Raw genomic sequence first — 72,089 nt, 5'->3', positions numbered from 1 at the left:
TTCTTTTACATTTCCACATTTTTTAAAGCAAAATACATAAAAATACAGAATAGTAATTTAAAAAAGAACACCTTCGTCTTATCGCCATTTTTCTTTAAAAAACAATGACCTAATGGATTGAAATGGAGGGACAAAAGCAAGAGGAAAAAATTAAGAAAAAAATTGATAAATGTGATATGATATCGATAGAAAATATAGAAAAAAATAAATAAAAGAAATAAGGTAAATGTGAATTGTGAGAGAATAAAGATAAAAGAGTTGCAAGAGAGTGAAGTATATGATAAAAAATACTCTATTTAAATGGTAGTGAAAAGTATCCCCCAGGGTGGATAGAAGAAAGAGATCAAAATTCACTTTATTTTTTCGATTTCTATAACTTTAGACACATAAATAATATATACGGTATGAAGGATATGATTTGTTTTACTAAAATTATTATAACAAAAGAAATGAAGGTGAAAAAATTTGAGAGGAGATAATGAGAAGAAAAAAAAAAACGTAAAAGGAGAAAGAAAATATGTGATAGAAAAAAATGAAAGAAGAGATAAAGAATAAAAAAAAAAGAAAGTAAGATGAAAGAAAAAAAGTAAACGTATGAATATAATTTTTCTTGTTTAGAAATCTTTATTTGTCAAGTAAATGGTTAATTGTCTGAAATATTTACATTTTATCTTCAAATTGGGAGAATTAACTTGATTTTTCATAATCTAAACTAACTCAAATATGTCAAAAAGTTATAAATAATACTAAAAATTCCTAAATTACTTTACTAAAAGATTTACATTAATTCATTATTGTAATTTTCACAAATGTGATTGATATTGAGAATAATTATATCAAAAATCAAAGACATTAAAAAAAGAAAAATACATAAAGAACATTTTAAATTGAAGAAAGGAAGAAGTACATTCTGTCCAAATTTTATTTAGAGAAAACGAAATCAATATTGAGAAGAAATGGAAGAAAATCAAGTTTTGAAAAACATCAAAATTTTCAAACAAAAAGCTTACATGTGTCTTTAGAGAACATACTACGATGAAAGTTGTAAATTATGTTTGGAAGAGAGGTATTGTCTATCTTTGACATTTATGGTATAATCAATTAGAATTTAAGATACGATGATTTATCCTATGATAGCTGTCAACAGTTTAAGTCTACTTATCTCCAACTTATACATTTAGCTGATGTAAAGCTATATGATAATACTAAATAGATTTTTTTGATTAAATAGTTTGATTTGTGTTATAATTTATCATTCATAAACGTTGATAAGATCCTTTCATCTAACAATATTTTAGGATGACATGACCTTTAAAGTTAAAGGTGAAGTTTGTATGAAAAAAGATTTATAAATAATGAAATACTTCATAAAGTTAAAAATAAGCATAAATCTAGAGATTTTCAATATACGTCAATCTTTCAAAACAAACCCATTTAAATAAGCAAATAATTAACCGAATGTCCTATTCTTTATATAAAAATATAAAAGCCAATTTTCAATAACAGAATGTCCTATTTATTTTTAACTAAAAGGTTTGAAAGTGTGGTCTAAGAGAGAACTCAAAGTATAGAAGGAGCCCAACAAACTATAAATTCATCATTTGTAATGGGATTAACTCTCTACCACTAGTAGTTAATTTCTCTTTTTATTTTATTAAATGTAATATATTTATTTTGTAATATTCCTTTCCATCAATACATATTAGATTTTATATTTAAACAATTTGTATATTTTAATTTTTTTTACTCGTTTGTTTAATTCATTTTTAGTATTTATCGTCTAAAGTTATAGAAATTAAAATGAAAACAATATTGAAAAATTTATTAGTACCCTTATAAATTTGAGAGATCTTGACACCGTTGATTTTTAAGAATAATAGTTTTTGAATTTAATTTTATTTAAAATTAATTTTAAATAGCTCTATTGTTTCATTTGTAAGTGTTAGAGGCGTCCAAATATATAATTGTTAAAACAAAAAAAAAATGACTCAGAAATTAAATTTTTATTAATTTAAAGGTATTCCAAAACACTTTAATCTGTAAAGGTACCACCATAATTAATGACTATCCCTAAAAATATATGTATGAAGTAAAACGAGTTAAAAAATATATATAATCAAAGCTTTATAATAATGTAGGACTAAAACATGAAGACGAATAAATAATTAGACTCCATAATTGTAAGTCACAAAAAATTAAATATAAAAAAATATGACACAAAAAAAGAAGTAAATAATAGTAATGGTGGAGAAGATAATATAGGATCATGCTCCTAAAATTCATCATTCATCACACATTCTCTGTAAAGTGTAAAACACTGAATCGAGATTCGAGACCAGGGATCACAATAGGATCCCATGGGGGCGGGTAATAGTAAACCCACTCCCGCCCCGCTAGATAAAAATTGGCCCCATGCTCATCCCATATCCGCACGGGTATCCATTAAGCGGGTATCCATGAATTTCTTGAATACCCGCGGATATTCATAGATATCCATGGATATTTATAAATTTTTTAAGAAATTAAAAAAATTATATTACAAATAAATTTAAGTTTATATTTAATGTAATTGAAATATTAAAAATAAAAATTCAATGTTAATTTTGAACTTGTATTTAAGTTAATTTTATTGAAATAATAATAAAAATGCAAGATAATCAATAACTTAAAATACATCAATCTCACAAGTAAGTTAAAGTCTCATCACAAAGCTACAATAATTCAATCTCATAATTCCAAACGAAAGTAAACAACTTAAAATACATAAATTTTATTGGTACAATCAAAGATAGAAAATTAATCAAATTACATCCAACATAATCCTATAACATGCTTAACACATGTTGATAACTTCATCAACCTCACTTTTGTAAGAAAAAAAGATAAGAGAGTGTAGTTTTAAGGTTATGTGGTACAAAGATAATTAAGATATTTAAGAAATATTATTAAACGAGTACCCACGGGTATGAATATCATCATACCCACCTCCGCCCCGTTTATAAACGGGTAAAAAATTATCCGTCCCCATTATTCGCGGGCACCCAATTAGCCTATCCATTTATTATCTGTATTAGATTTTACCCGCAGATACCCGTGGGTACGGATATTTTTATCATCCCTATTCGAGACACACCCCAATCAAACGAAACCCCCACTCGCCACCGAACCTGCTGTAACATTCCAAAAAATTTTTATTTTTATGTATTTTTATACGAATTTTACTATTCACGTATACGTATTGTACTATTTACATATACGTATTTTACTATTCATATATACGTATTTTACTATGCAATTGCATAGTAAATGGCTGCTGAAGGGAGCTCACGAGGGAAGCAAGTTTCCATTTATAAATGAATTTGAATATTTTAATGAATAGTGCATAGTAACTTATAATATTATTTTAATGAATAGTAACCTATGCATAGTAACTTCAAAAATTCTATAAATAGGAGCTTAAGGTTTTTGAAAATTCATAATTTTAGAGAGAAGAAATTCTAGAGAAATAAAAAGAGAGAATAAGAGAGGAGGTTCTGCTCTAATTCCGGTCCCGATTTAAGAAAAAGAGGAGGAGGTTCTGCCCAAGTTCCTATTCATCCAGGTACGGGGGAAAAGGGGATTATTTATATGTAGAGTACATGAGGGAATTGGGTAGAGGAATAATTTCTTAAGATCACGTTTAATTTATCTGAATGGAAGGCTGAGCCTCCTATTATTTTGTAATTTAAATGTTCTTGATAAAAGACTAAAATTTACATCTTTGTTATATTTTTATGATTTGGAAAATATAAATGGATTCCTAACTAGGAGGCACTGCAACCTTTACTGGAGTTAATTTATATTTTCTTTATTATTATCTATATATATATATATGTATTCCTAGTTTTTCACTATATTGTAAGGGTAGTACTTATAAGACTTAATCTGGTATGTATGAGTTTGAATTATCACATTGATTCCATGTTCTATGTATGATTGAGGTTGGATTGAGGGGAAAAGGTTTTGGTTAGGGTTTTCATGATTTCCTCATGATTTCCATGGATTAATGGTTAAAACTTAATTTTATTGCTTAAAATGATGTTTTTTGATATTGTTTATGTTTTTTTTAATGGTTCAAATTTGTGTAATTTGGATTGGATTCATGATTGGAAGGAATTTTCAAGGTTTTCATGGGTTGCTGGTTGCAGAATGCGCTGGGCGCGCTGAGTGCAAGTCTGGGCGCTGAGCGTGAATATTTTGATTTTGAGGTCTTAATGAAAGTTGTAGCCTTGGATTTTAGCTATCCAATGGCGTTGGAATCACCCAAAAAGGAGGTCTAGAACTCCAGATATGGATGTTTTAGTGAAGAGGGGTCAAGCTGTCAGCTTTATCTATAGCTGTTGCGGTTTTTATCATTTTTCACAAAGTAGATGATGGAATTAGGACTTGATGTCTTCATGAGAGTTGTAGGAAATTTTCTTATCTTTCATATGAAATAAGGATGAGCATGGTAGGAGTAGTATAACCCCTGATACGCTGTTTATAGTTTATACTAATTATTCTATTGATTATTATATTAGTTATTGTTATGTTATTTGATGGATGATATTGATGTGAATTTGAATTATGAGTTGAGATATTGTATGATTATGATTGTGATGTCTCACATTGATGACTAGGATGGCACGACCCCTGGGTAAGTGGTGCTATAGGGAAGGCGTGACCCTAGTATGATGTGGGATGAGTAGGACAGTTAACACCACCACTTATGTCGCTTATGGCAGCCCTGGCATAGGGTTAATTGCAAGAGATTGTATTGATTGTAATGTGATTGTGTTTCCTCACACCAAAATGGCGAGGGACGGCCCGGCCCCTGGGTAAGTGATGCTACAGGGAGGGCGTGACCCCTGGTCTGGTGTGGGTTGAGTGAGGCAATTAACCTGTATCACTTGTGTCAGATGTGGCGAGGCCTTGGCATAGTGTTAATTGTTGGATTGGCACGAATGTTGTATGTGAATATGATGAGTAATTGATATATATATATATACACTATATAATGAGTTATGATGAAATTATACTGTGATATGATTGAATGTATTTTGCATATAGATAATTTTTCTTTTCTCACCGTATAAATTGTTGATATTTTAGGTGGAGAGGATCCAACTGCAAGTGGTATATAGAATGCCATCCGTTAATTTGGGAAATGCTCTGATAGTGTGACATCGGGGCAAGAGGATCTCTAGGATAGAATATTTGGTATTGTAATAAATGTTATTTTCTTTGAAAAATGTGTAAACTCTTGAATTTTATCTTTCAAGTTTTATTTTTCAGTCAGAACAGTTATGAAGTATTATGTGAACCCTTTTACCAACTTAAAAAGTTTATTTTCCTTAATTTTTTTATTATATTTCGATATATGTGTTGGGGTAGTAAGGGTGTCACATTTAGTGGTATCAGAGCAGGTCGATTCAATCGGCCGTAAGTTATGAAATCTCTACCTTCAATAGTCAGAGGACACTTTGAACAGACATCAGAAGTGATTACCGATTCACTAGTGGGTGTTTCGACAATTAACTCAAAAGACAAGGAAGAGACAGGTAATTTTAGTTTAGACACACACGCATGTGATATGAAAGAGTGAGTCGCACCAGAATCATATAAAACGGTTAAAGGAGTTCCATTAATGAAACACATACCCTGAATTAAGTCTTCAGGTTTGCTAGCGCTCCCTCCAGCCTCTGTTATTTCTTTCCTACTCTGAGGGCATTCACTAGCTTTATGTCCCTCTGCTTTACATTTGAAGCATATCATTATCCTTTGTATCCGACAATCAACTGCCCTATGACCTGGCTTTCCACATTTAAAACAGTTGTTGTGTGGAACAAAACCCACACTTCCCCTTCCAGAAGTTTGGCTAACCATTGGAACTTGGCTTCTTTGTTGCGTGAACCTTGATGATTCACCTTAGAACTTGAGTCCCCTGCAAACTTGGTATAAGGTTTATTCTTATTAGCTGAACCAAACTTAGTATTTCTCATCGGTCCTCCACTCTTATAATGAGTTACCCTAGCTCGGTTGTCCTCATCAAATACTCTGCACTTGTTTACTAATTCATGGTAGTGAGTAATCCCTTGATAATTGAACACTTGTTTGATCTCAGGGCGAAGACCGCTCACAAACTTCACGCATTTGTCCTCCTCATTGTCTACACCATCATACATAGGGCAGAATCTAACCAAGTCTTCAAATTTAGTCACGTATTCAGCCACATAATTCTCTCCTTGTTTCAATTCAAGGAATTCCACCTGTTTCTTATGTCTCACATCTCGGGGAAAATATTTCTCCAAGAACAGCCGCTTGAAGTTATCCCAGTTTACTTGAGTTCCCGCAGCCATCATTCTTTGCAAAGCACCTTGCCACCAGATGCCAGCCTCTCCAGAAAGCATAAAAACGGCCAAAGTTACCTTCTGTATCAAAGGACATCCCATAGCTTGGAATATCTTTTCAATTTCAAAAATCCAATCAGCAGCTCCATCAGGATTATAGCCTCCACGAAAGCTTGGCGGATTATTTCGCTGAAATCTCTCTAGCCAATCTATCTCTGGTCGTTGGTTCAGATTACCAATAGCCTGAGCCATCGCTTGCAGAGCATCAGCGATTGCACGATCGTTTCTACCTCCTGCCATTGTTTTTCTGTCCTCCCAGAAAAGTTAACAATCATACTCTAAAATAACAAATTTAATCAATCGTCGTTATATCAATAAATTCAACATTCAATTTACTACACCATTCATCTACCAAACAAGCATAGTAGACTCATAACTTACGGCCGATTGAATCGACCTGCTCTGATACCACTAAATGTGACACCCTTACTACCCCAACACATATATCGAAATATAATAAAAAAATTAAGGAAAATAAACTTTTTAAGTTGGTAAAAGGGTTCACATAATACTTCATAACTGTTCTGACTGAAAAATAAAACTTGAAAGATAAAATTCAAGAGTTTACACATTTTTCAAAGAAAATAACATTTATTACAATACCAAATATTCTATCCTAGAGATCCTCTTGCCCCGATGTCACACTATCAGAGCATTTCCCAAATTAACGGATGGCATTCTATATACCACTTGCAGTTGGATCCTCTCCACCTAAAATATCAACAATTTATACGGTGAGAAAAGAAAAATTATCTATATGCAAAATACATTCAATCATATCACAGTATAATTTCATCATAACTCATTATATAGTGTATATATATATATCAATTACTCATCATATTCACATACAACATTCGTGCCAATCCAACAATTAACACTATGCCAAGGCCTCGCCACATCTGACACAAGTGATACAGGTTAATTGCCTCACTCAACCCACACCAGACCAGGGGTCACGCCCTCCCTGTAGCATCACTTACCCAGGGGCCGTGCCGTCCCTCGCCATTTTGGTGTGAGGAAACACAATCACATTACAATCAATACAATCTCTTGCAATTAACCCTATGCCAGGGCTGCCATAAGCGACATAAGTGGTGGTGTTAACTGTCCTACTCATCCCACATCATACTAGGGTCACGCCTTCCCTATAGCACCACTTACCCAGGGGTCGTGCCATCCTAGTCATCAATGTGAGACATCACAATCATAATCATACAATATCTCAACTCATAATTCAAATTCACATCAATATCATCCATCAAATAACATAACAATAACTAATATAATAATCAATAGAATAATTAGTATAAACTATAAACAGCGTATCAGGGGTTATACTACTCCTACCATGCTCATCCTTATTTCATATGAAAGATAAGAAAATTTCCTACAACTCTCATGAAGACATAAAGTCCTAATTCCATCATCTACTTTGTGAAAAATGATAAAAACCGCAACAGCTATAGATAAAGCTGACAGCTTGACCCCTCTTCACTAAAACATCCATATCTGGAGTTCTAGACCTCCTTTTTGGGTGATTCCAACGCCATTGGATAGCTAAAATCCAAGGCTACAACTTTCATTAAGACCTCAAAATCAAAATATTCACGCTCAGCGCCCAGACTTGCACTCAGCGCGCCCAGCGCATTCTGCAACCAGCAACCCATGAAAACCTTGAAAATTCCTTCCAATCATGAATCCAATCCAAATTACACGAATTTGAACCATTAAAAAAAAACATAAACAATATCAAAAAACATCATTTTAAGCAATAAAATTAAGTTTTAACCATTAATCCATGGAAATCATGAAGAAATCATGAAAACCCTAACCAAAACCTTTTCCCCTCAATCCAACCTCAATCATACATAAAACATGGAATCAATGTGATAATTCAAACTCATACATACCAGATTAAGTCTTATAAGTACTACCCTTACAATATAGTGAAAAACTAGGAATACATATATATATATAGATAATAATAAAGAAAATATAAATTAACTCCAGTAAAGGTGGCAGTGCCTCCTAGTTAGGAATCCATTTATATTTTCCAAATCATAAAAATATAACAAAGATGTAAATTTTAGTCTTTTATCAAGAACATTTAAATTACAAAATAATAGGAGGCTCAGCCTTCCATTCAGATAAATTAAACGTGATCTTAAGAAATTATTCCTCTACCCAATTCCCTCATGTACTCTACATATAAATAATCTCCTTTTCCCCCGTACCTGGATGAATAGGAACTTGGGCAGAACCTCCTCCTCTTTTTCTTAAATCGGGACCGGAATTAGAGCAGAACCTCCTCTCTTATTCTCTCTTTTTATTTCTCTAGAATTTCTTCTCTCTAAAATTATGAATTTTCAAAAACCTTAAGCTCCTATTTATAGAATTTTTGAAGTTACTATGCATAGGTTACTATTCATTAAAATAATATTATAAGTTACTATGCACTATTCATTAAAATATTCAAATTCATTTATAAATGGAAACTTGCTTCCCTCGTGAGCTCCCTTCAGCAGCCATTTACTATGCAATTGCATAGTAAAATACGTATATATGAATAGTAAAATACGTATATATATAAATAGTAAAATACGTATATGTAAATAGTACAATACGTATACGTGAATAGTAAAATTCGTATAAAAATACATAAAAATAAAATTTTTTGGAATGTTACATTACTCCCCTCCTTTTAGAAATTTCTTCTTCGAAATTACCTGAATTAAACAAAAATGGATATGAAGTTCTCATCTTTTCCTCTAGTTCCCAAGTTACACTTTCTGGTATAGCTCCTCCCCAAATAACTTTTACCAAAGGAATTTCTTTACCCCTAAGTTGCTTTACCATTCGATCCTCGACTCTCACCGGGGTAGCTTCCATCGTCAAGTTCTCCTTAACCTCAATATGATCCGACTCAATCACATGAAGGATCATGAATGTATTTTCGAAGTTGAGAAATATGAAAAACATCATGAAGATTTGACAGATTAGGAGGCAAAGCTATTTGGTAGGCAACATTACCGACTCTTTTTAGAATTTGAAAAGGACCAATGAATCGAGGAGTAAGTTTTCTGGATTTTAATGCCCTGCCAACCCCAGTCCATGGGGTGACTTTTAAGAACACATGGTCACCTTCTTGAAATTCCAAATCCTTTCTCCTCCTGTCAGCATAATTTTTCTGTCTATTCTGAGCTGTCCTCATCCTTTCTTGTATCAATCTAACCTTTTCAGTGGTTTGTTGCACAATCTCAGGTCCTAAGATGATATTATCACCAGGCTCGCACCAACACAAAGGAGTCCTACACCTCCTACCATACAAGGCTTCATAGGGTGCCATACCTATGCTAGAGTGGTAACTATTATTATAGGTAAACTCTATCAAAGGTAAAAGACTATCCCAACTTCCCCCTTGGTCCAACACACAGGCTCTAAGCAAATCCTCTAAAGATTGAATAGTCCTCTCAGTCTGACCATCAGTTTGAGGGTGGTAAGCTGAACTAAGTCTCAGTTGGGTTCCCAAAGCTTGTTGTAGGCTCTCCCAAAATCTAGAGGTGAATCTAGGGTCTCTGTCTGAAATTATGCTAGATGGTATCCCATGTAATCTCACAATTTCATCAATATACAGTCTAGCCAATCTCTCCAGAGAAAACCTAATGTTAATAGGTAGGAAATGTGCACTCTTGGTCAACCTATCAACTATAACCCAAATGGAATCATGCCCTTTCCTAGTTTTAGGCAAAGCAACTATGAAGTCCATAGAGATGCTATCCCACTTCCACTCGGGTATACTCAAAGGCTGAAGTAATCCTGAAGGTTTTTGATGCTCTATCTTAGCCTTCTGACATACTAAACAGGCACTCACAAATTCAGCTATATCTTTCTTCATCCTAGGCCACCAGAATATCTTCCTGAGATCTTGATACATCTTCGTTGCTCCTGGATGAAAACTAAGCTTGCTCTTATGACCTTCCTCTAGTATCAATCGTTTAAGTGTAGGGTCACTAGGCACACATACTCGGTCTTTAAATCTTACCACTCCATCTGCACCCAAGGTAAATTCTCCTCCAATCCCTTGTCCTATAGCCTTACGTCTAGCCTCTAGAAATGAATCCACTAACTGAGCTTCTCCAATTTCCCTCAACAACTCACTAGTCACCCGAGTCATACCTAATCTCACACTATTATGAGTCACTTCACAAGTCAAACTTAAGTCTCTAAATTGGGTCAAAAGATCCATCTCCCTAATCATAAGAGAAGACAAATGCAAAGATTTCCTACTCAAAGCATCAGCTACCACATTAGCTTTTCCTGGATGATAATTAAGATCAAAATCATAGTCCTTAAGAAATTCCAACCATCTCCTTTGCCTCATATTTAAATCTTTTTGGTCAAATAAATACTTAAGACTCTTATGATCACTAAACACTTCAAATTTTGAACCATACAAATAATGTCTCCAAATCTTAAGTGTGAACACCACTGCTGCTAATTCAAGATCATGGGTGGGGTAATTCTTCTCATGTATTTTTAATTGCCTAGATGCATAAGATACGACCTTTCCTTCTTGCATTAACACTCCACCCAAACCCATCTTAGAAGCGTCACAATAAATCACAAAAGTCTTGCTAAGATCAGGCAATACTAAAACAGGTGCACTAGTCAATTTTTCCTTAAGGGCTCGGAAACTATCCTCACATTTACTATCCCATACAAACATAACTCCTTTCCTAGTCAAACTTGTCAAGGGTAATGCTAACTTAGAGAATCCTTCTATGAATCTTCTATAGTATCCAGCCAATCCAAGGAAACTCCTAATCTCACTAACTGACTTAGGTGCCTCCCAATTCAGCACAGCCTCAACTTTAGATGGATCCATTGTTATACCTCTACTCGAAATTACATGCCCTAAGAAACTCACCTCCTCTAGCCAAAAATCACATTTGGACAACTTAGCATAAAGTTGTTTCTCCCTGAGTGTTTGTAGTACTACCCTTAAATGTTCCTCATGCTCCTCTTTAGTCTTGGAATAAACTAGTATGTCATCTATAAAGACAACTACAAATTTATCCAAATACGGATGAAGAATCCGATTCATGTAATCCATAAAAATTGCAGGAGCATTCGTCACACCAAAAGGCATTACTAGATACTCATAGTGTCCATAACGGGTCCTAAATGCTGTCTTAGGTACATCTTCACTCTTAACTCTAATCTGATGGTACCCTGATCTAAGATCGATTTTACTAAACACACAAGCACCTACCAACTGATCCATAAGATCATCTATCCTAGGCAACGGATATTTGTTCTTAATGGTCACCTTCGCATGTGATTGAGTCGGATCATATTGAGGTTAAGGAGAACTTGACGATGGAAGCTACCCCGGTGAGAGTCGAGGATCGAATGGTAAAGCAACTTAGGGGTAAAGAAATTCCTTTGGTAAAAGTTATTTGGGGAGGAGCTATACCAGAAAGTGCTACTTGGGAACTAGAGGAAAAGATGAGAACTTCATATCCATTTTTGTTTAATTCAGGTAATTTCGAGGACGAAATTTCTAAAAGGAGGGGAGTAATGTAACATTCCAAAAAATTTTATTTTTATGTATTTTTATACGAATTTTACTATTCACGTATACGTATTGTACTATTTACATATACGTATTTTACTATTTATATATATACGTATTTTACTATTCATATATACGTATTTTACTATGCAATTGCATAGTAAATGGCTGCTGAAGGGAGCTCACGAGGGAAGCAAGTTTCCATTTATAAATGAATTTGAATATTTTAATGAATAGTGCATAGTAACTTATAATATTATTTTAATGAATAGTAACCTATGCATAGTAACTTCAAAAATTCTATAAATAGGAGCTTAAGGTTTTTGAAAATTCATAATTTTAAAGAGAAGAAATTCTAGAGAAATAAAAAGAGAGAATAAGAGAGGAGGTTCTGCTCTAATTCCGGTCCCGATTTAAGAAAAAGAGGAGGAGGTTCTGCCCAAGTTCCTATTCATCCAGGTACGGGGGAAAAGGGGATTATTTATATGTAGAGTACATGAGGGAATTGGGTAGAGGAATAATTTCTTAAGATCACGTTTAATTTATCTGAATGGAAGGCTGAGCCTCCTATTATTTTGTAATTTAAATGTTCTTGATAAAAGACTAAAATTTACATCTTTGTTATATTTTTATGATTTGGAAAATATAAATGGATTCCTAACTAGGAGGCACTGCCACCTTTACTGGAGTTAATTTATATTTTCTTTATTATTATCTATATATATATATGTATTCCTAGTTTTTCACTATATTGTAAGGGTAGTACTTATAAGACTTAATCTGGTATGTATGAGTTTGAATTATCACATTGATTCCATGTTCTATGTATGATTGAGGTTGGATTGAGGGGAAAAGGTTTTGGTTAGGGTTTTCATGATTTCTTCATGATTTCCATGGATTAATGGTTAAAACTTAATTTTATTGCTTAAAATGATGTTTTTTGATATTGTTTATGTTTTTTTTTAATGGTTCAAATTCGTGTAATTTGGATTGGATTCATGATTGGAAGGAATTTTCAAGGTTTTCATGGGTTGCTGGTTGCAGAATGCGCTGGGCGCGCTGAGTGCAAGTCTGGGCGCTGAGCGTGAATATTTTGATTTTGAGGTCTTAATGAAAGTTGTAGCCTTGGATTTTAGCTATCCAATGGCGTTGGAATCACCCAAAAAGGAGGTCTAGAACTCCAGATATGGATGTTTTAGTGAAGAGGGGTCAAGCTGTCAGCTTTATCTATAGCTGTTGCGGTTTTTATCATTTTTCACAAAGTAGATGATGGAATTAGGACTTGATGTCTTCATGAGAGTTGTAGGAAATTTTCTTATCTTTCATATGAAATAAGGATGAGCATGGTAGGAGTAGTATAACCCCTGATACGCTGTTTATAGTTTATACTAATTATTCTATTGATTATTATATTAGTTATTGTTATGTTATTTGATGGATGATATTGATGTGAATTTGAATTATGAGTTGAGATATTGTATGATTATGATTGTGATGTCTCACATTGATGACTAGGATGGCACGACCCCTGGGTAAGTGGTGCTATAGGGAAGGCGTGACCCTAGTATGATGTGGGATGAGTAGGACAGTTAACACCACCACTTATGTCGCTTATGGCAGCCCTGGCATAGGGTTAATTGCAAGAGATTGTATTGATTGTAATGTGATTGTGTTTCCTCACACCAAAATGGCGAGGGACGGCACGGCCCCTGGGTAAGTGATGCTACAGGGAGGGCGTGACCCCTGGTCTGGTGTGGGTTGAGTGAGGCAATTAACCTGTATCACTTGTGTCAGATGTGGCGAGGCCTTAGCATAGTGTTAATTGTTGGATTGACACGAATGTTGTATGTGAATATGATGAGTAATTGATATATATATATATACACTATATAATGAGTTATGATGAAATTATACTGTGATATGATTGAATGTATTTTGCATATAGATAATTTTTCTTTTCTCACCGTATAAATTGTTGATATTTTAGGTGGAGAGGATCCAACTGCAAGTGGTATATAGAATGCCATCCGTTAATTTGGGAAATGCTCTGATAGTGTGACATCGGGGCAAGAGGATCTCTAGGATAGAATATTTGGTATTGTAATAAATGTTATTTTCTTTGAAAAATGTGTAAACTCTTGAATTTTATCTTTCAAGTTTTATTTTTCAGTCAGAACAGTTATGAAGTATTATGTGAACCCTTTTACCAACTTAAAAAGTTTATTTTCCTTAATTTTTTTATTATATTTCGATATATGTGTTGGGGTAGTAAGGGTGTCACATTTAGTGGTATCAGAGCAGGTCGATTCAATCGGCCGTAAGTTATGAGTCTACTATGCTTGTTTGGTAGATGAATGGTGTAGTAAATTGAATGTTGAATTTATTGATATAACGACGATTGATTAAATTTGTTATTTTAGAGTATGATTGTTAACTTTTCTGGGAGGACAGAAAAACAATGGCAGGAGGTAGAAACGATCGTGCAATCGCTGATGCTCTGCAAGCGATGGCTCAGGCTATTGGTAATCTGAACCAACGACCAGAGATAGATTGGCTAGAGAGATTTCAGCGAAATAATCCGCCAAGCTTTCGTGGAGGCTATAATCCTGATGGAGCTGCTGATTGGATTTTTGAAATTGAAAAGATATTCCAAGCTATGGGATGTCCTTTGATACAGAAGGTAACTTTGGCCGTTTTTATGCTTTCTGGAGAGGCTGGCATCTGGTGGCAAGGTGCTTTGCAAAGAATGATGGCTGCGGGAACTCAAGTAAACTGGGATAACTTCAAGCGGCTGTTCTTGGAGAAATATTTTCCCCGAGATGTGAGACATAAGAAACAGGTGGAATTCCTTGAATTGAAACAAGGAGAGAATTCTGTGGCTGAATACGTGACTAAATTTGAAGACTTGGTTAGATTCTGCCCTATGTATGATGGTGTAGACAATGAGGAGGACAAATGCGTGAAGTTTGTGAGCGGTCTTCGCCCTGAGATCAAACAAGTGTTCAATTATCAAGGGATTACTCACTACCATGAATTAGTAAACAAGTGCAGAGTATTTGATGAGGACAACCGAGCTAGGGTAACTCATTATAAGAGTGGAGGACCGATGAGAAATACTAAGTTTGGTTCAGCTAATAAGAATAAACCTTATACCAAGTTTGCAGGGGACTCAAGTTCTAAGGTGAATCATCAAGGTTCTACGCAACAAAGAAGCCAAGTTCCAATGGTTAGCCAAACTTCTGGAAGGGGAAGTGTGGGTTTTGTTCCACATAACAACTGTTTTAAATGTGGAAAGCCAGGTCATAGGGCAGTTGATTGTCGGATGCAAAGGATAATGATATGCTTCAAATGTAAAGCAGAGGGACATAAAGCTAGTGAATGCCCTCAGAGTAGGAAAGAAATAACAGAGGCTGGAGGGAGCGCTAGCAAACCTCGAACCACAGGAAGAGTATTTGCTTTGAGTGGTGCTGAAGCTACTCAATCCGAAGACTTAATTCAGGGTATGTGTTTCATTAATGGAACTCCTTTAACCGTTTTATATGATTCTGGTGCGACTCACTCTTTCATATCACATGCGTGTGTGTCTAAACTAAAATTAACTGTCTCTTCCTTGTCTTTTGAGTTAATTGTCGAAACACCCACTAGTGAATCGGTAATCACTTCTGATGTCTGTTCAAAGTGTCCTCTGACAATTGAAGGTAGAGATTTCATGGTTGACTTAATTTGTTTACCTCTAAGTCAACTAGATGTTATTTTGGGTATGGACTGGTTATCCAAAATAACATCTAGTTGACTTAGAGGTAAACAAATTAAGTCAACCATGAAATCTCTACCTTCAATAGTCAGAGGACACTTTGAACAGACATCAGAAGTGATTACCGATTCACTAGTGGGTGTTTCGACAATTAACTCAAAAGACAAGGAAGAGACAGGTAATTTTAGTTTAGACACACACGCATGTGATATGAAAGAGTGAGTCGCACCAGAATCATATAAAACGGTTAAAGGAGTTCCATTAATGAAACACATACCCTGAATTAAGTCTTCGGATTGAGTAGCTTCAACACCACTCAAAGCAAATACTCTTCCTGTGGTTCGAGGTTTGCTAGCGCTCCCTCCAGCCTCTGTTATTTCTTTCCTACTCTGAGGGCATTCACTAGCTTTATGTCCCTCTGCTTTACATTTGAAGCATATCATTATCCTTTGCATCCGACAATCAACTGCCCTATGACCTGGCTTTCCACATTTAAAACAGTTGTTGTGTGGAACAAAACCCACACTTCCCCTTCCAGAAGTTTGGCTAACCATTGGAACTTGGCTTCTTTGTTGCGTAGAACCTTGATGATTCACCTTAGAACTTGAGTCCCCTGCAAACTTGGTATAAGGTTTATTCTTATTAGCTGAACCAAACTTAGTATTTCTCATCGGTCCTCCACTCTTATAATGAGTTACCCTAGCTCGGTTGTCCTCATCAAATACTCTGCACTTGTTTACTAATTCATGGTAGTGAGTAATCCCTTGATAATTGAACACTTGTTTGATCTCAGGGCGAAGACCGCTCACAAACTTCACGCATTTGTCCTCCTCATTGTCTACACCATCATACATAGGGCAGAATCTAACCAAGTCTTCAAATTTAGTCACGTATTCAGCCACAGAATTCTCTCCTTGTTTCAATTCAAGGAATTCCACCTGTTTCTTATGTCTCACATCTCGGGGAAAATATTTCTCCAAGAACAGCCGCTTGAAGTTATCCCAGTTTACTTGAGTTCCCGCGGCCATCATTCTTTGCAAAGCACCTTGCCACCAGATGCCAGCCTCTCCAGAAAACATAAAAATGGCCAAAGTTACCTTCTGTATCAAAGGACATCCCATAGCTTGGAATATCTTTTCAATTTCAAAAATCCAATCAGCAGCTCCATCAGGATTATAGCCTCCACGAAAGCTTGGCGGATTATTACGCTGAAATCTCTCTAGCCAATCTATCTCTGGTCGTTGGTTCAGATTACCAATAGCCTGAGCCATCGCTTGCAGAGCATCAGCGATTGCACGATCGTTTCTACCTCCTGCCATTGTTTTTCTGTCCTCCCAGAAAAGTTAACAATCATACTCTAAAATAACAAATTTAATCAATCGTCGTTATATCAATAAATTCAACATTCAATTTACTACACCATTCATCTACCAAACAAGCATAGTAGACTCATAACTTACGGCCGATTGAATCGACCTGCTCTGATACCACTAAATGTGACACCCTTACTACCCCAACACATATATCGAAATATAATAAAAAAATTAAGGAAAATAAACTTTTTAAGTTGGTAAAAGGGTTCACATAATACTTCATAACTGTTCTGACTGAAAAATAAAACTTGAAAGATAAAATTCAAGAGTTTACACATTTTTCAAAGAAAATAACATTTATTACAATACCAAATATTCTATCCTAGAGATCCTCTTGCCCCGATGTCACACTATCAGAGCATTTCCCAAATTAACGGATGGCATTCTATATACCACTTGCAGTTGGATCCTCTCCACCTAAAATATCAACAATTTATACGGTGAGAAAAGAAAAATTATCTATATGCAAAATACATTCAATCATATCACAGTATAATTTCATCATAACTCATTATATAGTGTATATATATATATATCAATTACTCATCATATTCACATACAACATTCGTGCCAATCCAACAATTAACACTATGTCAAGGCCTCGCCACATCTGACACAAGTGATACAGGTTAATTGCCTCACTCAACATACACCAGACCAGGGGTCACGCCCTCCCTGTAGCATCACTTACCCAGGGGCCGTGCCGTCCCTCGCCATTTTGGTGTGAGGAAACACAATCACATTACAATCAATACAATCTCTTGCAATTAACCCTATGCCAGGGCTGCCATAAGCGACATAAGTGGTGGTGTTAACTGTCCTACTCATCCCACATCATACTAGGGTCACGCCTTCCCTATAGCACCACTTACCCAGGGGTCGTGCCATCCTAGTCATCAATGTGAGACATCACAATCATAATCATACAATATCTCAACTCATAATTCAAATTCACATCAATATCATCCATCAAATAACATAACAATAACTAATATAATAATCAATAGAATAATTAGTATAAACTATAAACAGCGTATCAGGGGTTATACTACTCCTACCATGCTCATCCTTATTTCATATGAAAGATAAGAAAATTTCCTACAACTCTCATGAAGACATCAAGTCCTAATTCCATCATCTACTTTGTGAAAAATGATAAAAACCGCAACAGCTATAGATAAAGCTGACAGCTTGACCCCTCTTCACTAAAACATCCATATCTGGAGTTCTAGACCTCCTTTTTGGGTGATTCCAACGCCATTGGATAGCTAAAATCCAAGGCTACAACTTTCATTAAGACCTCAAAATCAAAATATTCACGCTCAGCGCCCAGACTTGCACTCAGCGCGCCCAGCGCATTCTGCAACCAGCAACCCATGAAAACCTTGAAAATTCCTTCCAATCATGAATCCAATCCAAATTACACGAATTTGAACCATTAAAAAAAAACATAAACAATATCAAAAAACATCATTTTAAGCAATAAAATTAAGTTTTAACCATTAATCCATGGAAATCATGAAGAAATCATGAAAACCCTAACCAAAACCTTTTCCCCTCAATCCAACCTCAATCATACATAGAACATGGAATCAATGTGATAATTCAAACTCATACATACCAGATTAAGTCTTATAAGTACTACCCTTACAATATAGCGAAAAACTAGGAATACATATATATATATAGATAATAATAAAGAAAATATAAATTAACTCCAGTAAAGGTGGCAGTGCCTCCTAGTTAGGAATCCATTTATATTTTCCAAATCATAAAAATATAACAAAGATGTAAATTTTAGTCTTTTATCAAGAACATTTAAATTACAAAATAATAGGAGGCTCAGCCTTCCATTCAGATAAATTAAACGTGATCTTAAGAAATTATTCCTCTACCCAATTCCCTCATGTACTCTACATATAAATAATCCCCTTTTCCCCCGTACCTGGATGAATAGGAACTTGGGCAGAACCTCCTCCTCTTTTTCTTAAATCGGGACCGGAATTAGAGCAGAACCTCCTCTCTTATTCTCTCTTTTTATTTCTCTAAAATTTCTTCTCTCTAAAATTATGAATTTTCAAAAACCTTAAGCTCCTATTTATAGAATTTTTGAAGTTACTATGCATAGGTTACTATTCATTAAAATAATATTATAAGTTACTATGCACTATTCATTAAAATATTCAAATTCATTTATAAATGGAAACTTGCTTCCCTCGTGAGCTCCCTTCAGCAGCCATTTACTATGCAATTGCATAGTAAAATACGTATATATGAATAATAAAATACGTATATATATAAATAATAAAATACGTATATGTAAATAGTACAATACGTATACGTGAATAGTAAAATTCGTATAAAAATACATAAAAATAAAATTTTTTGGAATGTTACACCTGCGGCCCAACAGGCCCACAAACCCAAACCCTTACAGACCCATTCGTTCTCTTATCACTACAAGAAATTAATTAAATAGAGATTAATTTAGAGACCAAATTTATATAGTCACTTTAGCAACTTATTTAAATACTATTTTAGAGATTGATTATAGTTGGTCTCTAATTCAATCTCTATTGTCATTAATATTTTTAATGTAATTAGAGACCAAACTTTCAGTAGCTAATAGTTTAAAAAATATTATTTATTTAATTAGATACAACTTTTTTGGTCTCTAATTAAAATATAATCAGAGACAAAATTTTTGGTCATTATTAAAACACTTTAGAAACCAATATTTTAGTCTTAAAGATGCACTAAATTTAGAGACTAAATTTTTTAGTTTCTAATTTAAATGTTACTAGAGACTATTTTTTTGATCACTATTGACTCAAATTTAGATACCATTTTTTTAGTATCTAATTGTTCTCTATTAGAAACCAATATATTAGTCTCTAATAAAAATATAACAAGAAACTAATATTTCAGTCACTATTAAATTATTTGACACAAAAATATTTGGTCTCTAATTAAAATACACGAGTAAATAATAATTGATTTTTTAGTCACTATTAACTCATTTTAGATACTTTTTTAGTGTCTAATTATACTATATTAGAGACCAATATATCGATCTATGATAGAAATATAATATACAACTGATTTTTTAATTAATATTAATTTATTTTAGATAAATCGAACTCTAATTAAAAAATAATAAAAATTATTTTTGTAATTACTGTTAACTCATTTTAAAAATTATTTAAGTATATAATTAAAATTAATAAAAATTAAAATATTAATATTATGTATATAATATTTAAATTAGAAACACCTAAAATATCAAATATCTGCCACGCAAGAAATGGACTTTAAGAGCTACTTAATAATAATTAATAAAGATAAATCTTAAAAAAAATGAAACATTTACGTGTGGAGACGAAGAGCCTCCACGATTTCTTCTTATCCACGTGTAGAGTGTTCATGAAGACAGGTTTTTTGATGAGTGGAGCTCTGAGGCATTTACGTGTAGAGAAAAGGGTCTCTCTAAGACACTCACTCATTAAAGGAGCTCTGCAACTCTGTCAGCCTCATCGGTGTGGTGGTCGTGGCCGTCGAACTCAAACACCTCCCCTCCGGCAAGGTGGTGGCGTGGACCCGCCTCTCCGTCAAGAAGAACGCCACACAAGCGTCCTCCATAAGCCTCACTTTCTGGGACGAAGAAGATTAAGGGATGGGAGTTGAATCCAGTAAGTTTAGCAAAGTTCATAGGAATTTCGAAATCTAAATTTAAAATATTTGTTATTAGTATTAGTGTAAATCAGGTAACGAAGTTGCACTTCAGAGGAGCAAGGATTTTCGCTGCTGTCATGAAGTGCCACTCTTTTTATGTTTTCCCTTTTTTCATTTCAAAGATACATTGTGAAACTTTTGTTCACGGAAGATCTAAAATATTCAAGTCTGATTTTTCTTCTCTTTTTCTTTTATTAGGGCTCTACAAGGAATTTGCCTCAATCATGCACTTCAAGACTTAGCCCAAGGCTGGTAAGTTTGTGAATTAGTTTACCTTTCTACCTTTGCAATCCCTTCTTTGGTTTTAATAATACTTCTGATTTTTGAATCTGTACAATCTTGTAGTGCTTTTTCCCACAATATTTGGTGTCTCATATCACTATGCCAATCTTCTTTGTAAATGCGGCATACGACTCATGGCAGGTCAGATAATTCTATTGCTCAAGATATCAGTTTATTTGTAGAATTTATTATTGAATTGGTCACGCTACACCTCTGATATTGACATGGAATAAAAAGGGTAAAAACTTATTGTTTCTTATGCAAAATCATCTGGTATAGTATCATTCTACGTACTCTTCTTAAGATTTCCTGATTCACTATGAACAATTCCTACATCCTATCATCTTATCATTACTCAAATAAGGAAAAGAACATAGGAAAATACTTTCAAAACAGAGTGAAAAGATTTTTCTTCTAGTGTATAAAGCACAAAGGTATTAACAAAAATAATCTCATAAATTCCATAATGTCCATAGAGATTTATTAATTTCAATTGAATAACCTGAAAATCAATAGAGATTTGCATGCAGCAATACGAACATGCCTTCCTTTCCTATTGTAATAAAAAGTTATGAATGAACTATAATCAATACACACCTGATAGTAGCTGCAGTTGTACTTTGTTGAAATTGATTGCATCTTCAAGTTGTATGTGAATAACTATGATGTCTCTATTGTTTGTGATTCAGGGGAAGAATATGCCAAGGATGGAGAAAGGAAAGGTTTGGGTGGAATTTGCAACGAGCTAATGTTTCCTTCCATCATTTCCACCACTTTACTCATTGCAGTCGATTGAAAGGGTCGGTTTGTATGCACCACAAACTCACTATTGTCATTTTTCTCACCATTTCTTTATCACTTTGGTTTTTAATACATCGCAATTGAAACTCTTGGTTTAATTTTCAATATGAGTTTAAGCCTCAAAGGATCTTTCTCTTCATATATGAACTTTTCAAGAGATCCATTGGGCATATACTCGTATATGAGAACTCCTTTGAAGCCTTCAAGACAAAATCCTAGTAAACTGACAATGTTAACATGAGAAGTCATGCTAATGCTAGCAACTTCATTGATGAATTCTTCTCCATCACCTTTTAATTTACTTAAAATCTTCACTGCCACAGGACTTCCATTTTGTAACCTCCCTTTGTATACACTACCATACCCTCCTTGGCCTAATTTGTATCTGAAGGAGTTGGTCATTTTCTTTACTTCCAAATAACTATACCTTTTGGCTGAAAGGTGGCCATGTTGCTTCAGAAAATTCTCAATCATCAGGTAAGTGGGATTCTCCTTGTGGCCACAGTATCTTCGTAAGATGCAAGCCAAGACCATCAAAATTCCCAGTGCTCCACCAACAGAAGTAGCTGAAGGTTTATTTCATTAAGAAGTTAGAATGAGAAAAAAAGAAAAGTATACCCTGTAAGATAATGTATTTTCATATTGGCTTTAATGTAAAAAAAAAGAAGTAGCTCTAATTAAAAAATAATAATAATTAACTTTTTAATTACTATTAACTCATTTTAGAAATTATTTAAGTATATAATTAAAATTAATAAAAATTAAAATATTAATATTATGTATATAATATTTTAATTGAGTCAATCAATTAATAGAAATTTAAATTATTAGTAAACATCATAAACATTCAATTATATTCTATTTTACTTTATTTTTAATATTTTTTTAAAATAAATAGGTTACTAAATAATTGAAGTTAGGTATGTGGTGAATTTGAATAAAGAAGATAATAAATATGAAATAAAATGGCATAAATAAGAAAGATGAATAAGGAAAAAATTTAGCGACTACTTTTTTTTTATATTTTATATTATATCAGTCACTTTGAGTCATTGAAAAATGGGTCACTAATTCAATTATTTTAAAATTTGGTCACTAAAATGGTTACTTTAGAATTAGTTATTATATCAGTCACTAAGTTGATTATTACAAAATAAGTTGCTAAGTTAGTCATTATAAAATAGGTTACTAAATTAGTTGTTATCAAAATTGGTTACTATAATATTGGTAATTAAAACAGTCGCTATAAAATTGGTCAATGAGATGGTCATTAAAAATTGGTCAATAAATTGGTCATTATAAAATAAGTTACTAAGTTGGTCATTATAAAATTAGTCGCAAAATCGGTCATAAAACAATTAGTCATTAAATTAGTTTTAAATCAGACTTTAAATTGGTAGCTAAAATTAGCTACCAGTGGTTTAGCTACTTTTTATAATTGGTATCTAATTTAGTCACTTATTGATTTAGTAACTAATTTTATTAATTTAGAGACTAAAAATTATCTCTAATGACAAGTTTTCTTGTAGGGTTGCAGCGCCCTCACATAAAATTTTGAGGCTTATTTATCACGCTTTTATGGTTTTAACCCAGTTCTACTTGATTTTGGGTCATTAAATTGAAGCGGCCCAGGAGCTTTTTTTCGTATTTTGTTCGTTTTGGGCTCTTCAAGAATGAGCTAAGTATGTGTCGTAAATGGTTTTAAGAAGAATGCTTCCAAGTTCCAACACACTATTTATTATTAATAAAAAATTATGTGATTTCTTTTAAATAAGAAGTGAAACTATTTTACCAGTAATGTTATTTGTCGCTAATTATTATTATTTTTTAACCAATTCTAATATAATACACAATCTCGAGGGCAAATATGTTACGAAGAAACAATTTATAATTTGAAAGTTGATACACAGTACATCGCAACAAATTTATGCACGTATTCCTAAAAAGCAAGTCAATTCGTATTCAAAACACACTACACAAAATTGTCATTCACGGATACATTTCTTATTTATTAATACTTGTTATTAAAAATTATTTTTATCAATACAATAAATATAATATATATTAATATATTATAAAATAAAAGTATAAATTATAATGATACATAATGATGGATCTAAAAAATTTATTAAGTGGGAGCAATAAAATTTTCTATATCACTTTTACTAAAAATATATATATTTTTTTGGAAAATATATTTTTACGGTAAAAAATTTAAAATATCTTATTTTTATAAATTATAATTGTCTTATAAACAGAATGATAGTTTTCCTTTTTTCTTTTTCTTTCTGAAATTATATTTAAGTGTCATTTTATAATTTTTTCTGACTCATTTATGATCAGAGGAATAAAATGGTAAAAATTAATAAGATAAAAATAATAAATTATTAATTTATTTTTTTAGTTTCTTCTAAATTTCTACACTCATTTAAAGTCAAAAATATTTTATGAGTGCAATGTCTATTTTTTATAACAGTAAATTTCTTTATTTAAATATGTTTAAGTTAAAAAAACTGTATGATAATTACTCTCATGGTTAAGTTAAAAAAAATTATGTAACAATTACTCTTATTCTCCTTAATGTGGATCCTCTCATACCAACACACAATATACATATAATACACAATATACATATAATGATCAAAGAGTTAAAAAAATAAAATAAAAATTGAAAAACAACCTACATTAGTAAACTAAATAATGACATCTTTAATAAATAAAGAAGTAATAAATCTCTTAGTGAAAAATATTGTATATTATAATAATAAAAAATGAGGAGAGATCTACTTATTCCAAGAATAAATTTTGATAAACTTACTCCACTCAATAATTTATGTTCTATATCAAGTATTCAACCATTTAATTAAAAGTCATTAATATATAGATCAAATTTATAAAAATTTTCAAAAATTAAAAATTATTTGATACTCTATTTTATTAATTTAAATGGATGGAAAATAAAAAACATATTTTATATGTTATTTTGAATCTATCTAATGAATATGATTTTATTTTTATTTTTTTTAAAAAAAATTTGTAAACTTGATATATACATTAAAAACTTTTAATTTAACGGTTCAACTTTAAAAAATTTGATGTAAAACATTAATTATTGAGTAGAATACATTAAGAATTTTTAATTTAATAGTTAGATTTTTAAAAATTTAATGTAGAGCATTATTTAATGAGTAAAGTAAGTTTATCAAGACTTACTCTTAAAGTAAGTGAATTTTTTTCTCATAAAATATTAAGATAATTTTGTCACAAAATAAAAACAATTAAAGAATAAAATAAAATATTAATAAAATATTTATTTTTTTTATCATATTAAATATAATAGGATAATTAAAATATAATTAATAATATATATTTTATAAAATAATTATTATTTTATATAAAAAGAATGAACAATATTTAAGTAGGGGCAACTACCCCCAACTAATAATGTAAGCTTTGACAATATAACATAATTTGCCTTTTCATTGTTAAAGGGAGAATATTCAAAATTAACCTACACGAAAGTTCTTAAAAATTTTACTCTACCAAATGCTTCAAAGTAGTTTGTAGTAATTGGATTACTGAATTTGGTAAAGGACAAATGAAGAGTCTTGACATAGATCTTGGTTTCCTTCCCCAGTTCTTCTGATCACATGTAGATTTCTCCACCAAGTGATATTGTTAGATCATGCATGAGATCATGCATCAGAAAATTATTGTCCGTAGTCCCACCAATTGAATGTTGAAAAAAGGATGTCGAAACTAAATAATCAAAACACTCGGAACAAATTTCTTCTAACGTCTTTTCATTTTCCGATGCTTTCAAAATATCTTTGGCCATCCACAACAAGAATAATTCATTTTTCACAAATTCATAATTCTAAGGATACAATGAACAATACACAAAACACCGTTTCAAATGTGTGAAGGGAGATAATAATAACTAATCCGTAATGTCGGAATAATTTCACAATGACTTTTAGGAAATTCCCAAATGTCACTCTCAAGTATATTATTCCAATCCTTGATATCATACTCTTTTCTCAACATACCTCTTAGAGATTGTGCTGCTAAAGGCGATCCATCAAACTTTTTAACAATTTCCCTTCTAATTCTTTCTAGATCACTTCTATTATTATTGGATTCTGATGGAGGAAATGCATGGTTAGCAAACACTAACCAACAATTTTCGTTTGACAATTTGTCTAGAGGATACTCTTGAATAGTATAATGGACTATTTTCGCTGTGAGTTCTCATGAGAATTTTACTTCCCCTGGTCCCACTTAGAAATGATTTTTTAAGACTTATCCAATTAACATTACGCTCAATCCAAACATCATCCAAGACAACTAAGAATTTTTTATCTCTAAACATTTCCATCAACTCAAGCTGAAGTGAATCTAGATCATTCAATTTACAAGACTCATGGGTAATTGTTGGGATACTCCAATATCGGAGAGGCCTTTTAGGTGAGACCAAAAGCATTAAGGACTTAAGCCCAAAACGAACATTATTTTATTATTGTAGAGTATGCTTGTCGAATGTGTGAAGGGAGATAATAATAACTAATCCTTAGTGTCGGAATAATTTCACAATGATTTTTAGGAAGTTCCCAAATGTCACTCTCAAGTATATTATTCCAATCCCTGATATCAAACTCTTTTCTCAACATACCTCTTAGAGATTGTGTTGCTAAAGGTGATCCATCAAACTTTTTAGCAATTTCCCTTCCAATTCTTTCTAGAGGACTTCTCTTATTAATGGACTATGAGGGAGAAAATGCATGGTTCACAAACACTAACCAACAATTTTCGTTTGACAATTTGTCTAGAGGATACACTTGAATAGTATCAAAATGGACTATTTTTGCAACATTTTCGTTGCGAGTTGTCATGAGAATTTTACTTCCCCTGATCCCACTTAGAAATGATTTTTTAAGACTTATACAATTATCATTACGTTCAATCCAAACATCATCCAAGACAACTAAGAACTTTTTATCTCTCAACTTTTATATCAACTCAAGCTGAAGTGAATCTAGATCATTCAATTTACAAGACTCATGGATAATTGTTGGGATATTCCAATGTCGGAGAGGCCTTTTAGGTGATGACCAAAAACATTGAGGACTTAGGCCCAAAGCGGACAATATTTTATTATTGTAGAATATGCTTGTCAAATGTGTGAAGGGAGATAATAATAACTAATCCTTAGTGTTAGAATAATTTCACAATGACTTTTAGGAAGTTCCCAAAAGTCACCCTCAAGTATATTATTCCAATCCCTGATATCATACCGTTTTCTCAACATACTTCTTAGAGATTGTGTTGTTAAAGGAGATCCATCAAACTTTTTAACAATTTCCATTCCAATTCTTTCTGGAGCACTTTTATTATTATTGGATTCTGAGGGAGGAAAAGCATGATTCGCAAACACTAACCGACAATTGTCGTTTGACAATTTATCTAGAGGATACACTTGAATAGTATCAAAATGGACTATTTTCGCAACATTTTCGCTGTGAGTTGTCATGAGAATTTTACTTCTCTTGATCCCACTTAGAAATGGTTTTTTAAGACTTATCCAATTATCATTACGCTCAATCCAAACATCGTCCAAGACAACTAAGAATTTTTTATCTCTCAACTTTTCCATCAACTCAAGCTGAAGTGAATCTAGATCATTCAATTTACAAGACTCATGGGTAATTGTTGGGATACTCCAATATCGGAGAGGCATTGTAGGTGATGACCCAAAGCATTAACGACTTAGGCCCAAAACGGACAATATTTTATTATTGTAGAGTATGCTTGTCAAATGTGTGAATGGAGATAATAATAACTAATTCTTAGTGTCGGAATAATTTCACAATGACTTTTAGGAAATTCCCAAATGTCACTCTCAAGTATATTATTCCAATCCCTGATATCGTACTCTTTTCTCAACATACCTCTTAGATATTGTGCTGCTAAAGGCAATCCATCAAACTTTTTAGCAATTTCCCCTCCAATTCTTTCTAGAGGACTTTTATTATTAATGGATTATGAGGGAGAAAATGCATGGTTCGCAAACACTAACCAACAATTTGTTTGACAATTTGTCCAGAGGATACACTTGAATAGTATCAAAAAGTACTATTTTCACAACATTTGCGCTGCGAGTTGTCATGAGAATTTTACTTCCTCTGATCCCACTTAGAAATAGTTTTTTAAGACTTATCCAATTATCATTACGCTCAATCCAAACATTATCCAAGACAACTAAGAATTTTTTATCTCTCAAGTTTTCTATCAACTCAAGCTGAAGTGAATCTAGATCATTCAATTTACAAGACTCATTGATAATTGTTGGGATACTCCAATGTCAGAGAGGCCTTTTAGGTAGGGATGGCAAAACGGGCTAGCCCGGACCGTTTTGGCCCGGCCCGCCATTGGCCGGCCAAAAACGGGGCGGGCCGGCCCGGCCGCCAATGTAAAACGGGCTGGAGATGCTGGCCTGCCCCGCCTAAGGGTGGGCTGGCGGGCTGGCGGGCCAGCCCGCTTACAAAAATAAAAAATAAAAAAAAATGGAAAAAAAAAATTATTTTATGGTTAAATAAATTTTTTTTTGCTACAAATAAATAAATATAATCATATGAAATTAAAAATGCATACATATTGTACTTAATATATGTTCAACAAAAACAAATTACAAACTTAAAACAAAATCAAATAGAAATTAGTCCATTTACACCAAAATCAAAACTAAATTATAAACTTACAAATTATTTATACACTAAATTTTTTGATAGTCCACAAACAAGTTTAAATACAATTAATTAACTTTAAATTTTTATTCTAAGAATATTAGAAGCTCTCTTGAAAGAAGATGTCTCTACTTTTTTTCTTAATCATCTTCATCCTCATCTTCTACATCAAAATAAAATAAACATAAAAATAATTAAATTAAAAAATTTATATATATGAAGGCCGGCGGGTTGTGGCGGGCCGGCCCGCTATTTGGCCCGACGGGTTGGCGGGCTTGGCGAGTTGAAATGCTTTGCCCGGCCCGCCAATTTTTGGCGGGCCAACGGGCCGGCCCGCGGGCCATGGCCCACTTTGCCATCTCTACTTTTAGGTGACTACCAAAAGCATTAAGGACATAGGCCCAAAAAAGACAATATTTTATTATTGTAGAGTATGCTTGTCAAATGTGTGAAGGGAGATAATAATAACTAATCCTTAGTGTCGGAAAAATTTCACAATGACTTTTAAGAAGTTTACAAATGTCACTCTCAAGTATATTATTCCAATCCCGGATATCATACTCTTTTCTCAACATATATCTTAGAGATTGTGCTACTAAAGGTGATCTATCAAACTTTTTAACAATTTTCATTCCAATTTTTTCTAGAGCACTTCTATTATTATTAGATTCTGAGGGAGGAGATGCATGGTTCCCAAACACTAAGCAACAATTTTCGTTTGACAATTTGTCTAGAGGATACACTTGAATAGTATCAAAATGGACTATTTTCGCAACATTTTCGCTGTGAGTTCTCATGAGAATTTTACTTTCCCTGGTCCCACTTAGAAATGATTTTTTAAGACTTATCCAATTAACATTACGCTCAATCCAAACATCATCCAAGACAACTAAGAATTTTTTATCTCTAAACTTTTCCATCAACTCAAGCTAAAGTGAATCTAGATCATTCAATTTACAAGACTCATGGGTAATTGTTGGGATACTCCAATATCGGAGAGACCTTTTAGGTGAGACCAAAAGCATTAAGGACTTAAGACCAAAACGGACATTATTTTATTATTGTAGAGTATGCTTGTCGAATGTGTGAAGGGAGATAATAATAACTAATCCTTAGTGTCGGAATAATTTCACAATGATTTTTAGGAAGTTCCCAAATGTCACTCTCAAGTATATTATTCCAATCCCTGATATCAAACTCTTTTCTCAACATACCTCTTAGAGATTGTGTTGCTAAAGGTGATCCATCAAACTTTTTAGCAATTTCCCTTCCAATTCTTTCTAGAGGACTTCTCTTATTAATGGACTATGAGGGCGAAAATGCATGGTTCACAAACACTAACCAACAATTTTCGTTTGACAATTTGTCTAGCAGATACACTTGAATAGTATCAAAATGGACTATTTTTGCAACATTTTCGTTGCGAGTTGTCATGAGAATTTTACTTCCCCTGATCCCACTTAGAAATGATTTTTTAAGACATATCCAATTTACAAGACTCATGGATAATTGTTGGGATATTCCAATGTCGGAGAGGCCTTTTAGGTGATGACCAAAAACATTGAGGACTTAGGCCCAAAGCGGACAATATTTTATTATTGTAGAATATGCTTGTCAAATGTGTGAAGGGAGATAATAATAACTAATCCTTAGTGTTAGAATAATTGCACAATGACTTTTAGGAAGTTCCCAAAAGTCACCCTCAAGTATATTATTCCAATCCCTGATATCATATCGTTTTCTCAACATACCTCTTAGAGATTGTGTTGCTAAAGGAGATCCATCAAACTTTTTAACAATTTCCATTCCAATTCTTTCTGGAGCACTTATATTATTATTGGATTCTGATGGAGGAAAAGCATGATTCGCAAACACTAACCGACAATTGTCGTTTGACAATTTGTCTAGAGGATACACTTGAATAGTATCAAAGTGGATTATTTTCGCAACATTTTCGCTGTGAGTTGTCATGAGAATTTTACTTCTCTTGATCCCACTTAGAAATGGTTTTTTAAGACTTATCCAATTATCATTACGCTCAATCCAAACATCGTCCAAGACAACTAAAATTTTTTCATCTCTCAACTTTTCCATCAACTCAAGCTGAAGTGAATCTAGATCATTCAATTTACAAGACTTATGGGTAATAGTTGGGATACTCCAATATTGGAGAGGCATTGTAGGTGATGACCCAAAGCATTAACGACTTAGGCCCAAAACGGACAATATTGTATTATTGTAGAGTATATGCTTGTCAAATGTGTTAATGGAGATAATAATAACTAATTCTTAGTGTCAGAATAATTTCACAATGACTTTTAGGAAATTCCCAAATGTCACTCTCAAGTATATTATTCCAATCCCTGATATCATACTCTTTTCTCAACATACCTCTTAGAGATTGTGCTGCTAAAGGCAATCCATCAAACTTTTTAACAATTTCCCTTCCAATTCTTTCTAGAGGACTTCTATTATTAATGGATTATGAGGGAGAAAATGCATGGTTCGCAAACACTAACCAACAATTTGTTTGACAATTTGTCTAGAGGATACACTTGAATAGTTTCAAAAAGTACTATTTTCACAACATTTGCGCTGCGAGTTGTCATGAGAATTTTACTTCCTCTGATCCCACTTAGAAATGGTTTTTTAAGACTTATCCAATTATCATTACGCTCAATCCAAACATTATCCAAGACAACTAAGAATTTTTTATCTCTCAAGTTTTCCATCAACTCAAGCTGAAGTGAATCTAGATCATTCAATTTACAAGACTCTTTGATAATTGTTGGGATACTCCAATGTTGGAGAGGCCTTTTAGGTGACTACCAAAAGCATTAAGGACATAGGCCCAAAAAAGACAATATTTTATTATTGTAGAGTATGCTTGTCAAATGTGTGAAGTGAGATAATAATAACTAATCCTTAGTGTCGGAATAATTTCACAATGACCTTTAAGAAGTTTATAAATGTCACACTCAAGTATATTATTCCAATCCCGGATATCATACTCTTTTCTCAACATATCTCTTAGAGATTGTGCTACTAAAGGTGATCTATCAAACTTTTTAACAATTTTCATTCCATTTTTTTCTAGAGCACTTCTATTATTGTTAGATTCTGAGGGAGGAGATGCATGGTTCCCAAACACTAAGCAACAATTTTCGTTTGACAATTTGTCAAGAGGATACAGTTGAATAGTATCAAAATGGACTATTTTTGCATCATTTTCGCTGCGAGTTGTCATGAGAATTTTACTTTCCCTGATCCCACTTAGAAATCGTTTTTTAAGACTTATCGAATTATCATTATGCTCAATCTAAACATCATCCAAGACAACTAAGAATTTTTTATCTCTCAACTTATCCATCAACTCAAGCTAAAGTGAATCTAGATCATTCAATTTACAAGACTCATTTATAATTCTTGGGATACTCTAATGTCGGAGAGACCTTTTAGGTGATGACCAAAAGCATTGAGGACTTAGGCTCAAAAAAGATAATATTTTTTTATTGTAGTGTATGCTTGTCAAACGTGTGAAGGGAGATGATAATAACGAATCCTTAGTGTCGGAATAATTTAGCAATCACTTTTAGAAAGTTCCCAAATGTCACTCTCAAGTATATTATTCCAATCCCTAATATCATACTCTTTTGTCAACATACCTCTTAGAGATTGTGCTGCTAAACGCGATTCATCAAACTTGTTAACAATTTCTCTTCCAATTCTTTCTAGAGCACTTCTATAATTGTTGGATTCTGAGGGAGGAAATGCATGGTTGCCAAACACTAACCAACAATTTTCGTTTGACAATTTGTCCAGAGGATACACTTCAATAGTATCAAAATGGACTATTTTTGCAATATTTTCGCTACGAGTTGTCATGAGAATTTTACTTTGCTTGATTTCACTTAGAAATGGTTTTTTAAGACTTATCCAATTATCGTTACGCTCAATCCAAACATCATTCAAGACAACTAAGAATTTTTTATCTCTCAAATTTTCCATCAACTCAAGCTGAAGTGAATCTAGATCATTCAATTTACAAGACTCATTGATAATTGTTGGGATACTCCAACGTTTGAGTGGAATTTTAGGTGATGACCGAAAACATTAAGGACTTAGGGCCAAAAAGGATAATATTTTATTATTGTAGAGTATGCTTGTCAAATGTGTGAAGGGAGATAACAATAACTAATCCTTAGTGTCGGAATAATTTCACAATGACTTTTAGGAAGTTCCCAAATGTCACTCTCAAGTATATTATTCTATTCCTTGATATCATACTTTTTTCTCAACATACCTCTTATAGATTATGCTTGTAAATGCGATCCATCGAACTTGTTAACAATTTCTCTTCCAATTCTTTCTAGACCACTTCTATTATTATTGGATTCGGAGGGAGGAAATGCATGGTTCGCAAACATTAACCAACAATTTTTGTTTGACAATTTGTCCATATGATACAAATGTCACTCTCAAGTATATTATTCTAATCCCGGATATCATACTCTTTTCTCAACATATCTCTTAGAGATTTTGCTACTAAAGGTGATTTATCAAACTTTTTAAAAATTTTCATTCTAATTTTTTCTAGAGCACTTCTATTATTATTAGATTCTGAGGGAGGAGATGCATGGTTCCCAAACACTAAGCAACAATTTTCATTTGACAATTTGTTCAGAGAATACACTTGAATAGTATCAAAATGGACTATTTTCGCAACATTTTCGCTGTGAGTTCTCATGAGAATTTTACTTCCCCTGGTCCCACTTAGAAATGATTTTTTAAGACTTATCCAATTAACATTACGCTCAATCCAAACATCATCCAAGACAACTAAGAATTTTTTATCTCTAAACTTTTCCATCAACTCAAGCTAAAGTGAATCTAGATCATTCAATTTACAAGACTCATGGGTAATTGTTGGGATACTCCAATATCGGAGAGGCCTTTTAGGTGAGACCAAAAGCATTAAGGACTTAAGCCCAAAACGGACATTATTTTATTATTGTAGAGTATGCTTGTCGAATGTGTGAAGGGCGATAATAATAAGTAATCCTTAGTGTCGGAATAATTTCACAATGATTTTTAGGAAGTTCCCAAATGTCACTCTCAAGTATATTATTCCAATCCCTAATATCAAACTCTTTTCTCAACATACCTCTTAGAGATTGTGTTGCTAAAGGTGATCCATCAAACTTTTTAGCAATTTCCCTTCCAATTCTTTCTAGAGGACTTCTCTTATTAATGGACTATGAGGGAGAAAATGCATGGTTCACAAACACTAACCAACAATTTTCGTTTGACAATTTGTCTAGAGTATACACTTAAATAGTATCAAAATGTACTATTTTTGCAACATTTTCATTGCGAGTTGTCATGAGAATTTTACTTCCCCTGATCCCACTTAGAAATGATTTTTTAAGACTTATCTAATTATCATTACGCTCAATCCAAACATCATCCAAGACAACTAAGAACTTTTTATCTCTCAACTTTTATATCAACTCAAGCTGAAGTGAATCTAGATCATTCAATTTACAAGACTCATGGATAATTGTTGGGATATTCCAATGTCGGAGAGGCCTTTTAGGTGATGACGAAAAGCATTGAGGACTTAGGCCCAAAGCGGACAATATTTTATTATTGTAGAATATGCTTGTCAAATGTGTGAAGGGAGATAATAATAACTAATCCTTAGTGTTAGAATAATTTCACAATGACTTTTAGGAAGTTCCCAAAAGTCACCCTCAAGTATATTATTCCAATCCCTGATATCATACCGTTTTCTCAACATACCTCTTAGAGATTGTGTTGCTAAAGGAGATCCATCAAACTTTTTAACAATTTCCATTCCAATTCTTTCTGGAGCACTTATATTATTATTGGATTCTGATGGAGGAAAAGCATGATTCGCAAACACTAACCGACAATTGTCGTTTGATAATTTGTCTAGAGGATACACTTGAATAGTATCAAAATGGACTATTTTCGCAACATTTTCGCTGTAAGTTGTCATGAGAATTTTACTTCTCTTGATCCCACTTAGAAATGGTTTTTTAAGACTTATCCAATTATCATTACGCTCAATCCAAACATCGTCCAAGACAACTAAGAATTTTTTATCTCTCAACTTTTCCATCAACTCAAGCTGAAGTGAATCTAGATCATTCAATTTACAAAACTCATGGGTAATATAGTTGGGATACTCCAATATCGGAGAGGCATTGTAGGTGATGACCCAAAGCATTAACGACTTAGGCCCAAAACGGACAATATTTTATTATTGTAGAGTATGCTTGTCAAATGTGTTAATGGAGATAATAATAACTAATTCTTAGTGTCAGAATAATTTCACAATGACTTTTAGGAAATTCCCAAATGTCACTCTCAAGTATATTATTCCAATCCCTGATATCATACTCTTTTCTCAATATACCTCTTAGAGATTGTGCTGCTAAAGGCAATCCATCAAACTTTTTAGCAATTTCCCTTCCAATTCTTTCTAGAGGATTTCTATTATTAATGGATTATGAGGGAGAAAATGCATGGTTTGCAAACACTAACCAACAATTTGTTTGACAATTTGTCTAGAGGATACACTTGAATAGTTTCAAAAAGTACTATTTTCACAACATTTGCGCTGCGAGTTGTCATGAGAATTTTACTTCCTCTGATCCCACTTAGAAATGGTTTTTTAAGACTTGTCCAATTATCATTACGCTCAATCCAAACATTATCCAAGACAACTAAGAATTTTTTATCTCTCAAGTTTTCCATCAACTCAAGCTGAAGTGAATCTAGATCATTCAATTTACAAGACTCATTGATAATTGTTGGGATACTCCAATGTTGGAGAGGCCTTTTAGGTGACTACCAAAAGCATTAAGGACATAGACCCAAAAAAGACAATATTTTATTATTGTAGAGTATGCTTGTCAAATGTGTGAAGGGAGATAATAATAACTAATCCTTAGTGTCGGAATAATTTCACAATGACCTTTAAGAAGTTTACAAATGTCACTCTCAAGTATATTATTCCAATCCCGGATATCATACTCTTTTCTCAACATATCTCTTAGAGATTGTGCTACTAAAGGTGATCTATCAAACTTTTTAACAATTTTCATTCCAATTTTTTCTAGAGCACTTCTATTATTATTAGATTCTGAGGGAGGAGATGCATGGTTCCCAAACACTAAGCAACAATTTTTGTTTGACAATTTGTCCAGAGGATACACTTGAATAGTATCAAAATGGACTATTTTCGCATCATTTTCGCTGCGAGTTGCCATGAGAATTTTACTTTCCCTGATCCCACTTAGAAATCGTTTTTTAAGACTTATCGAATTATCATTATGCTCAATCTAAACATCATCCAAGACAACTAAGAATTTTTTATCTCTCAACTTATCCATCAACTCAAGCTAAAGTGAATCTAGATCATTCAATTTACAAGACTCATTTATAATTCTTGGGATACTCTAATGTCGGAGAGACCTTTTAGGTGATGACCAAAAGCATTGAGGACTTAGGCTCAAAAAAGATAATATTTTTTTATTGTAGTGTATGCTTGTCAAACGTGTGAAGGGAGATGATATTAACGAATCCTTAGTGTCGGAATAATTTAGCAATCACTTTTAGAAAGTTTCCAAATGTCACTCTCAAGTATATTATTTCAATCCCTAATATCATACTCTTTTGTCAACATACCTCTTAGAGATTGTGCTGCTAAACGCGATCCATCAAACTTGTTAACAATTTCTCTTCCAATTCTTTCTAGCGCACTTCTATAATTGTTGGATTCTGAGGGAGGAAATGCATGGTTCCCAAACACTAACCAACAATTTTCGTTTGACAATTTGTCCAGAGGATACACTTCAATAGTATCAAAATGGACTATTTTTGCAATATTTTCGCTACGAGTTGTCGTGAGAATTTTACTTTGCTTGATTTCATTTAGAAATGGTTTTTTAAGACTTATCCAATTATCGTTACGCTCAATCCAAACATCATTCAAGACAACTAAGAATTTTTTATCTCTCAAATTTTCCATCAACTCAAGCTGAAGTGAATCTAGATCATTTAATTTACAAGACTCATTGATAATTGTTGGGATACTCCAACGTTTGAGTGGAATTTTAGGTGATGACCAAAAGCATTAAGGACTTAGGGCCAAAAAGGATAATATTTTATTATTGTAGAGTATGCTTGTCAAATGTGTGAAGGGAGATAATAATAACTAATCCTTAGTGTCGGAATAATTTCACAATGACTTTTAGGAAGTTCCCAAATGTCACTCTCAAGTATATTATTCTATTCCCTGATATCATACTTTTTTCTCAACATACCTCTTATAAATTATGCTGGTAAATGCGATCCATCAAACTTGTTAACAATTTCTCTTCCAATTCTTTCTAGACCACTTCTATTATTATTGGATTCGGAGGGAGGAAATGCATGGTTCGCAAACATTAACCAACAATTTTTGTTTGACAATTTGTCCACATGATACACTTGAATAGTATCAAAATGGACTATTTTCGCAACATTTTCACTACGAGTTGTCATGAGAATTTTACTTCCCCCTATCCCACTTCGAAATGATTTTTTAAGACTTATCCAATTATCTTTACGCTCAATCCAATCATCATGCAGGACAACTAAGAATATTTTATCTCTCAACTTTTTCATCAACTAAAGCCGAAGTGAATCTACATCATTCAATATACAAGACTCATGGGTAATTGTTGGGATACTGCAACGTCGGAGAGGCCTTTTAGGTGATGACAAAAAACATTAAGGACTTAGGCCCAAAACAGACAATATTTTATTATTGTAGAGTATGTTTGTCAAATGTGTGAAGGGAGATAATAATAACTAATCCTTAGTGTCAGAATAATTTCACAATGACTTTTAAGAAGTTCCTACATGTCCCTCTCAAGTATATTATTCCAATCCCTGATATCATACTCTTTTCTCAACGTACCTCTTAGGGATTGTGCTGCTAATGGAGATCCATTAAATTTTTTAACAATTTCCCTTCCAATTCTTTCTAGAGCACTTCTATTATTATTGGATTCTGAGCGAGGAAATGCATGGTTCCCAAACACTAACAAAATATTTTTGTTTGACAATTTTTCCAGAGGATACACTTGAATAATATCAAAATGGACTATTTTCGCAACATTTTCACTGCGAGTTGTCATGAGAATTTTACTTTCCCTGACCCGACTTGGAAATGGTTTTTTAAGAATTATCCAATTATCATTACGCTCAATCCAAACATTATCCAAGACAACTAAGAATTTTTTATCTCTAAACTTTTCCATCAACTCAAGTTGAAGTGAATCTAGGTCATTCAATTTACAAGACTCATTGATAATTGTTGGGATCCTCCAATGTCGGAGAGGCCTTTTAGGTGTTGACCAAAAGCATTGAGGACTTAGGGCCAAAAAGGATAATATTTTATTATTGTAGAGTTTGGTTGTCAAATATGTGAAAGGAGATAACAATAACTAATCCTTAGTGTGAGAATAATCTAACAATGAATTTTAGGAAGTTCCCAAATGTCAGTCTCAATTATATTATTCTAATCCCTGATATCATACTCTTTTCTCAACATACCTCTTAGAGATTGTGCTGCTAAACGCGATTCATCAAATTTTTTAACAATTTCCCTTCCAATTCTTTATAGAGCACTTATATTATTATTGGATTCTGAGGGAGGAAATGTATGGTTCGCAAACACGAACCAACAATTTTTATTTGACAATTTGTCCAGAAGATACACTTGAATAGTATCAAAATGGACTATTTGCGCAACATTTTCGTTGCGAGTTGTCATGAGAATTTTACTTCCACTAGTGCAAAAATTGGATTTAAAATCGAAGTTTTAAGATCGGTTATAAGGTAACCGATCTTAAAAGTGACGCGGTGGCAATTTTGTAAATAACATGAACACTTTTAAGATCGGTTAAAATTTAACTAATCTTAAAAGTACTTTTAAGATCGGTTATTTTATGACCGATCTTAAAAGGTATGTCTGACACAACTTTTAAGATCAGTTACAAAAGAACCAATCTTAAAAGTGACACTTTTAAGATCGGTCATTAAATAACCGATCTTAAATGTACTTTTAAGATGAGTTATTTTATGACCGATCTTAAAAGTGCTACTTTTAAAATCGGTTATTTCACAACTGATTTTGTATGTAGTATACAAAATCGGTTCTTAAACAACCGATTTTAAAAGTATCGTCAGAAATCTTTTATATTCCCCTCCATTCTCATTCTCTTTAATCTTTCCCCTCCATTCCTTTCTTTACTCTCTGATGCTTTCATTTTCTAAAGTCTTCAATAAAGTAAATTTCGTTATCATTTTCGTTTTCATTTTCATCTTCTCATGCTTCTTGTGTCTCATTTCATTTTTCTCATGCTCTTCTTGTCTTTATTTTCGTTGTAGGTTTAGTTTCGGTAAATTTCAAACCTGGAACGTCCAGTTCTGCAAGGAGAACGACCCGTTCTGCAAGGAGAACGGGCCGTTCTGCAATGAGAACGGAGCGTTCTCCATGGAGAATGAGTCGTTGTCTCTGGAGAACGAGCCGATCTGAATGGAGAACAGGTCGTTCTGAATGCAGAACGACCCGTTCCAGTTTAATTTTTTTCACCGCCCAGACTTTTAAGATCGGTTATAAAACAACCGATCTTAAAAGTTAACTTTTAAAATCGGCTCTTTCAAAATCGGTTACGGAACCGATTTTAAAAGTTAAAAATAACCGATTTTAAAAGTCTTTTTTCTACTAGTGTACCCCTGATCCCACTTAGAAATGGTTTTTTAAGACTTATCCAATTATCATTACGCTCAATCTAATCATCATCCAAGACAACTAAGAATTTTTTATCTCTCACATTTTCCATCAAATCAAGCTAAAGTGAATCTAAATCATTCAATTTACAAAGCTCATGGGTAATTGTTGGGATACTCCAATGTCGGAGAGGCCTTTTAGGTGATGACCAAAAGAATTAAGGACTTAGGCCCAGAACGGACAATATTTTATTATTTTTGAGTATGCTTGTCAAATGTGTGAAGGGAGATAATAATAACTAATCCTTAGTGTCAAAATAATTTCACAATGACTTTTAAGAAGTTCCCAAATGTCACTCTCAAGTATATTATTCCAATCCCTGATATCATACTCTTCTCTCAACATACCTTTTAGAGATTGTGCTACTAAAGGCGATCCATCAAACTTTTTAACAATTTCCCTTCCAATTCTTTCTAGAGCACTTCTAATATTATTGGATTCTGAGGGAGAAAATGCACGGTTCCCAAACACTAACCAACGTTTTTTGTTACACAATTTGTCCAGAGGATACTCTTGAATAGTATCAAAATGGACTATTTTTGCAACATTTTCGCTGCGAGTTGTCATGAGAATTTTACTTTCCCTGATCCCACTTAGAAATGGTTTTTTAAGACTTATCCAATTATCATTACGCTCAATCCAAACATCATCCAAGACAACTAAGAATTTTTTATCTCTCAACTTTTCCATCAACTCAAGCTGAAGTGAATCTAGCATCATTCAATTTACAAGACTCATTGATAACTGTTGGGATACTCCAATGTCGGAGAGGCATTTTAGGTGATGACCGTGTTGGGAATATGCCTAAATATCTTTAGGAGATTAAGTTAGTTTTTATAAGAATATTTTATTTATATTTCAAATATTTAGATTTAATCTGTTCTGATTATTTTAGGATTTATTTCCTTATTTTAGAATAGGATAATATTAATATTTGATTTTGTATAAATTTTCTCTATAAATAGAGACTCATGAATAAAATTATATTATGCTCCTCTAATAAAAAATAAGTCTTATTATAAAATATCCTCTCAAAAAAATATCATAAAATAACCCCATCATTGGTATCTAGAGCTAAGGTTACGATCTTGGAGATGGAAGCAGAAACAAACTTTTCACAAATTTCCCCACCTATTTTTGATGGAGAAAGTTACGATCTTTGGGCGGTGAGAATGGAGGCATACCTAGAAGGTTTAGATCTCTGGGAAGCTGTAGAAGAAGATTATGATGTTTCCGCGTTGCCAGAAAATCCTACCGTAGCCCAAATGAAAATTCACAAGGAAAGGAAAATCAAGAAGGCAAAGGCAAAAAGTTGTCTATTTGCCTGTGTTTCACAAAATGTTTTCACAAGGATTATGACTCTCAAATCGGCAAAAACAATTTGGGATTATCTAAAGGAAGAATATGCTGGAGATGAAAGGATTCGAAGCATGCAAGTATTAAATTTAATGAGAGAATTTGAAATACAAAGAATGAAGGAGACAGAGACAATCAAACAATATTCTGACAAACTGCTTGGCATTGCTAATAAGGTACGATTACTAGGAACGCAATTTCTTGATTCTAGAATTGTTGAAAAAATTCTAGTAACTATACCTGAAAGATATGAAGCTTCAATAGCAGCTTTGGAGAACACAAAGGATCTGAGTAAGATCACTTTGGCAGAGGTGTTACATGCATTGCAAGCATTAGAACAAAGGAGGCTTATGAGAGAAGAAAGATCTGTGGAGGGTGTATATTTAGCCAAATGGAAGAACAACAATGGTGGCAAAAATAAGAAGGAATTATTCCAACAGAATAGTCAAAATAATAACACTCAAATTTTTCCACCATGTCCTTATTGCAAAAAGACTAATCATCCACAACAAAGATGTTGGTGGAGACCTGATGTAAAATGTGACAATTGTGAAAAATTAGGACACCTAAAACATGTATGCAAATCTCATGAGCAACAAGAAGAAGCCAACATTGTTGAAGATCAACAAGAAGAGGGAGAAGAAGAAATACTTTCAATGTCATGCTTTATGACCAAAAAACTTTCAAAAGCTTGGATTATTGATAGTGGTTGTACAAATCATATGACCTATGATCGAGAACTCTTCAAAGAACTCAACAAAACTGATATCTCTAAAGTTCAAATGGGGAATGGAGCACACCTTGCAGTAAAAGGCAAAGGAACACTTGCTATTAAGAGTCATTCAGGTTTTAAATTAATATCTGATGTTTTATACGTTCCTGATATTAACCAAAATTTGTTGAGTGTTTCTCAATTATTAGGAAAAGGCTATAAAGTGTTATTTGAAGATAAAAATTGTGTGATTAAAGATATACACAATAAAGAAGTGTTCAATGTTCATATGAAAGGCAAAAGTTTTGCTTTAAATTTGGAGAAGGAGGAGCCAATTATAAATGAAGATACAAGTGAAGAGCACAAAGATGCATGTCTTCAAAAGGAGTTTGATGATCAAGAGGAGAATGAAGATGATGAAAAATCACCTTCAAAAGAGAAGTTCGAGACAAATGTTAAAATGGTTCCACTCAAGAAGAATTACAACAAAAATCACAAAAAGAAGAAACCAATCAAAAAGAGAAAAGGCAGATTTTGAAACTCAAATTAGGTGATAAAGATATTCAGTCAAGGAGGAGTGTTGGGAATATGCCTAAATATATTTAGGAGATTAAGTTAGTTTTTAAAAGAATATTTTATTTATATTTCAAATATTTAGATTTAATCTGTTATGATTATTTTAGGATTTATTTCCTTATTTTAGAATAGGATAATATTAATATTTGATTTTGTATAAATTTTCTCTATAAATAGAGACTCATGAATAAAATTATATTATGCTCCTCTGATAAAAAATAAGTCTTATTATAAAATATCTTCTCAAACAAATATCATAAAATAACCCCATCAGACCGAAAGCATTGAGGAATTAGGCCCAAAATGGATAATATTTTATGATTGTAGAGCATGCTTGACAAATGTGTGAAGGGAGATAATAATAATTAATCCTTAGTGTCGGAATAATTTCACAATAACTTTTAGGAAGTTCCCAAATGTCACTCTCAAGTATATTATCCGAATCCCTGATATCATACTCTTTTCTCAACATACCTCTTAGAGATTGTGCTGCTAAACGCTATCCATCAAACTTTTTAACAATTTCCATTCCAATTCTTTCTAGAGCACTTCTATTATTATTGGATTCTAAGGGAGGAAATGCATGCTTCACAAACACTAATGATCAATTTTCATTTGATAATTTGTCTAGAGGATACACTTGAATAGTATCAAAATGGACTATTTTCGCAACATTTTCACTGTGAGTTGTCATGAGAATTTTACTTCCCCTGATCCCACTTAGAAATGGTTTTTTAAGACTTATCCAATTATCATTACGCTCAAATCCAATCATCATCCAAGACAACAAAGAACTTTTTATCTCTCAACTTTTCCATCAACTCAAGCTGAAGTGAATCTAGATCATTCAGTTTACGAGACTCATGGGTAATTGTTGGGATACTCCAATGTCGGAGAGGCCTCTAGGTGATGACAAAAAGCATTAAGGACTTAGGCCCAAAATAGATAATATTTCATTATTGTAGAGTATGCTTGCAAATGTGTGAAGGGAGATAATAATAATTAATCCTTAGTGTCGGAATAATTTCACAATGACTTTTAAGAAGTTCCCAAATGTCACTCTATGTATATTATTCCAATCCCTCATATCATACTCTTTTCTTAACATACCTCTTAGAGATTGTGCTTCTAAAGGCGATCCATCAAACTTTTTAACAATTTCCTTTCCAATTCTTTCTAGAGCACTTCTATTATTATTGGATTCTGAGGGAGGAAATACATGGGTCCCAAACACTAACCAACAATTTTCGTTTGACAATTTGTCCAGAGAATACACTCGTATAGTATCAAAATGTATTATTTTCGCAACATTTTCGATGCGAGTTGCCATGAGAATTTTACTTTCCCTAATCCCACTTAGAAATTGTTTTTTAAGACTTATCCAATTATCATCACGCTCAATCCAAACATCATCTAAGACAACTAATAATTTTTTATCTCTCAACTTTTCCATCAACTCAAGCTGAGGTGAATCTAGATCATTCAATTTATAAGACTCAATGATAATTGTTGGGATACTCCAATGTCGGAGAGATTTTTTTGGTGATCACCAAAAGCATCGAGGACTTTAGCCCAAAAAGGATAATATTTTATTATTGTAGAGTATGCTTGTCAAATGTGTGAAGGGAGATAATAATAACTAATCCTTAGTGTCTGAATAATTTCACACTGACTTTTAGGAAGTTCCCTTATGTCACTCTCAAGTATATTATTCCAATCCCTGATATCATACTCTTTTCTCAACATACCTCTTAGAGATTGTGTTGCTAAGCGTGATCCATCAAAACCTTTTTAAAATTTCCCTTCCAATTCTTTCTAGAGCACTTCTATTATTATTGGATTCTGAGGGAGGAAATGCATGGTTCGCAAACACTAACCAACAATTTTCGATTGACAATTTATCCAGAGGTAACACTTGAATAGTATCAAAATGGATTATTTTTTCAACATTTTCGATGCGAGTTGTCATGAGAATTTTACTTCCCCTGATCCCACTTAGAAATGGTTTTTTAAGACTTATCCAATTATCATTACGCTCAATCCAATCATCATCCAAGACAACTAAGAATTTTTTATCTCTCACATTTTCCATCAACTCAAGTTGAACTGAATCTAGATCATTCAATTTACAAGACTCATGGGTAATTGTTGGGATACTCCAATGTCGGAGAGACCTTTAGGTGATGACAAAAACCATTAAGGACTTAGGCCCAAAACATATAAAATTTTATTATTATAGAGTATGCTTGTCAAATGTGTGAAGGGAGATAATAATAACTAATCCTTAGTGTCGAAATAATTTCACAATGACTTTTAGGATGTTCCCAAATGTCACTCTCAAGTATATTATTCCAATGTCTGATATCATACTCTTTTCTCAACATACCTCTTACAGATTGTGCTGCTAAAGGCGATCCATCAAACTTTTTAAAATTTCCCTTCCAATTCTTTCTAGAGCACTTATATTATTATTGGATTCTGAGGGAGGAAATGCATGGTTCGCAAACACTAACCAACAATTTTCATTTGAAAATTTATCCAGAGGTTACACTTGAATAGTATCAAAATGGACTATTTTTGCAACATTTTCACTGCGAGTTGTCTTGAGAATTTTACTTCCCTTGATCCCACTTACAAATGGTTTTTTAAGACTTATCCAATTATCATTACGTTCAATCCAAACATCATCCAAGACAACTAAGAATTTTGTATCTCTCAACTTTTCCATCAACTCAAGCTGAAGTGAATCTAGATCGTTCAATTTACAAGACTCATGGATAATTGTTGGGATACTCTAATGTCGGAGAGGTCTTTTAGGTGATTACCAAAAGTATTGAGGACTTAGGCCCAAAGCAGACAATATTTTATTATTGTAGAGTATGCTTACAAAATGTGTGAACGGAGATAATAATAACTAGTCCTTAGTGTCGGAATAATTTCACCAAGACTTTTAGGATGTTCCCAAATGTCACTCTCAAGTATATTATTCCAATCTCTGATATCATACTCTTTTCTCAACATACCTCTTAGAGATTGTGCTGCTAAAGGCGATCCATCAAACTTTTTAACAATTTCCCTTCCAATTCTTTCTAGAGCACTTATATTATTATTGGATTCTGAGGGAGGAAATGCATGGTTCGCAAACACTAACCAACAATTTTCATTTGAAAATTTATCCATAGGTTACACTTGAATAGTATCAAAATGGACTATTTTTGTAACATTTTCACTGCGAGTTGTCTTGAGAATTTTACTTCCCTTGATCCCACTTACAAATGCTTTTTTAAGACTTATCCAATTATCATTACGCTCAATCCAAACATCATCCAAGACAACTAAGAATTTTGTATCTCTCAACTTTTCCATCAACTCAAGCTGAAGTGAATCTAGATCGTTCAATTTACAAGACTCATGGATAATTGTTGGCATACTCTAATGTCGGAGAGGTCTTTTAGGTGATGACCAAAAGCACTGAGGACTTAGGCCCAAAGCAGACAATATTTTATTATTGTAGAGTATGCTTGCAAAATGTGTGAACGGAGATAATAATAACTAGTCCTTAGTGTCGGAATAATTTCACAAAGACTTTTAGGATGTTCCCAAATGTCACTCTCAAATATATTTTTCCAATCCCTGATATCGTACTCTTTTCTCGACATACGTCTTAGAGATTGTGCTGCTAAAGGCGATCCATCAAACTTTTTAGCAATTTCCCTTCCAATTCTTTCAAGAGCACTTCTACTATTATTGGATTTTGAGGGAGGAAATGCATGGTTCGCAAACACTAACCAATAATTTTCGTTTGACAATTTGTTCAGAGGATACACTTGAATAGTATCAAAATGGACTATTTTTGCAACATTTTCGCTGTGAGTTGTCATGAGAATTTTACTTCCCCTGATTCCACTTATAAATGGTTTTTTAAGACTTATCTAATTATCATTACACTCAATCCAAACCTTATCCAAGACAACTAAGAATTTTTTATCTCTCAACTTTTACATTAACTCAAGCTGAAGTAAGTCTAGATCATTCAATTTACAAGACTCATGGGTAATTGTTGGGATACTCCAATGTCGGAGAGGTCTTTTAGGTGATGACCAAAAGAATTGAGGACTTAGGCCAAAGCGGACAATATTTTATTATTATAGAGTATGCTTGCAAAATGTGTGAACGGAGATAATAATAACTAGTCCTTTGTGTCGAAATAATTTCATAAAGACTTTTAGGAAGTTCCCAAATGTCACTCTCAAATATATTTTTCCAATCCCTAATATGATACTCTTTTCTCGACATACCTCTTAGAGATTGTGCTGGTAAAGGCGATCCATCAAACCTTTTAGCAATTTTCCTTCCAATTCTTTCTAGAGCACTTCTATTATTATTGGATTCTGAGGGAGGAAATGCATGATTCGCAAACACTGACCAACAATTTTCGTTTCACAATTTGTCTAGAGGATACACTTGAATAATATCAAAATGGACTATTTTCGCAATATTTTCGCTGCGAGTTGTCATGAGAATTTTACTTCCCTTGATACCACTTAGAAATGGTTTTTTTAAGACTTATCCAGTTATCATTACGCTCAATCCAAACATCATCCAAGACAACTAAGAATTTTTTATCTCTAAACTTTTCCATCAACTCAAGCTGAAGTGAATCTATATCATTCAAGTTACAAGACTCATGGGTAATTGTTGGGATATCCCAATGTCGGAGAGACCTTTTAGGTGATGACCAAAAGCGTTGAGGACTTGGGCCCAAAGCGGATAATATTTTATTATTATAGAGTATGCTTGTCAAATGTGTGAAGGGAGATAATAATAACTAATCCTTAGTTTCGGAATAATTTCACAATGACTTTTAGGAAGTTTCCAAATTTAATTCTCAAGTATATTATTCCAATCCCTGATATCATACTCTTTTGTCAACATACCTCTTAGAGATTGTGCTGCTAAAGGCGATGCATCAAACTTTTTAACAATTTCCCTTGCAATTCTTTCTATAGCAGTTCTATTATTATTGGATTCTGAGGGAGGAAATGAATGGTTCGCAAACACTAACCAACAATTTTCGTTTGACAATTTGTCTAGAGGATACACTTGAATAGTATCAAAATGGATTATTTTCGCAACATTTTCGCTCCAAGTTGCCATGAGAATTTTACTTTCCCTGATCCCACTTAGAAATGATTTTTTAAGACTTATCCAGTTATCATTACGCTCAACCAAACATCATCCAAGACAACTAAGAATTTTTTATCTCTCAACTTTTTCATCAACTCAAGCTGAAGTGAATCTAGATCATTCAATTTACAAGACTCACGGGTAACTGTTGGGATACTCCAATGTTGTAGAGGCCTTTTAGGTGATGACCAAAAGCATTGAGGACTTAGACCCAAAGCGGACAATACTTTATTATTACAGAGTATGCTTGTGAAATAAGCTTATAAAAATAATCCTCAGACAAAATACCATAAAATAACCTCAATAGTAATATGTTCTATTATAGTTTTTGTGACCTTCACAATATCAAATTTGTTTTTCATTGGTCGATCTTTGCTAGAATCTTTTCAAACCAAGATTGTGCTTTTTAAAAAAAAAAAGATTATCTAGTCTTCCAACTATGTCTTCCAACTTACTAATACTAATTATCTTCTTTCTTTTCAAAAAGAGAGAGAAATGTTTGTTTACCTTCTTATGCCCAAAGCAAAAGCAAAAGCAAAATTGTGAGTGCTTAGGCCCAAAACGGACAATATTTTATGATTGTGGAGTATGCTTGTGAAATAACCCTCATAAAATATCTCCTCAGACAAATTCCATTATGTAACCTCAATAGTAATTTGTTCTATTATAGTTTTTGTGACCTTCATAATATCAAATTTGTTTTTCAATAATCGATCTCCACTAGAATCTCTTTCAAATCAAGACTTTGCTTTTGTTTTAAGAGATTATATAGTCTTTCAACTATGTCTTCCAACTTACTAGTACCAACTATCTTCTTTCTTTTGAAAAAGAGAAAGAAGTGTTTGTTTACCTTCTTAGGCCCAAAGCAAAAGCAAAAGAAAAACTGTGAAGACTTAGGTTCAAAGTCGACAATATTTTATCATTGTGGAGTATGCTTGTGAAATAACCTTATAAAAATAATTCTCATAAAATATCTTCTCAGAAAAATATCATAAAGTATCCTTAATAATAATATGTTCTATCATAGTTTTTGTGACCTTCACAATATCAAATTTGTTTTCTATTGGTTGATCTCTATTGGAATCTCTTTCAAATCAAGACTCTACTTTTGTTTTAAAGGATTATCTAGTCTTTCAACTAAGTCTTCCAACTTACTAGTACTAACTATCTTCTTTCTTTTGAAAAAGAGAGCTAAAAGTGTTTGTTTACTTCTTTTGAGTTGCAGTTTTAGTAGAAACTAGAGTATGTCGTCAACCTCGTAGACAAGATGTTCGAAGACATTGAAGTACCCGCTCTTCCACCTCTATTGTTTAGAGACAATGACCAATGGGATAGGTATCAAACTCTCAGTACCCGTATAATAACCACAACAAGGTATCTTGATTTTCAATTTATACGCCAATTAGGGTAACATTTTGACATCAATTTTATGCCGAGAAACATTGGTTGGAGTCATTTTGCCACCATCCATGTGGAGAAGGTTTATCCAAGGATTGTTCTTGAGTTTCTTAGTTCTCTCCACACTGAAATTTTGAGTGGGCCAAATTGTGGACCAAGATTGATTTCCTTTAGACTTTTGAATATAGAGCATCGTCTCAATTTGGAGGAATTCAATGGTGTCTTTGGATTTCACACCGGAGGGGAAATAAGGAACCCTAGATCATTTAATCCATACATGTTTTGGGGGGCTATAACAGGTCATACACAATGGCAGGCTGGTAAATGTAATTCGTTTACATTTCGTCACCATGCTATTAGAATTATGCACAAGTTTATTGCATCAACTGTTCTAGGTCGTGACGACTCAGAGGGTAAGGTACGCCTAACTAATTTATTGTTTATATGGGCAATAATGAAAAATAGGGATAAAAAGATCAACTTTGGTGCATATTTGGCTAGACAACTACAAAGCATTTCAAACACTAGATTTGATAATATTGTCAATGGAGGATTGATAACTTCAATTGCTAAACATTTGGGCTATACACCATTTTTGAACCAATTGCAGGATATAGGAGTTTCTAGAAGTATTAATTATAATACTTGTTCTGCAATGCAGTGTATGTGATTCCTGTTACTACCGTTCAAAATAAAGTAACAAGCGGTTTTACCTCACTTGGTGAATGATGGTTTGGCTGTGATATGTCAGTTCCTACTTTGGTGTACCATAAAGGGGAATCTCAATAACTGACTACATGGGGTTGTTGTTGTTGGATAAGAATTCCTTCATGTTGGACTTCATCTCCTTCTCCTCGGTCTCCTTATTCTAAAGTGGTGTGTTAGCGTAGATGTCCATCTGTTACGACTATAGAACAGTAGGTAAGTTACATACCTAGCAGCTAACGTTGTTTACCTACTTGCTGTTGTTGTGATATTAATTTACCACCTGTTCTACATATTAACCGTGGAAGTCACAATAGATCTACTAAAGGGAGGAGTCACTAAACAAAGTTAGTATAACGAAATCATGTTGGTTAAATACAATACTTAAAGATAAAAGTTAGAAACTTGAAATAATCATATACATAAATTGAAAAAATTGAAGATTCTGGTATACATGAGTTCAGAAACTTGTAAATCGCGAATTATATACATAAAGATAGTAATAACCAAACCAAGGTGCAACAACGTGCCTATGAAAATGAGAACATGATCAAAATAACAACTTTACATTGTGAAATTAAATTTGTAATCAGTTACTAAGTTATGACAGTAATCATTAACAAGTATTAAGGTAATGTTAATTTCTTTGTAAAGTATTTATAGGTTGGTGTTGTAGGAGTTTGAACAGTAATGTATTTCTTGTGGTATAAACGGATGAAGTTTATTTTGTGGAAAGGTTTAACTTGGTTCAACAATGTTTAATGTATGTAATTCTGGTTTAAGTTGTTGTTATCTTTTGGTTGTTGTTAATAGTTCTTCTTCTTCTTCTTCTTCTTCTTCTTCTTCTTCTTCTTCTTCTTCTTCTTCTTCTTCTTCTTCTTCTTCTTCTTCTTCTTCTTCTTCTTCTTCTTCTTCTTCTTCTTCTTCTTCTTCTTCTTCTTCTTCTTCTTCTTCTTCTTCTTCTTCTTCTTCTTCTTCTTCTTCTTCTTCTTCTTCTTCTTCTTCTTCTTCTTCTTCTTCTTCTTCTTCTTCTTCTTCTTCTTCTTCTTCTTCTTCTTCTTCTTCTTCTTCTTCTTCTTCTTCTTCTTCTTCTTCTTCTTCTTCTTCTTCTTCTTCTTCTTCTTCTTCTTCTTCTTCTTCTTCTTCTTCTTCTTCTTCTTCTTCTTCTTCTTCTTCTTCTTCTTCTTCTTCTTCTTCTTCTTCTTCTTCTTCTTCTTCTTCTTCTTCTTCTTCTTCTTCTTCTTCTTCTTCTTCTTCTTCTTCTTCTTCTTCTTCTTCTTCTTCTTCTTCTTCTTCTTCTTCTTCTCCTCCTCCTCCTCCTCCTCCTTCTCCTCCTCCTCTTGTTTTTGTATCGGTTTCAGAGCATTAAAGAAGAAGAAGAAAACCTAGTCACGTATGCATCTACTTGGCATCAACATCGTCAACATTTAACACCATTTGTGGAATTTGGACGGAAGTCCCACATTGATGTATTTTAAAATTATTTGGGACTAAATTGAAACCAAAAATTAAAGTGGGACCAAATTGAAACTTTTAAATATTATAAGGGACCAAATTAGGCATTTAGCCAATATTATATTAACTGGCTAGTTGTAAAAAAATGCGTGAACTCATGAAGTTGGGTTTATGACCTTTATGCTTCCTATGTTATGAATTGCGAATTGAATGTGTATGATGTTGGATAATTTCTTGGTACGGTTTATGTGTTATTCTGATGTATATGCCTATGAGAAGTTTCTTGTATGAGACTGTGAATATGATGAGACAATGTGAAAAGTGAATATGAGACATGAGACATGATGATATGTGATACTGAGACATGATATAAGAGAAACTATGACAAGTGAAATGATAAGTCAATGAAGTGTGAATGTGTGACATGCACCATGTGCATCTATGTGACGGATACGATGTGGAGTACATCGTTAGGGAAGGCCCTCCTTGTGTAACAGCTTGGGGGAGTCCTAGTGCGGTTTGGATGTCTCGATTCCGCTCGTTTGTGAGCACGTGATGTAACTTGCGCAGCTTCGCTATCCCGACCAGACCTTGACAGTACATCCTTCTAGTTGAGAGTGTATAGGTAGCTCCCTACATGTACTCCTAAACTACCTTAGGTGTGTTGTTTCAACAACATACCAGTGATATGTGATATGTGACTGACGCCACATGCATGCATCTATGAGTCGAGTCCATATGATGAATGATTGTGTATGTGGTACTGTTGTATGTGTAACTTAAATTTGTACTTGATTAATGTGTAGCTATGTCTGTGTTTGTTATGACTTATGTGTGTTGCCTAATCGTTATTTCTACACCTTAACCTGAGTGGGATGTTTCTCACTCCCTTGTTTGCTCTATGTATGTCTTTTATTGTGTTGTAGGTGACCATCAACATGAGAATGTTGGTGACAAAGTTTAGGCTTCAATTGGGCGTGCTCTGATAGGACATGTGACATCACGTTGTAGTTAGGACTAGCCTAGGATGTTGTTTCCATTAAACTATTTTGAAAACCTTAGTTTCTTTTCTTTTGTAATTTCTACATTGGAGTTATGGTTTATGAGTTGTGAATGTGAATCTTCTACCTTATGATATTTGAGACACTTGTTTTATTCATGAAAGATGTTATCAACTATGAAAGATTTTATTTACTCGAAAAATTATAGTTTGCATTTATTGTGTATTAATGTTGGGGTAGAGGGTGTCACAACCTCCATAGTTAGCATAGCTTTAAAATCTCCACTAAATAACCTCTATTATATTAGCATGCTTTAAAATCTCCACTAATAAATCTTCATAGTTAGAATAACTTTTAAACCTCCATTAAAATCCTCCATTGTTAGTGTAAGTTTAAAAACTCCACAAAAAAATTGTTATAGAATACTTACAACACCAATTTTTTTTTTTAAAATACCACTAGTTGCTTGTGACGAATGTAATTGTGGAGATTTTTGAAATCCTCTGTAATTTATTCTTGGGTAAAAACCTCCACTAAACATAAAAATAAATTCTATTATTTATCATATTTGTTGTAGTGATTATCTAATATTATATTCAAATAGGTTCTCAATCAAATGAATAAAATTTTCTATATCCAATTTACTTTACTCTTTGATTTTTAACAAGACTATCAAAGTTTAATGACTATAATCATCAAGAATGGTTAAAAAATACTTGTGACATGTATTGAAGCTTTGGAAAAGCATCTCCAAATATCCATATTAATTAATTAATTTTTTTTTTGAATGCTTTACTTATACTTGGTGTATGACAACTTTCTTTGTTTAGTAAAATGATAAACCTCACAAGTTTTAGTGATAGATTTAGAAATAAAAACTAATATTTTATGTAAGTCATTCAATCTATTTTCAAACAAGTGACCTAATCTAAAATGTCAAATATTTGATGTATTGATGGTAGTGGATGAGGAACTGTTGACAAAAGCGGTTCTTGATGGTGAGGATTCTCTTCCTTTATTGAAGCTTTGGAAAAGCGTCTCCAAATATCCATATTAATTAATTAATTTTTTTTGAATGCTTTACTTATACTTGGTGTATGCAACTTTCTTTGTTTAGTAAAATGATAAACCTCACAAGTTTTAGAGTGATAGATAGAAATAAAAACTAATATTTTATGTAAGTCATTCAATCTATTTTCAAACAAGTGACCTAATCTAAAATGTCAAATATTTGATGTATTGATGGTAGTGGATGATGAATTGTTGACAAAGGCGGTTCTTGATGGTGAGGATTTTCTTCCTTTATTGACAACTATATGGTAAAGAGTATCTTCAAGGAACTAATTTTCTGGATAGTGCATAAATTATTAAAAAAAAGTAAGAACATAGGCTGAATTAGAAATTAGTTTAGAAATAGAAATAAATGAGATTGAATTTGAACTGTGACACATGTACATATAAAACATTGTTAATGATAAAGTTTGTGAATAGATGAATTGTGCCGGAGATTTGTGAAGTGACCGAAGCGCCATTAGGTAACTTAAAATGAATTGGTTTTATTTTAGAATAATATTGTAAAAAAATCTAAGGACGTGACAATGTGATTTGTTGCTCCTAAATCAATAACCTTGGGAGTGTCATTTAACAATTTAGAATCAACAAAAGCGTTTGTGAAAACATTTAGAATGTGGGTGCTACCAAAACTTGGGTCCAGAGAACTTGTTGGCCCAATGAATAGAATGAGACAAATAAACATGGTTGAATTGTTTATTTGGGGCCTGAACCACTCAAGTTACCGAGTTGTTCTAGTAGAGCAATGAATCGCTAGTGTTGGGTTGGACTGTTGGAGTAATGCTAATACTTGGGCCTTGTGGTTCAGATATCTGTAGAAGGTTGCCCTTAGAAAAACGTTCTTTCAAGTTTGTCCAAATGTCAATGGCTTGATCGAAATAGATTACACACTATGAAATAGATGGAGACAGGGAGTTTTGTGTGGTGACACGATTTTCAGCCATTGATGAGTGAAGACAGTATAAGCAGAGCTCCAAGAGGGAGCTTTGATACCATCAAACGTTTTGGATATTTAGGGATGACACAAGGAGAGATTATGATGGATGGCATGTTCTCTATTGTTCCTTGATCCAAAATGCATGTGAATATAGCAGTTCATATATAGACTAGATTATAGGGAAAAATCTAATAAAAATAGGACAAAATAGCAAAACAGAAAGCATGTGCAAGGAAAAATACAAGACAAACAAATGATAGCTCAGCAAAGGCTTACCATCATAATTTTAATTCTGCTATGGTGTATGGGCTGTGCTCATGTTAGTATTTTGATATATATATATAGATTCAGCACCTTTCGCAGTTTTACTCGTATTTTCGTATAGTATGGCATTAAATCTTAAGAACCAGTGCTGATGATAAAACATAGAAATAAGAGGACTAGCTTCATGCTAAGGCAAGTAGGACAAATGATGGTGAAAAGGGGTGACCACAGATTCGAATCTTTCGATGAAGGGGAGAGCAAGAGAAGTTGCACAAATTAGGGCTTTGGTCGAGAAAAAATGTGAGGAGGACATTTTTTCATTTTAAAATTATCTACGGTGGTAGACCTATATATACTTGAAGATGTACAAATGCACCCCTAATTTTGATAAAATTACAAAATAAATATTTTGAATTTTGTCCCTGAATGATCCACTGCCTGCTGGTTTTTATATTTTTAGCTATAGGTTTTAAAATTTTTGACTAAATATATTATAATTTTTTTTCATATATTTGATAATCATATTTTTTATAAAAAAAGAATTATCCCCGCACTGTCTTATGAATTTGTTGATACGCTGTTGTGAATCTTTGGATAATAACACAACTGGATGGAATTACTGAGTTATGAATTAATTCAACATGTCTTATTTAATTTATAAGCATCACATAAAACCACAGAACTGTTTAAAGTTCATATATAGTAGAATAAAACAAAAGACAAAACTAGCTCGCATAAACGGAGAACATATCCTCCTTTTATTCTATTTTCTAGCACGAAGTACCATGCACCGTTCCTAACAGCCGATACACCATCCAACTCCTTTTCATGCTTCACTTGATGCTGCAGACAAAAAAATAAAAGCACCATATATTAATTTTTGGAATCAAATATACATATATATATATATATATATATATATATATATATATATACATATATATATATATATATATATAGAACCATTAATAAACTTCATACCAAGTAATTCTCTATTCTTTTAAAAATCAGAGATTGTATACTATCTCAATATATATATTAAAAATGTATTAAACAATGTTTCTATCATTTCTGTGAAGTGAGAAGGCGGCATTTAAATAATAATTTGGGTCAACTATACGTTCTACAGTTACACGGTGCATGAGAAGGAAAGAATGACACGTAAGTTTTGTCCGAGTGAAACAGACTTGGCATATCTAATGTTATCTACAGAGCTAAGCACTCATGCGGTGAGCAAATAAGAACCATATGATAAATATTAGACAGTCCAAATTCATCTCTTAACCGCATGAATACTTATATAGGTTTATTAATTTTTCTATTTATTCCAATATATATATTGACTACATAAATACATAAAATTGGTTAACACATCAAATCCGGATCCCTATCTTTAATACAGGACTTAAAAGGCCACTTGTATCTTAGTCTTCAACCCACACCGAAAGTTAGATAGTTCTTATTTTTGTGAGATATGGATTAATAAACTAAAATCTTGTCTCATCTAACAAAATAAATAAATGTATCTGATATTTAAGAGAAAATAAAACTTAGTTACAGTAACATATGCGCTGTTAGTGCTGTTGTTTAATTAAAGTTAAAATTTTACTTATATCAAAATTTGTATTAAATATAAGTATAAAACTTCAGTTTTGATTAAAAACCAGTTTCAACAAGATGAAACTGTAAGTAACTTTTGTACTTATGAAATCAAGAATTTGATATCCCTGATGTACGTGAGGAGTGATAATTGTTTATATTTTGTATTTATCTGAATCTTATTACATAGACACGTACCTGGCACAGTTGGTGGAGGTGCTGATCTTGTAGGGTATGCTAACTCCACACTTTCCGGGGAGAGTCTGAGCGTTGGTAGGGTTGAGCCTGCGGATGGCAGCGGCGGCACTCTTCAAGCAGTTGCAAGCTAAGCGGCGGTCGGCGGTGGTCCTGGCCGTGTTCACGATGCTCCTAACGCCGCTGCAGCACCTTGGGGGAACAACACCACCGTTCTGAAGATATCCAAGGCACGGTGCTAGGCTACTCTGCACCTGACCACACGTGATTGCTTCCGCAGTGTGTGCACCCACCACGACCATGCACACCAGAACCACGCATGACAACCTCAAAAAACTAGCCATTTTCAAAACTGAATGATGAATGATCAGTGTTCTTTCTTCTCTTTGGAATTGATTAGTAATTCGTGTGTTGTGGTGTTGTGTTGAGGGGTTTAGGGTTTATATAGTGGTGGTTTTGAGGAGGGTGGAGTAGGTGGTGGTTGTGATGTATTGAATACTTGGCCATCTCGAGGGGCTTGGGATATGGGCTTTCTCTAAGATCTTTATTTTGCTGTGTATTTCAATTTTCAAGTGAGTGACACTTCAATATAGTTATGGCTTAGAAATTTACTACTATCTTAAATGGACCGACGGCACCGAGTGGAGTTTTCTTGCCAAATGTTTACTTTAATTCAATGATTTTTTTTTTTCCTTTTATCTATCTAGATCTAGATATATACTAGTACTATTGTTGTTAATATATATTACTTTCTTTCTTCCATCGTTTTTTGTTTATAAAAACCCTTTAATAATTTATAGAAATTAAAAGTACTAAATTTGGACTTATGTTTTTAAGCCTGTAAAAAATAATTAATTTAGTACTATTATTATATTCGGACAATTTCAATTTTGTACAACATTAACGAACGTCATTTATACTGGCCGGTGAATTGAAGTTATTCTGTTTGGACATGTGTAATCCAATTAATATTTGTGTGATTGAAACTACGCATGGGTTATTATTTCTATCTTTGAAGGGACATCACCGAATACATTTTTCTAATCAAATATTCACTTGAATTAAAAGAAACATTTTCAATCTGTTTGTATGTGATCAGTGCAAAGATAATGATAGCGTTACTATCATATTCATGGAATTCATTAACAGGAAGAACTATTGGTGATGATTACACGAGTTCTTTCTTTCCCTCTTAAACACTTGAGAAGGCGGGTGATCATTAATTATATATTTGTCTAATTTACTTGTAATATGTTTAGTTTATATATATAGATCATTATATAATTGTGATGTTTAGACTAAGTTTTATGTTATTAATATTGGATATTATTGGATTTTTTTTTTGTTTATTCATGAAAATGTCCTCCGATTGATAATTGGTCATTTTTATTGGATTCTTATGCAAGTTAAGTTATGCTTGATTTTAGAATTTTCGCTCTCATGACATTTTTTTTTACAATTTTTATTTTCTCATTGGGAATAAATTACCTTATTCCATGAGAAATTTAAGTTGAAGTTGGAGAAAGGGCTTAACTTGTCTAGGATGACTTTAATTTGCTCAGTAGATTGTCTATATATGATAGAGACGTTGTAGGTTAGATCGATTTGAAAACTAGTTTCATTTTTAAGCTAAGATCCAAAGATGCATTTTATATGAAGGGACATTCTCCAACTTTAACACTTTAATAAAGGCTTTGACATTGGCTTTCTATGGTTATAACTTAATCTAGTTAAGCATCAAATTGTTGGGAACTTGGACCAAACTTCTTTTGTGCAGCCTAGCTATTGCCTATATTAGAGTTGTAGGTGTTAGATCGAGATATTGAAAACCAGTTCCATTTGTTAGCTAAGATTCAAAAATCCATTATGAAGGGGCCTTCTCCAACTTTAACAACTTAAACACTATAATAAAGGCTTTAAGATTGGCTTTCAATGGTTAAAACTTAGTCAATTGTTAAGCTCTCTCAAACTGTAGGAACTTAGTCAACATAAGGATTAGAAATCACTTAAACCCAACATATTAGTTTAAGCATTTTAAAAGAAGGAAAGGCAAAAAAGTGAAAAAAAATTAAGAACATTAAATCGTTTTGGCTCTTTGACAGCACATTCTCCTTCGTTTTCAGTTTACGTTTGTTCAATCCATCCACTATACAAATTTAATATACTTTGGTTAGCAGATTTTGTATGAAGACCTATGATTATGATTCGTATTCCAGATTTTATTCTTTGATAATTATTTTAATTATTTTTTTTCCTTTTTATTTTGTTCTGTAGAAATTACAATTGCGGCGACAGGGTCCGAATTTAGAACCTTGCGAATGGTACTCCAAAAATTTAATATAACATTATAGGACTTTTGAATAGGGATGGGAATGGGCGCAGTAAGGCAGGTAATAGTAAACCCATTCATGTCTTGCTGGATAAAAATTGGTCTCATACCCATCCCATATCTGCATGGATATCCATTAAGAGGATATCCATGAATTTCTTGAATATTCACGGATATCCATGGATATTTATGAATTTTTTAAAAAATTAAAAAATTATATTATAAATAATTTTAAGTTTATGTTTAATGTTATTGAAATATTAAAAATAAAAATTCAATGTTAATTTTGAACTTATATTTAACGTTAATTTTATTAAAATAAAAATAAAAATGTAAGATAATTAATAACTTAAAATACATCAATCTCACAAGTAAGTGAAAGTCTCATGTCACAAAGCTACAATAATTCAATCTCATAATTCCATACAAAAGTAATTAAAATACATAAATCTTATCGCTCCAATCAAAACTAGAAAATTAATCAAATTTGATCCAACATAATTTTATAACATGTTTAACACATGTTGGTAACTTCATCAACCTCACTTTGTAAGAAAATAAGATGAGAGAATGTAGTTTTAGGGTTATGTGGTACAAAGATAATTAGGAAATTTAATAAATATTATTAAAATGGTACTCACGGATATGGATATCATCATACCCGCCTCCGCCCCGTTTATAAACGGGTAAAAAATTATTTGCCCCATTATCCGCATGTACTCAATTAGCCTATCCATTTATTATTCATAGCAGATATTACCCGCAAATACTCGCGGTTGCGGGTATTTTTGGCATCCCTAGTTTTGAACCCTCAAAATTCCTTGATTTTGGTTCTTCATAGTTTTACAAAATGTGCGATTTTAATTTATTTTTTTCTATCTATTAACTTGGCATGTAATATTTGAAAGAAATATTGATTTACTAGAAGAGTGTGGACGTAAATCTTTTCTAAGTTGATGTATTTTATGAGAAAATACTTTTCAAAAATGATTAGGTGATCTAGCAAGAAAAACAAAACCTTGACAACTATTGGTAGAAAAAACCCATGCTCCTCATGATTCCCATTTTTGCGTAGAATGTTTTATCCATTGAGTATGCTTCGTTCTTTTGGTCAAATTATTTGCAGCAATCTAAACACTGCAATTTGTTATTATTTTTTTCCCCTTCTACTAACATTTTACCTCAATTAAGTGACCATGTCAATACAAAGACATTCCACAATTTACACACTCAATTTAATTGGAAGAATCTCATAATTAGTTGAACATGTTTTTCAAATATCACACAAATTTCAATAACTATATTTGTCTGTGCTTAGAGGTTAAAAAATATGTAATTTAGATAGTTAATTTTTTTATGTAAATGATATTTTAGAATCTTTATTGGGAGTGCCAGTTGCTTCATTGATACTAGGAGTGTAAGTGAGTAATAATCCACCCACAAACTCAAACTATATCAAACTCAATCAGAAGTGGGTTAAATTGGATCATTGAATTGAATAACTTTTATGTTAATTATAATTGAGTTGGATAACAAGTCAAGAAATTTATTATCTGACCCGATCAAACTTATATTAAATTACTAAATTAAATTACAAAACACTACATATAATCACACATATACAATAGAATTTGTGTTGTTAGTGTTGACTCACAAAACATTAAAAATAAGAGAAGATATGGAGTAAGAAGAATAATTTAATTCTACTTTATTTTATATAATTCAAAATTTGATGTTTTTGTCAAAAACAATTGTTATGTTTGTCATTTATGTTTGCTTGTTTAGGACATTTGTATTTTTTGATTTGTACATAATTATTGTAATGTTGATTTTATCTCATATCATGTATTAAAATTTGAATTAAGTGTCTACTTTTTATTAATTTCAAAATTTTAAACTACATTAATTTTTTACAACGTTTATGGTACAACTGGTATAAAATTAAGGTGGTGGAGGGTGTGGTTTTAATGGAAAAAAAAGTGTAATAATGGAAAAATTCACGCAAAGCATAAGCACAACACAACTAAGTCAAGGGTCAAAGGATATGGAATCAACACAGTACAATCCCATCAAGTATTGTTGATTTTGTGTGGAGAGTCTCGACTGGTAAAGTCCAAACCAAAGATAACTGAGGAAGAACCGAAGAAGAACATCATGATACAAGATCAAGACTACACTTGTTCGTTCTACTATTTACAAGATCAAACTACGACTTAGTTACTTAATGTTTACGTGCAAATTCTCTTACTTGATTTGAGTGTTATTGTTATAAATGAATTGGGATCCAAGTGGCAATGCTTATGGATGGTAAGGGTCATTTTCTACAACACAATGATGATAAGAAAATTAAGACATCACAGTGGTCATTTGGTTTGCATCACTATGGTTCTTTTGGTTATTACACTAGAATTGTATCATTTTAAACGATCCTAATATTGAACACGTATTGGAGTTGAATAAATTTAGAATTGGTCTTAACTGTCTAATAGAATGAAAGGATTCTCCTATTCGTTTTATGAGTCGCAATGTATCCATTGTTGTACCTAAAAAGTTTGTAGGTGAATGTTCCATGTAAATGGGGATAATATTGTTGGTCCCTACGGTTAGAATCTAGAAGGGGGGGTTGAATAGATTCTATGTTAGTTTTCCTTTGCTTGTTTGCTTTCTAAATCTTTACCAAACAAATCTTGATTTAAAACAAACCTTTAAACATAAAAAGTAATTCAGAGTTATATATGCACAGCTTATCCAACAAGATTTGAATAACACAATTAATACAAGATATGTAAAGATTGAATTTATCAATTACCAAGAATCTTTAAAGTTCAGTTTCTGCAGATAATGTTTTTCTTCATACAACATTAATCAAGAAACTTATACAGAATGTAAAGAGTGTAAGAGTTAAGAAAATCATGCACCAAGATATATACTGGTTCAGCCATCCAAAGGCCTACATCCAGTTTCAGATTTAGATACACCTCTAAATCCAGTCAAATCCACTATTGATATTCTTTACATGCACCCTGCACAAGCAATATCCAATCAATGAATTTAACAAGCAAATCTTGACACCTACAAGATTAACAAACCATTTCTTGACTCCACAAGAAACATATAACCCAAGAATATTGATCCCACAATATCCTACTTGAGAAAAACCTATCTCAAGATTTCTCTTTACACAACTCTTCCAGAGATTCTCTAATCTCAAGAGTTAAAACCATTCAAACAATAACAAAAGATCAGAAACGAGTACACCTGTTCGTGTAGATATGATCTTCAACAATGTAAACCAGTTTAGAATGAATTTTCTATATGAACTTCATCTTCTTGAATTGATCTTGCACACTTCTTTTTCCAAAAGTTGATTTTCAGCAGATATGTTCTTTCTTTCTTTTTCAGAAAATCTTTTTCTCTTTTGCAGTAATGTGTATTAAAAAAATCTCTCTAGTTCGTGTAAGTATCTCTCTTTTTTTCGTGTGTGAAAATTCTCTTCTTAAAAGCTTCAGTTTTAATCTTATTTAAAGACAATTTTCATGTGCAAGGAAACAGTTATTTCAGTTATATTCATAACAGAGATAATCTATTACCTGTGATGGTAATCTATTACCACGAGTTAGAATAACTGAACTAATTGTTTCAACTCCTGTTTTAATCTATTACCTAACATGGTAACCGATTAACACGATGCCAAAATAACACAAAACTCACATTTGGAACAGAGGTAATCGATTACTTTAAAGAGGTAATCGATTAACACGATCCTTTTTCCTCTTGAAATCATCAGAATCAGTTTGGTAATCTATTACCACACATGGTAATCGATTATTCCAGTATCAATCAGTTTTTCAACATGAGTCAGGTAATCTATTACCAGTTCAGGTAATCTATTCCTTAACTCAGAAAATTTCTGATGTTTTCAAGTTTTCATTTAAAGTCTCAAACACTCAGTAAATTAATACTTCATGTTCTCAACAATGAATGAAATAAGAAAAATGAGTATTATGATATTTTCACCTTCATGTTAATTACTAATTTTTAACACATAACAAACAAACACATACAAGCCTAATCTTTTAAACAATCAATACATTATCCTTTTGACATAGGCTTAAAATAAAAAGCAACATGAGCAAAACATCAAAACTAAAACTTCTAGGGAACATCTTCCAGATGTAGATTCTTCAATCTTCAACAATCTCCCCCTTTTTGGTTTTGATGAGCCAAACTCTTCATGTTGACTTTCACGATCATCATGTTGTTTTGTTTCACTTGTTTGTTTGGAATTTGAACTTGAATTTGAACCTGCATATGTCTAGAACAAAAACTTCCATACAAAGCATTATGCAGTTCTATTTCCATTTCTCTCTTATACAATACATAAACAACCACATAAACATTTAATCAGTTTCTCATGAATTTCTCCCCCTGTTTGGCTTAACCAAACCAAAAAAAACAGAGTAAACAGAGAAATAACATGATACTTATGCAACAAAAACAACAAGCACTTAATAAGACTTTCATCATATAAGCATTAAAAATGTTCAGAAGCATACAAATACTACAACTATTACAAACGTACTTTAAGTCTGAAATATAAATCAAAGTATTTATGCAGAACAAATTAAAATGCAGTGCCTAAAATGTAATGCATAACTAAAGTTCTTCAGGGTAGGGTATGTTCATCGCATCCAGTCGTTCAGATATAGATTCAAAACAAGCCTTCAGCTCTTGATAATCTCTTCTCTGAGTTTCTCTGATGTCATCTAGCTTTGCCAGAACAGATAGCTCAAAAGTAGAAAGAGGCTTGGGCTCTTCAGCTCCTTCCTCTTCTTCAGTTTGAACTTCAGGTTGAGACGGTTCTATAGTCTCAGCAGTAGGAACATCTTCCTTTGCTATCCAACCAGCATCTGTTTTCACTAGCTTCATCATTTTCAGAGCTCTATCCTTGATATCATGAACATCTCTGGTGACCTCTCTTGCTTCACCAGTTAAGGGAACTTTATAGAACACCAATACCTTGCTTATGAACACAGCATATGGACACTTGCAGTCCATTAACCTCCTTGTCTTTAGCATTATGTCTTCTACCACATATACCCAATCAACTTGAATGTTGTTCTTAAAAGCTGCGAGCAGTGCCATATCTTCTTCACTGATTTGTGCGTGATTGGTCCCCCTTGCTGCCATAATCCAAACAATTACATAATGTAGGAGTCTATCTTCCACTCGTAGACCTCCAGCATTATATGTAATTTTCCTCTTTTCTTTTCTTTTGTATTCTTTATTAGCCTCCCAGGCTGAAACATCCCTCAGCATACTCCCATGAATGGGGCTTAGGGTTAGGTTTTGAAAGAGATTTTGAGATAGAAAAGGGAACCAGGGGTTTCGTTCGTTTTAGTTTGAAGCAAAAATGGAGAGAGTTTTGAATTAATTTGAATTCGAAACAGATTTAAAGAGGGTTTTTGAGTACTTAAAAAAAACAGGGGTTCGCGTCAGGTAATCGATTAACCCAGTTGGTAATCGATTATCTCGCAACTGAAACAGGGTAATTATGCAAGTGAGTGAGTGGTAATCGATTAACCCGCTTGGTAATCGATTATCACAGTGGGTATGCATCAGAAATTGCATCAAAGTAGCAGAGGTAGTCGATTACTGAAAATTGATAATCGATTACTGCTGTTGATTTTTCAGCAATTTCTTCATTTCTTCCAATGGTAATCGATTAACCCGATAGGTAATCGATTTATCACAGAGAAATGTGTGCAGATACAGGGCATACTGTGTTTTGTGTGATTTCCTATTATGAGTGCACATACATCAAGTTTAAACCTATAAGTGCTTAGCAATTTCATGCATATTCACACAATCATACTTTAATTATGAGATTTAGGATAGATTGGACTCACTAATGATACCAAGATTGGTTCTTAGCTTGAAAAATCTTTCCTTTGGTAGAGGCTTTGTAAAGATGTCAGCAAGTTGATCTTCTGACATTATGAATTTGATGTCACAGTCTCCTTTCTCTACATGATCTCTGATAAAGTGATGTCTAACTTCAATGTGCTTAGTTCTTGAGTGTAGAATAGGATTCCTTGAAATGTTAATTGCACTTGTGTTGTCACACTTCAGTGGTATGTGATCAATCTTCAATCCAAAGTCTTGAAGTTGATGTTTAAACCAAATTGACTGAGCACAGCAGCTTCCAGCAGCTATATACTCAGCTTCAGCAGTTGAGAGTGCTACACAAGCTTGTTTCTTGCTCTGCCACGATATGAGACATTCTCCAAACGTGTGGCACGTTCCACTTGTACTTTTCCTATCCAATTTACAACCAGCAAAATCGGAGTCAGAGTAACCAGTTAAAGATGGAGAAGTACCTTTAGGATACCACAATCCAACATTGATTGTGCCTTTCAAATACTTCAGTATTTTCTTTACAGCCTTCAGATGTGATTCCTTTGGTTTTGATTGGAATCTAGCACATACACATACACTGTACATGATGTCAGGTCTGCTAGCTGTTAGATACAGAAGAGATCTAATGATCCCTCTATACATTGATTCTTCAACATCTTTTCCTGCAATATCACTATCTAGATAACAATTAGTAGACATAGGAGTATTTGATATCTTACAATTCTCCATATCAAATTTCTTTAACAGTTCTTTGCTATATTTAGTTTGATGTAGAAAAATTCCATTTTCCATTTGTTTGACTTGTAGTCCTAGGAAGAAGCTTAATTCTCCCATCATAGACATATCAAACTCCTTCTCTTTGAAAGTCATGAGTTAGTAGAAACTTACTCAGCCTTTCATACCATTTCCTTGGAGCTTGTTTCAGTCCATACAAAGCTTTCTTGAGCTTGTAAACATGCTTAGGTAATTTGCAGTCAACAAAACCAGGTGGTTGAGCTACATAAACTTCTTCATCAATTAAACCATTTAAAAATGCACTTTTCACATCCATTTGATATAGTTTGAAATCAAACACACAAGCAAATGCAAGTAAAAGCCTAACAGCTTCTAATCTAGCAACTGGAGCATATGTTTCACCAAAGTCTATACCTTCCTGTTGATTGTATCCTTTGGCTACTAATCTAGCTTTATTTTTAACTATAACACCTTCTTCATTTAGTTTGTTTCTGAAAACCCATTTTGTACCAATGATATTCATATTCTTATTGAAAGGAACTAAAATCCAAACATCATTTCTTTTGAATTGATTCAGTTCATCATGCATGGCCATTATCCAGAATTCATCTTTTAATGCATGTTCCACACATAATGGTTCAATTTGAGAAACAAATGCCATATCATCACTTAGAAGATTAAAAGAGTGTCTAGTAGAAACTCCCTTATTTATATCTCCAAGAATGTTATCCAGAGATAGATCTTTGGGTTTCCTCCATTCTTTGGGTAGTGATGTGTCTTCAGATGGTGTTTTCTGCTGTAGTTCCAGTTTTTCTTCTTCTTGTGTAATACTGTCACCTATCTCATCTTCATCATTAAGAGATTTTCCTTTTTCAAGGATGTTAGTTTCATCAAAAGTAACATGTATAGATTCTTCAACAGATAAGGTACTTTTGTTAAAGACTCTATATGCTTTGCTAATTGCAGAATATCCAATAAAAACTCCTTCATCAGCCTTAGCATCAAATTTTCCAAGAGTGTCTTTTCCATTATTCAGAACAAAACACTTACAGCCAAACACTTTAAAATGTGAAATGTCAGGCTTTCTTCCTTTGTAAAGCTCATATGGTTTTCTTTAACATAGGTCTAATCAAGATTCTATTTAGAACATAGCATGCAGTGCTTACTGCATCAGCCCAAAAGTATTTTGGTAAACCATTTTCATTTAACATGGCTCTTGCTAGCTCTATTAGAGATCTATTTTTCCTCTCTACAACTCCATTTTGTTGAGGAGTTCTAGGGACAGAAAAATTGTGATTAATACCATTTTCTTCACAAAAAGTTTGAAAAGATTCATTTTGAAATTCACCACCATGATCACTTCGCAAAGATTTAATTTTCAAGTCCTTTTCATTCTGAATTCTTTTTGAAATGATTCTAAAGGCTTTAAAAGCATTGTCTTTATGGGATATAAATGCAACCCATGTGAATCTGGAGTAGTCATCAATGAGAACTAAAGCATAAGTGTTTCCACCTAGACTTTTGGTTCTTGATGGTCCAAAGAGATCCATGTGCAAAAGTTCCAGCGGTCTAGAGGTTGACATAACTTTCTTTGATTTAAAAGAAGCTCTAGTCTGCTTTCCCTTTTGACATGCATCACAAAGTCCTTGTTTAGAGAACTTGATCTTTGGAAGACCACTAACAAGATCTTTAGATGCAAGTCTATTTAACTGATCTGCATTTATATGTGCAATGCGTCTATGCCATAACCATGTTATATTATCATGTGATGTGAGACAAGAATTGGATGATGAATGCTCTAAGTCTAAGATGTATATGTTATTGACTCTTTTTCCTATAAGCAGGACTTCATTTGATTCCTTATCACAAACCATACAGCATTGATTATTAAAAGAGATATTGTAATTTTTGTCACAAAGCTGGCTAATACTAAGCAGGTTATATTTGAGACCTTCTACATACAGGACATTTTCAATGAGAGTATTGGAATTGTTACCAACACTGCCTGAGCCTAGTATTCTGCCTTTGTTGTTATCTCCATATGTTACAGATCCTACTTCTTTTTCCTGTAATGAGATAAATTTGCTTTTATCTCCTGTCATGTGTCTTGAGCAGCCGCTGTCTAAGTACCACATTGATTGCTTTGCTCTCAAGCACACCTGCAACACAAGTTATTCAATTTGATTTTGGTACCCAATGGATCTTGGGTCCTGGAGAATCAGTGAGTACATAATCTAATTTCTTAATCCATTTATATTTTCCACTAGGAATGCCAAATTTCCTTATCATGCATCTGTAGTAGTTATGACCAGATTTCATACAATAGTTACATGAGTGGGAATTAATGGATTTCATAACATTAACATTCTGTTTTTCTTTATCCTTTGCTTTTAATGCAGCATACAATGTTTCACAGTTCTCACATGGTGACTTTAGTTTAGAGATATCTGAAAGTAGTTTCCTGTTATCATTCTCTAAATCAGAAATTTTATCTCTCATGTGTGTCAATTTCTTTTTGTAAACATTATTTGATTTTTCTAATTTCTTTGCTTCAGCATACAGTTCAGCAAATGCATTTTGCAATTCATCATACGAGTCAATAGATGAGTCAGAATCATATACCTCATAATCTGAATTATGTTTGGTCATGAGACAGAGATTTGCTTCCTGATCCTCATCACTATCACTTGAAGTTGTTGAGGCATTCTCTTCCCATGCTATGTATGCTTTCTTTTTCTCTGATCTGAACTTTTGTTTCGTCTCCTCATTCTTTTTCAGGCTTGGACAGTCAGCTCTCATGTGTCCAGCTTTTCCACATTCAAAACATTTGAACTTTGGAGATGAGTTTTCATTCTTCTTGAAGGATTTCTTCTGACTGGAGAATCTCTTATTGTTGTTCTTCCTTCTCATGAATTTTCTGAAATTCTTCACCATTAGATTTAATTCTTCTTGTTCAGAACTTTCATTGCTGCTATCCTCTTCATCACTTGAGGATTCTTTTACCTTTAAGGCCAGACCTTTTGCCTTTTTATCTTTTTGTTCTTCATCAGCAATCCTTGACAGATCCATCTCATATTCTCTTAGCTTTCCAAATAACTCAGCACTTGTCATCTGAGCTAAGTTCTTTGACTCTGTAATTGCTGTGACAGTTGGTTGCCATCTTCTGTTTAGTGACTTCAGGATTTTGACATTTACTTCTTCTTCCACGAAGTCTTTCCCTAATCCTTTTAGGTGATTTATTATGTGAATGAACCTCTTTTGCATATCCATGACAGTTTCACCTTGATTCATTCTGAAGGTTTCATATTCCTGAATGAGTGTGTTCTTTCTAGCTCTTCTCACTTCTGGAGTTCCTTCATGTGTTACTTGGATTAAATCCCAAGCTTCCTTTGCTGTAGAACAAGCTGAAATTCTAAAAAATTCATCAGAATTTAGTGCAGAATGTATGATATTTAAAGCTTTTGCATCATTCTCTGCTCTTCTAATTTCACTTTGATCCCAGCTATCATATGGTTTCTCAATTTCTTTTCCTCCCTCTATCTTAGTGGGTATTTTGTAATCTGTGATTACAGCCTGCCAAATATTTCTATGAACAGATTCCATGAAAATTTTCATTCTAACTTTCCAAAAGGGATAGTTATCTCCACAAAACAATGGGGGTCTGTTTATAGAAGCACCTTCAGCAAACGGTAATTGATTACCAGCCATCTAACCTTTCTAAAGATCTAGTCTTGAATGTTTTACAAGATACAGCTCTGGTACCAATTGTTGGTCCCTACGGTTAGAATCTAGAAGGGGGGGTTGAATAGATTCTATGTTAGTTTTCCTTTGCTTGTTTGCTTTCTAAATCTTTACCAAACAAATCTTGATTTAAAACAAACCTTTAAACATAAAAAGTAATTCAGAGTTATATATGCACAGCTTATCCAACAAGATTTGAATAACACAATTAATACAAGATATGTAAAGATTGAATTTATCAATTACCAAGAATCTTTAAAGTTCAGTTTCTGCAGATAATGTTTTTCTTCATACAACATTAATCAAGAAACTTATACAGAATGTAAAGAGTGTAAGAGTTAAGAAAATCATGCACCAAGATATATACTGGTTCAGCCATCCAAAGGCCTACATCCAGTTTCAGATTTAGATACACCTCTAAATCCAGTCAAATCCACTATTGATATTCTTTACATGCACCCTGCACAAGCAATATCCAATCAATGAATTTAACAAGCAAATCTTGACACCTACAAGATTAACAAACCATTTCTTGACTCCACAAGAAACATATAACCCAAGAATATTGATCCCACAATATCCTACTTGAAAAAAACCTATCTCAAGATTTCTCTTTACACAACTCTTTCAGAGATTCTCTAATCTCAAGAGTTAAAACCATTCAAACAATAACAAAAGATCAGAAACGAGTACACCTGTTCGTGTAGATATGATCTTCAACAATGTAAACCAGTTTAGAATGAATTTTCTATATGAACTTCATCTTCTTGAATTGATCTTGCACACTTCTTTTTCCAAAAGTTGATTTTCAGCAGATATGTTCTTTCTTTCTTTTTCAGAAAATCTTTTTCTCTTTTGCAGTAATGTGTATTAAAAAAATCTCTCTAGTTCGTGTAAGTATCTCTCTTTTTTTCGTGTGTGAAAATTCTCTTCTTAAAAGCTTCAGTTTTAATCTTATTTAAAGACAATTTTCATGTGCAAGGAAACAGTTATTTCAGTTATATTCATAACAGAGATAATCTATTACCTGTGATGGTAATCTATTACCACGAGTTAGAATAACTGAACTAATTGTTTCAGCTCCTGTTTTAATCTATTACCTAACATGGTAACCGATTAACACGATGCCAAAATAACACAAAACTCACATTTGGAACAGAGGTAATCGATTACTTTAAAGAGGTAATCGATTAACACGATCCTTTTTCCTCTTGAAATCATCAGAATCAGTTTGGTAATCTATTACCACACATGGTAATCGATTATTCCAGTATCAATCAGTTTTTCAACATGAGTCAGGTAATCTATTACCAGTTCAGGTAATCTATTCCTTAACTCAGAAAATTTCTGATGTTTTCAAGTTTTCATTTAAAGTCTCAAACACTCAGTAAATTAATACTTCATGTTCTCAACAATGAATGAAATAAGAAAAATGAGTATTATGATATTTTCACCTTCATGTTAATTACTAATTTTTAACACATAACAAACAAACACATACAAGCCTAATCTTTTAAACAATCAATACATTATCCTTTTGACATAGGCTTAAAATAAAAAGCAACATGAGCAAAACATCAAAACTAAAACTTCTAGGGAACATCTTCCAGATGTAGATTCTTCAATCTTCAACAAATATGACTAATTTAATTGATGTATGTATCGGGAAAAACCCAAGTCCCACATCGACTAAAGATTAGGCAATTGAATAGTATATAAGTGGAAAGTAACCCTCACCTTACAAGGCGGTTTTGTAAGGTTGAATTAGGCTTAATCCACTATTCTAACTTGGTATCAGAGCCATTTAGATCCACTTTAAAAATGGGCCACCCACCATTGATGCATGTCTCATAGGCATGAGGGGATGTATTAGAAAAAACCCAAGTCCCGCCAATCCTAGATCATTAAAAAGGGCCACTCACCATTTATCCACGTACCAAGCTCAATAGTGCTGGACGTGAGGGGGTGTATTGGGAAAAACCCAAGTCCCATATCGACTAGAGATTAGGCAATTGAATAGTATATAAGTAGAAAGCAACCCTCACCTTACAAGCCGATTTTGTAGGGTTGAGTTAGACTTAATCCACTATTCTAACTGTATGTATGTATACACGAGTGACTCAAGATAGGTAATATGTAAAGTTGAAGGAAGTAGAGGGACTACTAAGTTTAGCTCAATTATCTATGTGAGTTAGGTACTTTTTTTAAACAAATTTCTCTTTGTTGATCTAAAAATTTTATCATAGAATATTATAGCATTTAAATTATCAAAGCCAGTGATCAATTATGCAAACAAAAATAGAACTAATTATTGTGGGTATTTTGATTTCAATGGCTTATGAGTATATAACCTTAGTTAATTTAGAGTGAACTAGTATAATATTATGTTAATACTTTTTACATAAGGAGTTTAATTCTTAACATTTGAGACTTTTTTGTTTTTGTCTTAAACAATTGAATTCACTATAGGTAAGTATTTCCATCAATTGTGTGACTTTAGTCGAGAGATTTTCTAAAATTTCATAAAGATTTAAATATCACAATCTAACTCTTATCTGTGTCTCTCTCTCCTTTCCCTTGTAAACTTGAAATTTCAAATGTTTTAATCTTACTAACAAAGTCAAAATTAATTAGCAAATCACTATATTTCTTAAGCATGTTGACAGAGATTCATTATTAGAAAAGTGTCATTTTTCTGCAAATTTTCCTACAATAAACTATTCGTAAAAAGTTTTTGTGAAATTTCCTACAAAAAAATATTCGCAGAAATTTTTTTACGAATTTTCCTGCAAAAAAATATTCGCAGAAATTTTGCCAATTTTCCTGCAAAAAATAATTTACAAATATTTCTTACAAATTTTGCTACAATTTTAATAATCATAGAAAAAAAATTTCATGGTAAAAATTTACAGAAAATATTGTAAGAATTTTATTTTAATTTTTGCATATTTTCTTGCAAAAATAAATTCGCAAGTAATGTTTACTAAATGGTAGAAAAATTTTGCAGGTAACTTTTCCTGCGATTTTTCCTGCAAATTTTAATTCGCAGGAAAAATAAAAAAAATATTTAAATTCATAATTTTAATATTTTAAAAAATCTTCAAGTCTCACATCGATTGAAAATAAAACAATTAAAGAGTATATAAGTTGAGGCAACACTTATCTTACAAGTTGAATTGTATGGTTGAGTGTTAGGCTTATAATCTACAATCTTATAATTTAAAAGAGTATGTATGAGGCATGAAAATAAAAGATTATGAATTCTTAAAATATATAATTTCTAGTAATTTTTTAATTTTTTTGTAAAAAATATTCCTACAGAATTTCTTGCGAAAAAATTCGCAAGAA

General features: G+C 32.9%; 3 protein-coding genes and 1 long non-coding RNA gene across 4 annotated transcripts; 2 read left to right on the top strand and 2 right to left on the bottom strand.

Annotated features, from left to right (window-relative positions):
• Positions 1 to 12,070: 12,070 nt before the first annotated feature.
• LOC145956016 (uncharacterized) lies at positions 12,071 to 15,728 on the top strand. The gene is made up of 3 exons (XM_083071571.1): positions 12,071 to 12,465; positions 14,458 to 15,658; positions 15,705 to 15,728. Exons 2-3 carry the CDS (start codon positions 14,465 to 14,467, stop codon positions 15,726 to 15,728), a joined length of 1,218 nt encoding a protein of 405 aa, XP_082927697.1. The 5' UTR covers positions 12,071 to 12,465; positions 14,458 to 14,464.
• A 16-nt stretch (positions 15,729 to 15,744) lies between these two features.
• LOC109802692 (uncharacterized) lies at positions 15,745 to 19,432 on the bottom strand. Its single transcript, XM_083071570.1, has 2 exons — positions 19,079 to 19,432; positions 15,745 to 17,086 (listed from the first exon to the last, which is right to left on the bottom strand). Exon 2 carries the CDS (start codon positions 17,077 to 17,079, stop codon positions 15,745 to 15,747), a length of 1,335 nt encoding a protein of 444 aa, XP_082927696.1. The 5' UTR covers positions 17,080 to 17,086; positions 19,079 to 19,432.
• A 1,129-nt stretch (positions 19,433 to 20,561) lies between these two features.
• Positions 20,562 to 22,657, top strand: LOC145955509 (uncharacterized). Its single transcript, XR_014432119.1, has 5 exons — positions 20,562 to 20,822; positions 21,064 to 21,117; positions 21,211 to 21,288; positions 21,837 to 21,947; positions 22,272 to 22,657. It is a non-coding gene; the product is annotated as an uncharacterized LOC145955509 (long non-coding RNA).
• Positions 22,658 to 54,847: 32,190 nt separating this feature from the next.
• On the bottom strand, positions 54,848 to 56,509 carry LOC109790257 (non-specific lipid-transfer protein 1). The gene is made up of 2 exons (XM_083070330.1): positions 56,021 to 56,509; positions 54,848 to 55,066 (listed from the first exon to the last, which is right to left on the bottom strand). Exons 1-2 carry the CDS (start codon positions 56,359 to 56,361, stop codon positions 55,057 to 55,059), a joined length of 351 nt encoding a protein of 116 aa, XP_082926456.1. The 5' UTR covers positions 56,362 to 56,509; the 3' UTR covers positions 54,848 to 55,056.
• Between the last annotated feature and the right edge of the window lie 15,580 nt (positions 56,510 to 72,089).

Source organism: Cajanus cajan, chromosome 3 (genome assembly GCF_000230855.2).
Source record: "Cajanus cajan strain Asha chromosome 3, NIPB_CcT2T_4, whole genome shotgun sequence".
NCBI lineage: Eukaryota > Viridiplantae > Streptophyta > Magnoliopsida > Fabales > Fabaceae > Cajanus > Cajanus cajan.
The sequence above is the reverse complement of the archived record's forward strand: the minus strand, read 5'-3'. Positions and strand labels throughout refer to the sequence as shown.

Excerpts from the sequence above, each read along its gene's own strand:
- LOC109790257 (XM_083070330.1), bottom strand. The coding sequence starts at position 56,361 with ATGGCTAGTTTTTTGAGGTTGTCATGCGTGGTTCTGGTGTGCATGGTC.
- LOC145956016 (XM_083071571.1), top strand. The coding sequence starts at position 14,465 with ATGGCAGGAGGTAGAAACGATCGTGCAATCGCTGATGCTCTGCAAGCG. Across the intron at positions 15,659-15,704 it reads AAACACCCACTAGTGAATCG|GTAGAGATTTCATGGTTGAC; the intron begins GTAATCACTTCT and ends TGACAATTGAAG.
- LOC109802692 (XM_083071570.1), bottom strand. The coding sequence starts at position 17,079 with ATGGCAGGAGGTAGAAACGATCGTGCAATCGCTGATGCTCTGCAAGCG.